The following is a 72,089-nucleotide window of genomic DNA, read 5'->3' as shown; positions in this document are numbered from 1 at the left end:
AGCCCCTCTCCAGTATGTATGGAGCCTGTGGCAGGATCACCAACAATGAGTGAGGTACCCATATTTATTTTACATTTGGGGCACATTGAGGACACACCCTGCTTAAATTTTGCAAGATGATCTTGGGCCAGATGAGCCCTATGAAGAATCTTTAACTGTATAGCCATGGGTCCTATTACATAATGAAATCTTCCTTGCATTCTCACAAATGTCCTCCCAAGTTTCCAGAGCGATCTCCACCCCTCTCTTTCCCAGACCCCCCGTAATGGCTCAATGTCACCTGAGGAATACCCCCCACCCCCCTCCCCAATAAATGATAGAGAGTACTCACTGAAAGAGTGCTTTTAGCCTGAAGTACCCTCTTTTCCGCATCAGATCGATAACCCTCAGTCAGAAGCATAGTCTCTTTTTGGATAAAATCTCTGATCTGAAAAAACAGAAGAGGTCCCTACTCGATAATCCGTATTTTTGAGTTATTTGATCAAATAACATTAATGTCTCATCTTCAAACAGGTCACCCAAACAAGAGACTCCCCTATTCACCCAGGAGGCAAATCTGGGATCCATTGTCCCTGGCCAGAAACCTGGAATACCAACTATGGGAGTATGGAAAGATGACATGTGCTTCATTGCCCTCCATGCTTTGACAGTTTTAATAACTATTGGATTGCAGCAATGTTCCGCAACTATTCTCATTTTGTCCAGAAACAACAGGTTAATAAAAGGACACTTTGCCTGCGAGGCCTCAATGTCTGACATATCAACGCCGAGTCCTCACAGGCCCAATCACTCACAAAAGAGAGAAGGGAGCTCAATTGATATCTTCTTCGTCAGGAGATCTACTCCTCCCAACTCCTGGGGCATTTGCAATTTTGTAAGCTTGATAAGGGGCTGCTTATGGCACCAAATGAAAGAACTAAACCAACCATTCATGTCCAAAACATTTGTTGAGGAAAAAGCAAGGGAAGCAACCACAGAGGGAATAATAAGCGAGGAAGAACATTCATTTTAATAAGTGCACCTCAACCCAGCCATGATATTGGAAGGGGGCTCATCTTTGGAAGTCTTGTTTAATCTTGTCAAACAAATGAACAAAATTAGTCTTGAATAACTGATCAAACTTCGAGGTAACAGAGAAACCCAAATAAAGAAAGCCTCCCTGTGCCCAATAAAGGGCAACCCAACTTCAACGTCTGATATTCCCCTAAGACCCCCCATAGGCATAGCCTCTGATTTTGAAAATTAATCTTGTAACCTGAGAAAAAGCCAAATGAATAAATACATTTAATCAAATAGGGCACCGAAACTGCCAGGTTCAAAAGAATAATCAGAACGTCATCCATATATACTGTGATCTTGTGCACCTTTGATCTTACCTTTGGGGCAGCCATATTAGCGTCCCCATGAATGGCCTCTGCCAGTGGCTCCATCACCAATTTGAAGAGAAAAGGTGAGAGGGAACAACCTTGCGGACTGCCCCTACCAATGTTAAAATGATCAGACCTTATACCATTAGTGAGAACCACCGCCAGAGGATCACTGTAAAGGATCCTTACTCATCTAGTAAACACTTCATCCAGGCTAAACTGCTCCAGGATATAAATAGATGCAGCCATTCCACCCAGTCAAATGACTTCTCTGCATCCAAGGAAACCACCAACCCTTGAACTGACCGTTGTTGGCCCACTTCAATCATGTTAAGCGGTCTCCTAACATAAGAAGATCTGTGACCCTTTATAAAGCCCGTCTGATCCTTCTTAACAATAGAGGGCAACACTTTCCAACCTCAATGCCAGAGTCTTTGATAAAATTGTAAAGTCAGAGTTTAAAAGCGAGATGGGTCTATAAAAAGCATAGTCCTCCAGGGCCTTCCCTTTCTTAAGGATAAGAGAGATATTAGCCTCTCTCAAGGATGGCGGGAGACAATCCTGACTATATGAATAGTTATACATGTCTAGCATCGGTCCTGATAGTATGTTTACAAATTCTTTATAAAACTCACTGGGCAAGTCATCGGGGCGGGCGCCTTACCACTTTGAAGTTGCCTCGCTGCCTCCTGTATCTCTTGGTCTGTTAACGGAGCACTAAGGAGAGGTGCCTATTCAGCAGGAAGATCCAAATTCCTAAAAAAAGATTCCATCTTATCCCATCTGTCCTCACAGCACTCAGACTGGTAAAGTTTAGATTAAAACCTCTGAAATTCCTCATTGATCTTTTTAGCCTCGTAAATAAGAGTCCCATTCCCTTCCCTAATAGAAGCAAGAAGCTGGGAGACATTCCTGACCAAATATGCCAAGTATTTACCCGGCCTATCACTATGCTCAAACAGCCTCTGCTTTGCAAAGGGAAGTTCCTGCCTTGCTGTTATGCGTGAGCATGGAGTTTAAGGTGGATCCGAGAGCTGTGATTGGCTGCAGCTTAGTCACTGACGGTTTACTGTAATATGTCGCCTCAGCTGCCTTCAATCGTGCCTCAAGCAGATGCTGCTGCTCTCCCTTCTGTCACTTCGGGCTGTCAGAGTATGAGATAATTATCCCTCTCATGTAGGCCTTAGCAGTCTCCCAAAGAATGGATGGATTACTGGCTGTACTTGAGTTGGTGACCAAAAAAGCTTTAAATTCCCTCGAAGTATTCTACAAACTTGCTGTCCTTGAGGATGAAGGGATTTATTCACCAGTACCATGAGCCCATTGCATCACCCTTAATCTTAACCATTAAATATACCGCTGCAAGGTCAGAGATGGTAATATTCCCAATCAAACAGGATACCAGGGAATCTAAAAAAGCAGCGGGAGTTACGAAATAATCAATCCTTGTGTGGCATTTATGACTATCGGAAAAGAACGTAAAACCTCTACCCATGGGGTGTAAACGTCTCCAAATGTCTACCGACCCCAGTTCCACACATAGATCACCCAGCTGCTTTGATTGTGAAGAAAGCTTTCAGGGGCCTTTGGGCATTCTATCCAGCACAGCATCCATAAGGCAATTAAAGACCCCTCTATAATAAGATACTGCGACATCAAAGCCATTAGCCCTTAGATAGTGCATCAGTCAGAAATTTAAGAGGGTGGGTTGGAGGACAGTAGACATTCAAAACATCATATTCCTCACCATGTGTAAGGGCCTTAAGAATAACAAACTGACCATACTCACCTTTAACACATTCTGAATTAGTGGTGCTGGAAGAGCACAGCAGTTCAGGCAGCATCCAAGTAGCTTCGAAATCGACGTTTCGGGCAAAAGCCCTTTATCAGGAATAAAGGCAATGAGCCTGAAGCGTGGAGAGATAAACCTTTAACACAATCTATTGAATTAAATGGGAGACCCTTCCGGACGAGTATTGCCTCTCCTCTGTTCCTAGTACTAAAAGATGAGAAAAACACCCAATGAAACCCATCCTGCTGCAACTTCAAGTGTTCCTTTTCATTAAGATGAGTCTGCCGCAACAGGGCAACACTTCCCCCTCTCCTTTCTAAGGTTCAATAACACCTTTTCCCTTTTGACTGGCGAATGAATCCCTCTGATATTCCAGGTGCACTATTTAAGAATGCTCCATGTTCCTTTACAATCACCTTTGACGTACTTAGAGGAAGAATTTGTCTTGCAACATGCTGAGCATACTCAAAAGGAGACTCGTAGAGTCTATTTGCAAAAACCCAAAAAAGAACTAACTGCAAAACACAAAAGGGCTTATTGGGGGACTCTACCCCCTGCCCACATAGGGCGCTTATATTTCCCACACACACCTCCATGCCCCCTCCCAGCTCGAGCTGCACCCCAAACCCAAGCAATGGAAGAAACCAAACACAGAGGTATAACAAAACCAGTGAGCACTCTGTCCACCCCACAATATATCAATACCACTCCAGCTCAGAGAGTAAAAAAACCTACCAACAGCTTCTTTGGGAAAAGATTGAAAGTACAAGAAATAAAAGCAAGACAATTTAAAAAACCAGACACTATTGTCCATGTCCATAAATACATCTACATTATTTTAAAGTGTCCAAGAAGATTTTGGCTTGCTCCAAGGAATCAAACGACTGCATAGTCTCCACGTAAGTAATACGACGCACCACTCGGTATCTCATCGAATATTGTATACCAAGGTCCTTTAACCTTCTCTTAACCTCATCAAATGATTTCCTCTTATGGATCACTGCCACAGAAAAGTTCTGGAGAAACATTATCTTAGCTCCCTGGTAGGTCAGGGCCTGCGGATCTCTCCCCACCCTTCTAGAAGTTTCCATGACTCACTGCTTGTCTCTGTAGCATTGAAATCATATCAGAACCGGGTGGGGGCCTATCTCTATTCATTGTGTTCCTCGCTAATACTCATTGCTTCTAGAGGGCCCAGTGCTAAACCGCTGACAGAAAGACCTGCAATCATGTTGCACTTTTCACAACCATCAGATATCTCAAGACACTTTACCAGCTATAAGATATTTTATGAAGTGTCATCACTGCATTTTAATGTAGGAGTCCTGACTGTCAGTTTTTCACACAGCGATCTCACAAAAAACAGCAATGTGATATTGATTGGTTATGTTAGTATGGTATTGATGGAGGGATATATAGTGGTCATGCTACCAGTCAAAAATGTCACAAAATGGCAGATCAGAATTGGTCAGATGAACCAGCAAGAAAAAAAACATTTCCCTGGCCTAATATAGGGGGACTTTTATTTGGCATTACACAATTCCAAACCTGTAGTCCCAGATCAGTGCCTATCAAATCCATGCCTAGCCAATTTTTGGTTTGGAAGTGTTTGATGCTCTTCTCCAAAATTCATAATGGGGATTGTATTTCTTAGTAGTGAATATCCATCTGAACAGAAAATCTCCCAAATGATTGAAATGAAGTTAATTGATGTCATTAATTTCTAACGATTACACAGTAGCGTTATCCATTTTGTATGCCAGAAACTTACTCTCTGCTTCAGCATTCCCACTGTGGCGTTACTTCCTTCCCAATGTACTGCAAATATTGTTAATTTTATTCAAACTATTAGTAAGATGTAAAAGTTAGGAGTGAGTTGCCATTGGTGTTGGCATCTAAGTTGACCTTCAAAGTGGCTTCAGAAATGTGTTTTCTTTAAATGGTTACTCATTCTAAAGTCAAAGCAAGTTACTGTAGAGGAAAACGTTGCATGACTATGGTAGACCAGCAGGTAGATTAGAGAGGTAGGGCTATGGTTATACTGTCATTGGATTTGTAATCCAGAACCCTGGACTTAATGTTCTGGGTTTTGGATTAGTGGTGCTGGAAAAGCAGCAGTTCAGGCAGCATCCGAGGAGCAGCAAAATCAGAAAGTGCTTAATGTTCTGGGAACAAGAGTTTCAATTCTACCATAATCGGCGGTGAAATTTGCGTGTAATTTAATAAACAAAACATCTAGAACTAAAAGCTAATCTAATTGCAACAATGTAACCACTGATCATTGTCATAATAATCCATTTGGTTCACTGATTTTTTTTTGTTTTACTGAAGGAAATCTGCCATTTTTATCTGGTCTCAAATATATGTGATTCCAGACCTGCAGTAATGTCGTAGATGCTGAACTGCCTTCTGGCTAATCAAGCATTAAATACTGCCCTAGCCATTGACATACGTACCCGTCAACACAAAAAAGGTTGATTCTGCACATGCATTTCTCTGAACATTTCTTTTCCTTATATTTAGAAAAATCCAAATACACCATGAGCACGCACTAGCTTTCGCTCTTTTTGTTTTACTAGTTCCAGAACTGAAAGTTAATGCCATGATCGGTTTACCGATGTCAATCGCCATGCAGGGAACACAGGAGTGGCTGTGCACATGTGCCGCCATGCAGCTTTTGGCAAAGGTTGGTGTGCATTATCACGTGTAGTTCCAAGTGATCCAAGTATCCATGGTCAACAAAGAAGACCATTGATCAATAAAAGTGTTAATTTTATTCAGTCCCACTTTCATCAGTCTCTATATTGCATTGTATACACGATCTTTAAAATATCCACATCTTCTAACTACTTGTGCACTGTTGTTGGCTGATCTCCTGCTATCTGCTCATTCCGAGGATGAAAATCCTTCTCTGGGGATTATTGTTCTCACTGAGTGCTGTCACAGCAGTAACTGTTGCTGCTGATTGATTGATTTTTCTATTAATGAATCATGAACTTCGCGGACTGACGGTTACTCCATACTCTGTACAAATGGTGTGACCATATCTTCCAGAAGTGCAAGTTCCTACTGTTGTGACAAAATATCTGGTTGTTCATGTTCATTATGTAGGATCGAGGTGGCATGTACTCTATACTGATCACATGGCTGGATTCTTGAACAAATGACACTTCATGTTCAATTGATACTTCCTTCTGTTGTCATAATTTTAATAGTCAAAAACTATTTATTACCTTTAGACTTGATGACAACAATCTGTTCTATGTTATAGAATGATTAATCAGAATCATCAATCCAACATATCGTCATCAGTCATCTACATAGGCTGACTTTGCTTTTTAGTCACTAAACACTTGAATGAAATGTGGTTCTGCTTCTTGCAGATAAATCTCTGCTTTCCCAACATTGCACCTGCTTTTCTTTTGTGTGGTGTCCTCTGCAATATTTATATCCTGTACTTACAGCACCTGATGAAGGGCTTATGCCCGAAACGTCGTTTCTCCTACTCCTTGGATGCTGCCTGACCTGCTGTGCTTTTCCAGCACCACACTCTCAATTCAATGTGTACAGGGATTAGTTAATAAAACAAGCATTTGTTGGGAGAAAAATTGAGTCTGAACTTCTATTGAATATATGCAAAAACATGATTTCTGAGGTGAGAAAGATTGTGTAATCTTATATGCTGGATGAATGTATTTGTCACAATTTACAGTAGGTATTTAAAATCTCTATCATGTTTTTTTTCCTTCACTAACCGTAAAAACTAAGTATAACCTGCAGGATCTCACCATGTTATATCTATTGAACTAAGCAAGGAGTGAAAGATATATCCAATTTTCATAACTGAATTTTAAATGTGTACACTGTGTAGTGATACTATTTTAGAGTGCTTTTAACAATTTAACAATGAATATATATTTACATACCTAAGGTCAGAGAGTGCAATTTGTGTGGCTTATGCATGCCATATAGATCAAAGATAAACATGGTTTCTATTATGATCTGGAAACCACACATGCTTTTGCCCTTGACCGTGTAAATGTCTCTTTTGCTGTAGGCTATTCACATTGTCCACAGGTGATGGGATGGTAAGAGCCTCAGATCCCACCAATGTAATTCAGTGCTTTCAAAGCCATTCTAATCTTGTGATTAGTCTATGCATTTCCATTGGTGTTCAGCATTTAATTGAGATGAACCTCATCTCTGTGTAGTTAATGAAAGTTATCAGGTTTTAATAGTAACGACTCAGAGGAATTTTAGTGCTGCTTTCTTGCTTTTTTTTAGTTTATTTTTAATTTATTTGTGGGATGTGGGCATTGCTGGTAAAGCCAACATATATTGCCCATCCCTAATTTCCAAGAGGGCAGTTAGGAGTCAACTGCATTACTGAGAGTCTGGAGTCACATGTGGGCCAGACCAGGTAAGGATAGCAGTTTCCTTTTCCTCAAGTAATTAGTGACGCGGACATTATTTCTCCCCGATTAATTAACATTAGTTCCATAGTCATCATTACATCCTTAGTTCCAGTTTTTTTAAATTGAATTCAAACTGCACCATCTGCCATGGTGGGATTCAAGCCCAGGTCCCCAGGACATTACCTGGGTCTCTGGATTAGCAGCCTAGTGATAAATACTACTTGGCCATTGACTCACATTAATATAGTCATAATTAATTAATTAGTTAATTATATCTTGTAATTAGTGAATATGTAATTTTCAATATAGTGGAGGAAGAAACCTATTTAAAACTATTTCGTTCATAGTATTCTGTTGCCTGCTTCTAATAGGTTATTAGAATTATATTATGTTAGATAGCAGGAAGTTCTCAGGATCTATTTGTAGTCTATGTTGAATCTATTCATGTCAGTCAAGACTATGATGAGTTGATCTCCTGAATTCTGTTGCTCCTATGTTTTGATGTCTTCCATTTTGGTGTGTTGATTCAGGAATGTCAATTGAGAACAGATCTAATTAAGGTTCTTGCCACAATCCTATCATAATTACCAAGCCCCACAGCCTCACTTAGAGAAAAATAATCCAAAATACTTGGCTAAATGGCTAGAGGACTGCAGCTATTGTACATTCATACAAAATGAAATACTATCATATTTCACTTTAAGAATTTGAAAGTGTGTTGCCACTATTGAAATGTTTGTAGTGTAGTCACTTGTCATAATTTAACTGGGAAGAATGCATCAATAATTGTGTCCCATTATTCAACACAATGCATAAAACCCCAATTAACCACCAAAATGACTAACTTGCCTGTATGATTGATTGTTACTCGGAACAAAAGCAATTCACACTAGTGAAATAACTCCACCACGGCTGGTATCCCATCACCAAATCACCCTTTATTTACACGTGGAGTGTCCTTGAAACTGGTCTAGCTTCCTCAGAGCCAGCTCTGAGTGAACAGAACCTCTGACACTTCTGTTTATATCTGTCAGCCAGAGCTCCCTGATTGGGGCTGTTGACCTGATCCAATATCATAAGCTGTGCAGTCCACCTGGCTGACCTTGTTACAATCATTGCACCAGATTTCTTCAGCAACAGAATTTTCCTCATCCCACCCACTTAACTGTTATAAGAGCAGTGAAAGAAAAGATGTTTAACTTATGCAACTGAATCCCTGCCCCTTCAAAACCCTAAATACACACACATTCAATCACAATTAACACCGATTAAATACAGTTTAACTCACATTGTTTTTCACCCATATTCTACACAAGAAAACAAAATACCAAAGATCAAAATTCCAGATTAAAAGGTATAATGTTATTTTTCACATAGTACATTAGATTTTTGCAATGACCACAAACTGTTGTCTGTATAGTGGCATCACCCCTCAATTTAATGGTTGATCAGGTGAACCTAAGGTCTTTTCTTATTTGAGTTTTATGCTTTCTTGTTTTGTTTTTGTCTTTGTTTCTGCATGGAAGGAGAGAGAGATTAGATTAGATTAGATTACTTAGATTATTTACAGTGTGGAAACAGGCCCTTTGGCCCTACAAGTCCACAACGACCCGCCGAAGCGTAACCCACCCACTCCTGTATATTATCCCTTATTTACCTAACACTACAGGCAATTTAGCATGGCCAATTCACCTGACGTGCACATCTTTTGGACTGTGGGAGGAAACCGGAGCACCCGGAGGAAACCCATGCAGACACGGGGAGAATGTGCAAACTCCACACAGTCAGTCGCCTGAGTCAGGAATTGAACCCAGGTCTCTGGCGCTGTGAGGAGAGAGAGAGAGAGAGAGAGAGAGAGAGAGAGTGGCTCCTACAGCTTTTTAAACAGTACAGGTCAACCAATCAGGAGTCAGGCAGCATTTGATTCCCTTAAAGAATTCTTAGTGCTGCTCGTTCTCCAATTCTTCCTCTCTTACTGCTTCTAAAAAGCAACATAGATTTCCACAACTCTACAGATGTAACACTTGATTGTAAGTTGCAAAACTCTCTAGTTATGTCACTCCAAATTCCAGGAGGCATTGTTTGAACACTGCATATTGGTCATTTAGTTGGACAGAATTGATCTTCGGATTGTTCCTTTAACACCTTGTGTTCAACAAAAGATAAAAATAGATTCAGATTTATAATAGATTCATAGTTCTGAAAAAATGGAAAATGTGGTTTCTTGCACATTGGAATGTAGAAAATACAGTTTACAAACAGTAAATTTCCATAAGTAACAATATAATGACCATTAATCTGCTCAAGCAATATTGATTGAGGGATAAACATTGGTAATAACACCAGGGATAACCTGCTTACTCTTCTTCAAAAAATGGTGCCGAATATATTTTGCACCCATCCTAGATAACAGTTCAGGTCCTTTGCTTAACATCACATCTGAAAAAACAAATCTCTCAGAAGAGAGCTGAAGTGTGACTTCAACTTTGATAAAGTTAAAAATCACACAACACCAGGTTATAGTCCAACAGGTTTATCTGGAGGCATTAGCTTTCGAAGCGCTGCTCCTTCATCAAGTCTTTTGAGGTGGGATTTGAACTCATGACCTCTTACCTCAAAGCACCCCCAACTGAGCCAATCTCTTGTCTAGGCTTCTTCAGCAGGGATACACTTAGAGGTTTACAGATTGGATATGATCATTGAGGCCCATTCTATCTGTGAAATGCTATCTCTCACAATAACTCTAACTCTTTCTAAATTTGGTTCTTCATCAATTATCAGGCCTCCTCGACTCCTATTGGGGAAACTTAGGGAAGATTTGGAGACAGAATGATAAAAAGATCTAAACTCATAGATTCTGCTGTAGCATCCAAATATAATTCTGGCTTAACTGATAATTAAATGGAAACAAATTTCAAGTAGTTGTGAATAATAATTTGGTAACAGAAATTATTTTCCACAAATTCTGAGCACAGATCTGCACTTAGCATTAAGATAGAAATTAATGGTTTGAATTGATTAAATTCTATCATAAATTGTGTTTATGGATTCATTTCCAACTTGTGTTGAGCACAAGTTGTCTTATTGCATTTAGTTTATAATCCAAGGCTCAAATCTTTTCAGCCCATTTGGCAAAGTCCTGTCAGTGTTCAAACAACTTCATCCGCAACATGCAATTAGCCAAGAATGTATGGATGGAAAAAAAATCTCTTTTCTAAGTTCACCAGAAGAAATTAATCACTAATTTCGACAGCCAAATGGACCCAATTACCCCATTACTGATTTATAGTTAACCAGTGGAAAGGCATTCTTATTTCATTTATTACGTGTAATTTCCAATCGTATTTTTCATACTGCCTTGTTAAATCTGTGAAACTGTCATAAAACATTGGCTGTAATGGAGATATATTTAAATATGAATCTTAAATGGTGAATATCTATAGGTTTCAGAGGCTGTTGGCAATGGAGCTTTTAAATATTTTCCCTTGGACTTAATGGTTGTTCACTGTGTTGGAAACACAGATGTGTGTCGAAGGAATTGAAGTTATTTGCCATGACCTAATTACAGAGGTAGTACACCGCTGTTCCAACTAATCACTGAACACTTAAGTTTACTGGTTCCCTCGATGTTTAAGTGAAATCTGATAATGATAGTTTATTAACGAGGGAAAGACTGCTTTCAGAAATTAACAATTGTTAGTTAAGGCCAATTCATTATTGCACTGCAATTTATGTCAGTGTTTGGTTCATTGGCAGAGAAGAGAGAAACAAAGTGAATGGTCAACCATATTCATAACTAATTGATTTAATCAGATTACACCGACTGTAAACTGAATGATGGTGTGACATTCTTGGGAACAAACACTAAGACTTTGGAAGAAGCATTCCAAATTAGAACAGCATATGCTGACATCATTTAATACTAAGTGATTTATGAATAATAAGTTGGTAACAAATCATTTTCCAGTGAATTCCGAGCACAGAATTGTACTTTTTTACAGTACAGCTAAATTCTGTCAGTTCAAAATGTTACTTTCTGTCAAGCCTGCGTCTATGAAGCTGTTTGTGCAGAATGCAAACATTGTATTCCTTTTTCTGACCCCCCCCCGCTCTCGCGCTTAGATGTAAGAGTTTGGTAAACTGAAGTGAACACAATGCTCAATGGAATTTTCAATACACTACAGATGTACTAGGAGTTTTATGAAGAAAATGTATAATCAGAAACACATACTATAAAACACTTCTTTCAGCCCCTGATTGAGATAATGTTGCTGATTTCAATGGAGATTTCATAAGCACATTCCAATTCATTATAACACCTTGAAGTTGAGGAATTAGTCATGGTTCCTAACCAATAAACATGCTGGAAGTGCACATGTATGAACTTTATGATCTACCCTTCCCTCATCCTCAACACTAGGTTCAAATAATCACCCAATCTTCCATTTCAGTCCTTTTTATTCCTTTTTGTTGACCAGGTCTCCATGTACAGGACCAGAACTTGGGAGGAGCATAGAAGATTGAGAGTATGGTTACATTTCAGAATGTAACCCTAGAAAAGAATCAACTCCTTCAGGAGATGAGGATAGTAAATAGATACCTACAAATAGGAGAGGAAAATTGGGCGAGGGAAAGCAATTTCTTCAGCTGTAGCAGATACGAGTATTAATTAGATTATCTTCTCAAGCCAGTGTGGTACTGAAAAGTTTCGGGGTGTGACTTCGACACAGATCTTGGCTGAGAGATTGGGGATGCTAAATTGGATAGCCCCTGAGAATAGGTGCAAATACTGTGCTGTTTGATTCACTCATGTCTGTTTAAAGTAATGCAAGAAATACACCAACTTTATTCTTCCCACTGACTTAAAATGTCTGCAGTGTGGAGCTAGTGCTCGCCACTTTGTTAAATGGCTGCAATGGGTATTAGCAGCTTCGTTAAAATGGTGAAAGGCTAGATGTACTAGTTAAAGCCAGCCTAATCCTTTAAAGGAAAGCATGCCGATGCTGGGGGTGGTATCGGAAATCATTCCGCAACTGATTCAGACCTGGGTAGAAACAGGACACTGGCAAAGCACTAAAGAAGGAGAGAGGCTTGAAGATTGTCAAATACTGCCCTGGTTCACTATGATCCTAGCTGCTGTAATTACAGAAAAAGTCAGATCCTACATCGAAATCTGGCTCAGTAGTTTGTGTTTTGTATTATTTCAATTTTGGTGAGGCAGTTTCTCACTGAAACACAAGCTTTTAATGAAAAATAGAAATTAATTAAAAAGCAAAAGAAATGATGATAAAATGAAATAAAACCAGGCTATTTACTTGTAACACAAGTTTAAATGTTTTGAAATACAAAGTAACACATAATCCTATTAATCCTCAAAACAATCCTTTACAGACCTCAAGGTACAGTGCAGTACTTACACCACAGAATATTCACCATCTCTAACTCCTCGATAAACTTAATTTACCTGTGACTTTGACTCCCGGTCTGGATCATCTGAGAGACTCTCCTTGGAGCTCCTATACAGTTGAGCTTAAAAATTCCTTGCTTCAAATGACTTCTTGAGGGTTATATTCAAATATTCCTGGACTGACGCTTATATAAAACTCCATTTATTCCGAGGTCATCTATTGTTAACACAGTTAATTTTCTTCTCCTTTTCTCACTGTTTAAGATATCCATCTTCATCCAAGACTTCTGTGGAACTGCCCCAAATTGAAACCAAAACATTTTTCGCCTCTATCTGTGGGTTCTGCTTCCCAAACTTTAAAGAAAGAACAAATGCTGAAGCTTCTAACTGAACCAGGTCTTAAATATCAAATTTTCATTAATTCTGGAGGCAACCTCTCTCAAACTGTTTCAAAATAAATCACCATGGATACAGAAAAACTTCCAACTTAACCATTAAACCATCAAACACAGAAAAAAAAACTGTATGTAACTAATTCAAAATTCAAAAATCCACTTAAAAATAAATGGTGTGTTTATTTTTTAAATCACAGGTGACAGGATGTGCAAAAGGTAGAAGATACTTGGTATCCTCTTGTGAGCTGGAGGCTATCCAGACTGAAAGGGCAGTGCCAGCATATTCTTGTGGAGGTTAAGCCCTGTTGGCCCAAGTTCATTAGCATGAGTAAGTCAAAATTATCAAGGTTAGTGAATAAAACCTCAAATGCTATATTCTATCAAATGCATCATTGACTTCAGACACTGCTCAATTCATCAGAGCTACCTCATTCACCTATCAACAATTTCTTCCAGTCATCATGAATGCCTGACATTTTTATGCTACACTTCACCCTCCTCACCATTGTACATTTCTCACACATCCACAGTTCCCAGCTTGCACACACTTCAATCTCTTCATCCAAGAGAGCTCATCACCCAAACAGATGGCTTGACACTCACTAGTGTGTTCCTCTCTGTGTTGCATGAGAAAATGGAACCAGTAGAAGTTAGCTAGAAGATTGAGGATGCAGGAGAAGGAGGAGGCTAACCTGAGTTCTTGGAGTAAATGGTGCTGGCTATGGCAGGAGGTCATGACAAAGGAATGCACTTATTCTGAGACTGAATCAATATTCTTACATCCTGACACAGCCTCGGTCTTTACAATGGTTTCATTTACAAGTTACAGATGGTATAAACATACATTTTTTACTTTGCTGACCATCTTCTTCCCAACACCATAATACCTTTTTTTATTCATTCGTGGCAGGAGGACCTAGCTGGCTAGGCCAGCATTTATTGCCCACCCCTAATTGCCCAGGGGGCAGTTAAGTGTCAACCACAATGTTGTGGCTCTGGAGTCACATATAGGGCAGACCAAGTCCCGCTGGTGCAGAAACAAGGAGCTGGGACTGTTATAATGACCAACTCCACTGCAGTCACATCCCCAGGATCCGATCACAACACAGCAGCTTCCTCACTTACAGTGAAGGTTGGTGGGGGACAGGGTGAGGCTGCGATGTAAGGTTTCCAGCAAAAGCTGTGGGTTAGGGAGCAAGAGAGGTCACAATGTCAATGGTTAACAGCAAGACAGTATATTCAACATCAGAAGAGGCTGCTACTGTACCATGTGACCAACAATCTGACCAGTGTGAAACATCTTAACACTAACTCTCATTGCAAAAATGAGAATGCAGGCCCCATGAACTGAATAATGTTGGAATGGGACTATATGAAATGGGGACTTACTGACATTGATTTGCATGGATCTCTGAGTGTGGTTGCAATGAATACTCACTGGACATTTGAGGGAATGGAACCCTTTTGACCTGTTATATGGCAGACTCAACACATGATTCCAGTCAAGCAAAGTATTTGCTGCCAATGGAGCCCGTCACAATGGAGTAATCCTGGAGCTTACTACACCTTTTTCCCTGGAACACATCATGCCTTGTCAATGAATCAACAGTACCACTGACCTCCCTTACAAAGCCTCATCACAGCATGCACTTTCACAGACTTTGGCAATTCCTTTTTCAGAAGCAGAAATTGTGGCTGCAGCAGGTTCGAGATTTCAGTGGGACTGTCCTTATGGAAGCGCTGATGTATCACTCTAGTCCTCACAAGGTTCAGGTCAGCAAATTGCTCTTCAGACACCCTGAATGGGCATGATCTCCTGTGAGAGTTCTTCTTGCCCTCCTCTTTCAGTTGCTTGTCCTGCTCTGCGTGACCTCTGCTCTGCTCAATCTCATGCTATATTCCAAAGGCAGCACCAATGAATCCATCCATGTCCTTCCTGCTGTTTGTTCTCCCACGTGTGATTAAGAGATGGTGCTGGTACAACATTGAGGTCCAAACTACCAACCCTGGTATCAAATCAATGCTACACAGACATCACAACCTGCAGACTCTGCATGCTTCCAACAGCTTTTCACAACTTGTCCACTAACTTACTCATTTAAATGTCATCCACCATGACATGTATGCAATTATCTTATCTACCATCATGGATGCCATTTGTAACATCTGATGTGACCCATCCAAAATACTTAATGCTGAACTCTTCTCTATGCCAGTTTGTATCATAGTACTGTAACCTCTCACATATGTGCTGACAATATTGGTTATATTTTGACAAATAGCAGTAGAATCAGTTCACTGAAAAGTTCACTCACACCCATTACACTGGTTTCTTGCAGCATGTGAAACACCACAAGTCTCAAAAGTCATCTGACATCACCTGCTAAACTGAAATTAAGGTCACATGCACTGGGAATATGCCAATCATTTTGGTCAATCCTGAAATCACTTTGTATTAACTTAAACTACCAAACGTTTGCATTAACAATGCTGTTAGGTTCTTAAGAAAACAACAAACAAATCTGAGCAGTGCATGCTGTGAACAGCATGTTAATTGAACTGCGCCTCTGTAAGTGCTTTCCAAATTTATGCAGAAGTTCTATTTGTGCTCCTACACAAGTTAACAGTTTCACCTTGCAGTGAGGTTGCCGTCATTTTTTGGTCAAATAATACACCACTTCCTTTCATCTTTGCATCTTTCATCAGACAAGTAGGTGGATAATCAATACGAAAGGTAAATGAAACTTCTTACATAAACTGTGTACTTTACAAACAGAAGTTACAATTAAAGAGGAAAATTGCAGATCCTTTTACCCTCTAAGAAAGCATAATAGCTGACCTTAATTTGACTTTGGCTTGAGCTTTCCTGGTTTATGAGTTACCTCTGGAAATAATGAAATCTACATTCACCCATATTTCTCAGAATCATTACCACTGAAACCCAGCATCAAAGTGTGACCCCTTAAATAAATCTATCATTTTCCCTTATTACCTTTATATACCCTGCAATCACTTTGAAGGGAATGTCTGCCTTTGATCAGGGTGTGACTAAATGCTCCTGGTGAAGTGTATTAGTTCGAAGTTTTAATAATAGGTTTTCATTCACATTTACCATGTCACAAACACATTGTGGTTTGAGATTCTAATATATAACTTTATTCTTTCATATATGATGACTGAATCAATTTCTGGTAATTTTCTACAGAGTGAAAACCCTTTGGGAAAGAACCAAAATATAGTTAACTCAGCATATAAATTATCACTGGGACATTGTCTGGTGGGAAAAGAGGAGACATTGATCTTAACAGTTGGAGTATTAAAAACATATAGGGCATTGGATTAATCTAAGCAGTGATGTGTTTGTGGCATAAGGTTCAAATTTTTGATGCAATTTAAAAGATTTCTGGTGGGAGGTAAAGCCAGATGGCACTTCTTCATAAGAGCAGTAAGAGACTGGTGGAATAAGTTGTAAAGAAGGGCAATGTAAATAGGTTCAAGAAGTTTTTTGACTTTTTGTTTAATCAGAGAGGTGTTTGAGGAATTGGATGAGAAAGGAGGTAAATTTAAGATAACTTTCCAAAAGTTATCAACATTTCCTTTCCACTAAGATATCCAAGCTCTACTTCCAATTTCTTTCTTTTCTTTTATCTTTTATTTTCTTCTGAACAAAACTTTTCTACTCTTTAAAAAGTAAGCAAGTAAACTAACCATAATCTGTGGTAGTTTTGGAGCAATTGTTACTTTATACACTATGGCACACACCGTTTGTAATTCCTATGCTTTCATAGATCTTGACTTTAATAAACCTTTGACCAGAGGTTTGTTCATGATTGATGTCATCCAGATTTCACTGAAATTAGTTTACTCAAACTTGATTGAAATCACAAGGAAAGAAGGAAGAGCTCTTTGAAAACCATCCCTCCACCACCACCTTACCTCTTCAATCCACTGCTCAAGTGTACCTCCTGTAAAATGGTGGAGACAGTAAGGACTGCAGATGCTGGAAACCAGAGTCAATAGATGTGAAGCTGGAAGGGTTTTGGCCCAAACCTTTCCCGCTCTTCGAATGCTGTCTGACCTGATGTGCTTTTCCAGCTTCACTCCTATAAAATGGTGTTTATTCTGGGGTAATTTATCAGCCAGGTTACCTGCTCCTTCTTCTGAAGAGAATAATGTGGGACTGAGTTAACCAATGTCTTGAGGAGGGAAGCGAAATAAATCCACTAACAATCTCAGTGCATCACTTGAAACTTGAAGTAAAGGAAGTGCTGGAGAAAGGAGTCATATCAGGCTTGAACATTAACTGGGTTTCTCTCTCTATAAATGCAGCCAAACCTGCTGAGTTTTCTTCAGCACTTTCTGTTTTTGTTTCATATATCCAACATCTGCAGTAGTTTGCTTTCAATTTTTAGGTTGATGTTTCCTAATAATTAAACAATCGTCATTTTCTTTGGAATAATTGCAGAAACCAGAAAATAAGATCTTGCCCTCTCTCTGCATCATTTCAGTGTCTGCAACACTGTATTCTGCACTCTGTTCTGCTACCCTGATACATTTATTGTGGTACTATTTGCCTGTATAGCATGCAAAACACCACTTTTCACTGTATCTCAACAATAAATCAATCTCAAATGTAAAATCAGACATTTTTATTTAACATTTACTTGCTGGAAAATAAATAAGCACGTAACATGAGACTTTTGTAACAGGTACTAATGATCTTTTACAGTCCTGTCAAAAATTATAACACACAATTGCCAATAATTAAAGTGTTATTTCCAGTTCTTGTTTTCATTACCCAAAGAACCAAACATGATTAATTCTGGTCATCAGTTGCACAAGAGAAGGAATGCTGCGGTCCAGTCCAGTCGCAGCAATGTTTTCAAAGCTGGCGATGAGAATTCGGGAAGTTGTGTAGTCTGCCTGCTGGCAGGATTCAAGACACCTGCTGAGGGTTGGAGAGTTGAAGGGGAGGGGGAATCTATTTGTCATGGGTCATGTTGGTTCCAAAGAGACATCTATGAAGAGGAAACAGTCAGTCTGCAAAGTCAGTGTGAGAAGATGGTCAGCAAAGGACAGCAGGAGAACCTCAAAGGTAATACTCTCTGGATTTGTCTAAAGTAGTGTATATTGCAGAGATGAACTCAGAGCTCAAAGTCTCATGTAGTTTCCAAATTGTGGGGCACTCACATTAATGCTGAGGAGACTGGATCCTTCCCCTGAAACTGCTGGGGCTTAGTGCTCCAGTGAGTGGCATAACCAGGGAAGCAGAAAGGGCTTTAAACTAAAAAAAAGGCAACAGAAGGGATTGTGTAGGGAAGACTGAATAAATTAACGGGAACTGCCAAGGCTAGAGATCAATGTAGCAATAAAGGTAAAGGTAAAGGGTTGGAGGATTTGAGGTACAAAGAGAGGCTATATAGGCTGGGGCTGTTTTCCTTGGAGCATTAGAGGCTGAGGGGTGACCTTATAGAGGTTTATAAAATCATGAGGGGCATGGATAGAATAAATGGACATGGTCTATTCCCTGAGGTGGGGGGAGTCCAGAACTAGGAGCCATAGGTTTAGGGTGAGAGGGGAAAGATATAAAAGAGACTTAAGAGGCAACTTTCTCACACCAAGAGTGGTATGTGTATGGAATGAGTTGCCAGAGGAACTGGTGGAGGCTGGTACAATTGCAACGTTTAAAAGACATCTGGATGGGTATATGAATAGGAAGGGTTTGGAGGGATATGGGCCAGTTGCTGGCAGGTGGAACTAGATTGGTTTGGGATATCTGGTCAGCATGGATGAGTTGGACCAAAGGGTCTGCTTCCGTTCTGTACATCTCTATGACTCTATAATCAAAGTTTGACAGCAAGGGACAATAATTGCAGACTGAAGAGTGTGCCAGCAGAAAACTGAGTAAGGGCTCTATATCTGAGTCTGCACATCATTCACAATCAAACAGATGAATTGACAACTCAAAAAGAAATTTTGTATGTATGGTCTGCTAGCCATTACAAAGATGTGTCTACAAGGACACCAACTTCGGAACCTGAATATCCAAAGACCCCAACATTCAGAAAGAACTAGAAGCAGGAAAGGGTGGCGGAGTAGCGCTACTCATTAAAGATGGCATTCATACTGTAACTACTCATGGCAATTGTGTGTTATTATTTTTGACAGGACTGTAAAAGATCATTAATGTATTCAAACTGCAACATGGCAGTGGTTGGGATTTAACTTTTGTTAACAGATCTGGAATATAAACCAAATCTCAATCATAGTAACCAGGAAACTATTGTCAATTATTGTTTAAAGACCCAACTGTTTCACTAATATCAGTTCGGAAAGTAAATCTACCATCTTTACCTGATCTGGCTGAAATGTGTCACTATCCGCATAGTAATGTGACTGTCAGTTAACTGTCTCTGAAATGGCTGACCAAGGCACTCTTTACTGGGGCAAGTAGGGATGGGCAACAAGTGCAGGTCCAGCCAGATACCGCCATATCCCATGAAAAAATAAGTTAAAAAGAAGCTTCCCGCCCTATTGCTGACTGGTCCCTTGACAATTAAGAGAATGAAATCTGACCCCAACGTATTGCAAATTAATTGACCTTTGCATAAAGGAGTTGTGTGCACTGATTCAATAACAGCAGTCTTTCCCCTATACTCTCTGTTAAGTAGACAAATCTCACCCAGTCTCAGTTGACTCTTGACATTGTAACTCCTTCGACTGAAGACATTGAGACATATTAGACTAAAATTTCCTCTGGAGTTTTCAGATCTGACATTTTCGCTTGCGTGGAGGATTAACCACTTACTCTATTTCTTCAGAGTTTCCATTAATCTTCCACTGTGTGTCCAATAGGAGTTTGAGTGAACCCCCAAGGAAACATTGTTATTAGTGTTTTCCAAGTTGGCACTGTGGTGGGGTAACTTATAAAACTTATCACCGTATTTTTCACATAAAAGTACATGTGAAATGGAATTTCTATTCTATTTTCTTCTATTCTAAACACATGGGTGAGACAGACAGATATATCATGCTACTTTGAGAGTTTAGTGAAGTCAGTTTAAAAATAAACAGCCCAAAAGAGCCACTTGGACAGAATTCACCTCCCTGTTTAGGAATTACTGAGCTAGCTGGAGCTGGTTCTGAGGAGTCATTGGCAAATTTTGCTTTTCTTGTGTATTACTAAAATGATAGTTTCTCATATTCAAAGAACGCATTGAAATAATTAGAATGATTACTACTCTCAAAATGTTGCAACCAATAATTTCATACTGGGTGGCATTGGGATTTGTTGAGACAAAATTAAGTCTGACTGTGACCAACTAAGCATTACTATTCTGATAACAACACAGGATGCAAAGCACTTTTCCCACAAGACTGTATATTTTCTTGGTATAGTTGTCAGGAGAGCATGATAATCTAACAAGTAGCTTACACTGACCGTAATGTAAGATATTTTCCATCACAATTAAAGGTTACAAACGTTATGGTGGGAGTTAGTGAAAGAATAATTACAACAAGCCTATTGCTAATGGAATATTAATATGATGATTAATTTTTAAAATTAATTCATGGGACGAGGGCATCGCAACATTTATTGCCCATCCCTAATTGCCACATTGCTGTGGGTCTGGAGTCACATGTCGGCCAGACCAGGTAAGGATGACTTTTTACCTTCCTACGGAACATTAGTGAACCAGCTGGGTTTTTCCTGGCAATCGATAATGATTTCATGGTCATCGCTAAACTCTTAATTCCAGAGTTGTTATTGAATTCAAATTCCATCATCTGCATTTGAACCTGGGTCCCCAGAACATTACCTGAGACTCTGGATTAACAGTGTGGTGCTGGAAAAGCACAGATTGTCAGGCAGCATCTGAGGAGCAGAAGAATTGACATTTCGGGCATATGCCCATCATCAGGAATGAAGCTTGTGGGCCAAAGGGGCTGAGAGATAAATGGGAGGGCGGTGAGGTTGGGGGGAGGTGGCTGGGAAAGCGATAGGTGGATGAAGGTGAGGGATAAGGTGATAGGTCAGAGAGGGCAGTGATGAACGAGTCCAGAGGGCGGTGCCATGTTGGAGGCTTGGGACTGGGATAATGTTGGGGGAGGGGAAATAAGGAAGATCTCCAGCATCTGCAGTGCTCACTTTCTCCTCTCTGGACTAACTGTCCAGCGATAATTCCACTAAACCGTCTCCTCCCTTGAACCCAATCATAAAGCTCAGTTTTCAGGTCTCTTGATTTTTGCAAAAAATGCTAAAGTTTTTCCATTCTTTTGTTCTATTATCAGGGCTAAATTGGATAATGCCATGTTTTTCGAATGACAGGAAGTCCAGAATCTGCGGAAGCGATTCCCTTTGCTTCTCTGATGTGCTCTCCCTCATTAAACCATGCAGATTAAAAGTTCAAAACAAGAACGGATGTTGTCAAGCGAAATGCTGGCCCATAATCATTTGTAAAGAAGGTACTTTGTTTGTTTCAGGAGTAACATACCACAGAATGGTTATCATCTCCCTTTGCTCTCGGAGCACCTTATTTATCTCAGTGGCCCTTCGTTATCTGTCTGTTATGATTTTTTCTGCAAGACAGGAGTGAATTCTCCTGTACTCAAGATCAAAACTGTAGGCTCAATCTTTACATTATAATATGGATCACTTTGTGATCATGTAACCTAACCGCAATGGTTAACCTGTCAGTGTTTCATTTGCAGTCAGTACTGTCCCCTTTAACACAAGTCTTCCTGTAAATCCCTTATTGATAGTCTAACATTTTCTTCACTTGAATTGAAGCAAAACACTGGAAATGCTGGAACTCTGGAAAAAAGAAATGGAAACTGCTGGAGAAACTCGGCAAGTCTGGGGAGAGAGAAACATCGAGCAGAAAGTGTCAGAGGTCTGAGTGACGTGGGCTATGGCGAGATATGTGGCTGAACTGGGTGACAGGTGTGGCAAGGTCCATCACAACATCGAGATCTGCTTGCACAGGTGGTGTGGTGAGATTCTCACGAGGCATTGGTGAGATGCTGATCAACGGGAATGAATCCTTGTTAATGCCTTTTTGATGCCACAAGCTACACGTTAATACTCAGAGGCCTGTCTTACTAAATTGACCAAACCAGCTCAATGTTGGGAAACATGACAGACAAACCCCCAGACCGTGTATGTGCTAAACTCTGCTTGCTGCTTATTCTGAATGACCTCCATGTTGCACTGTACTCACCAACACCTCAGGGCGTGCTCCATGGGCACCAACCACATGATCCCACATCCACAGACATTGGTTTCAATAAATGTCAGACTTTAAGAACCCCCATGGTATGTCTCTGATTCTCCTACACTGCACCATAAGTCCTAGTGGGAGGTAGGTACAGTAGCAGAGATAGAGTAGATGTGAGCTGTTGGGGTAAGACAGTGGCACATGTGCTGGCAAAGTGGAGAAGGTCATAGATCTTCTTCCTGCATTGGCTGTGCATTCCTTCAGATGCTTTACCTCTGGTGGCATGCTTAGTACAGGCTGGCATGGTCTGGTATTGTGGCGCCCCCTGCTGGTCCTGGGGGATGAGGACATTCTGTCTCTGTACCACCTTGTCCAGCTGGAGCTCTAGGACCCCCGATGCCCCCCTTTCCAGGATAAATGTCAGCAATAGGCAGAGTAGCTCCGGACTGACAATGCTTGTTCAAGTGCAAAATGGGCTGTTAAAGATGGCAGGGAGAAAGTGAGGACTATTCCTGAAGAAGGGCTCATGCCCGAAACGTCGATTCTCCTGCTCCTTGGATGCTGCCTGACCTGTTAAAGATGGCACCAGTGCCAGGGATGCCTGTCAATTTAGGATCTCTGGTGAGTGACAAGTTACTCCGGGATTGGCATGTGGGCAAGATGGAGTGGGAACTACATGTGTGGGCCCTCAGCATAGGGACAAGAAAGGCATTTAACGTGGTGGGTTCGACAAACTCATTCAGCAGTTCAGCACGAGGCCCTCCAGCAAACCTGACACAACTTGCACATGTTCAAAACGCCATGAGATTCTGCTCCCAGTTTCCAGTTTGATATGATCATTCTTCAGAACCAAAGTATTGGATTCAGCATTAACTCTGTTCCTCTCTCCACAGATGCTGCCAGACCTGCTGGATTATTCCAGCTGTTCATTAAATTGTTTTGAACGATAAGAAATGAAATATGTGTGGAATTGAAAGAAAATGTTATAATCACATAGTATTATCAAAATTATTTCATTAATTCACAGAATCTGGGCATTGCTGGCTGGACTAGCATTGAATGCCCATCTCTAATTGCAGTTGAGTTGTATGGGGCTATTTCAGTGGGCAGATATGAGTCAACCACATTGTTGTGGGTCTGGAGCCACACGTAGGGCAGACTGGATAAAGATGGCAGATTCCCTTCCCTAAAGACATTAGACCTTTTATTTCGTCCCATTTATTTTTGTGCCTTTAAGGCTATTAGCAAACCTGATGGATTTTTTCAACAATTGACATGATTGCCATTAATAGGCCTGGATTATAAAATTACAATTAGAACTTTTAAAAAGTTCTCTGAGCACTCCCATGTCATGGGAGAGGCTGGGAGGGTAAATTGGTCTTCATATAAACTGTCAGCCATCTCAAATGGAGAGGGGAATTCATGAGGTTAACTAGTAGCACTGAACAAAAAAGATCAGAAAAGGATATTGAATACAACGGTTCTGTTGTCAGTTAATTATTTAAGGTAGGTATGTTCCTTTCTAGCCTGCAGCTGCTGTTAAATGCCAGTCTTCAATCAAACAGGAAGTGCTTACTGATCATCCATTATTCCAAAGATTGTTACTTCTCCACTTTAATGGACAGCATGTAGATTCCAAGCATGTGTTTTCATTGTATGCCCAGGAGCGATGTAGTTGGTGAAGAGATCATAAATCTGGGCAATAATGATGCTGCCAATTGCTCAACCCTGAAATTAACCTGTCAAAAACAGGGAGGGGGTCTTTCCATCCTGCTAACACTACCAAACCACTGAAACTGTCCTCAATATCCTGCAAATACCATAATATGCTTCTTACATAGCTTATAATCATTCTACTCTTTTAAAACTCAATTCTAAGTTTGTCAAAATTACTCACAATGTGCTCTTAAATCAACTTGCAGGCCTGAGGATCCTCTGATCGATGATGCCTGATTCCTGACACTGGAACTGTAACCCAGAAAGATCAGAGGCCTACTGGCCTGTCGCAGGCCAAACCTCCCTCTGGAAACCCAGGTCCGAGGCCCAGTGAGCGCGGGGACAAGACATTGACATCGAGGAAGCCTGACCAGACTGATTGCAAGGTCCCCGGATTGCTCAATGCCATGACTGGTGCTCAGGACCCCGTCAGGAGCACACACTTACCTCTCGGAGCAGCAAACTTCCCGCACCGAACCCCAGGATTGACTAGAAACAGCCACCTCCCCAGGAAACATGGGAGACGCATTGGACTTCAGTTGAGATTGAAATCCCAGGGTTTTAAGTCCACCCCTGCTCACTCCCCAGCATACTCCTGGCAAATGTCCAAGTCATTGAGAACAAAATGGATGAACATAAAGCTAGACTCACTTGCCAAAGAGAACTGAGTCGTGAACACAGCTCAGTCCATCACATAAACCAACCTTCCATCCATCTATACCTGCTGCTGTCTCAGCAAGGCAGCCAACAGAACTCAAAGGCCTCTCCCACCGTGGTTATACTCTCTCCCATCCTCTTCCATCTGGCAGAAGATAGAAATATTTGAATGCACATACAAACAGATTCAAGAACAGCTTTTTTCCCAGCTGTCAGACGTTTGAATGGACTTCTTAAATGTTAATGTTGATCTTTTCTCTGCGCATCTCTGTGGCTGTAATACTGTATCCTGTACTCTGTTCTGTTACCCTGAAGCACTTGCATAGTACAATCTGCCAGTAAAGCATGTAAGACGACATTTTTCACTGTGACTCGGTACACGTGACAGTAATAAATCAAATCAAATCAAATCAAAAAAGACAAAAGGCATGTATGTAGCTCATGCCTTATCACAATACTTAGAAATATCTGAAAGCATAATGATTCCCTTTGACTCTCAGTGACAGTGCAAAAGGAGGTGTGGCAACTATTTTGTGCATGGGAAGATTCCACAAACATCAAAGAGTTGAAGTTAAGTTGTTTTTGCAGCACTGGATGAGAGAGGACTGTAGGCCAGAACACCAGGACTATCAACGATGCAGGCAAATGCCATGTAACAGCTCTCCTGAAAGATAATATGGCCAACAAGCCAGCAGTCGCTTGTTTGTGCATTGGAGCACAAGGCTACTTTCAATGCTCAAGTCCTGCAATAACTTGGTGCAATAATTATTGATTACTAACAAGTAATTAAGTAATCCATGACTTTATACTAAATGACGGTGATCTCCTTCTATGTGAACATATGAAATAGGAACAGAAAGAGACAATTCAACCCCTCATTCAATAAGATCATGGCTGATCTGATTCCAGGTGTACTTTTAATTTAAAGATTGCGGCAAAATGATATGTAATAGCAAGAATGTTGATATGTGTTTCATCCAATGAAATCATAGCTACAATAATTTGGTGACATCGCCATTGGTTGATGTTGGAGCAATTCTTCAACCTGCTTGAGTCGTGAGAGTACCCTGATTGTATTAGTTCACATTTAATAATGCAAGCAATGGTTCTCACAACAACACGTTTTGAATCAAGGTACTTTGGGGTTGAAATTGTTAATAAAAGAAGCTCCAGACATCTATTACAAATAATTGTCCATTGCGAACAAAATGAAAGGTTCTGAGAAATGTCACATTGCACTCAAAATCTTAACCCTGTTTCTTTCTCTCCACAGAGCTGTTGAGTTTCTCCGGCATTCTCAGTGTTCCCTTCAGATTTCCAACATCAGCAGGTATTTTGTTTGTATTAAAGGGAAGATTGACTGTCCCCCAGCATTTTATCAGGATGTAAATATGTTAAATGGCTTTTTTTTTCACCCTTGAAAGAAAGCTATCACCCTATCTTCAACATGCTGTTCAATACTTTCTTGCTTCGAACTAGTAAGTGGCAATGTAGAAATGTTTAAGATCTATAAAACGGTCCATAACAGGCCTTCAGTCAGACTTAACCAGTTTACCCACATGAGGTTAATAGAGGTGTATGATTGATGGACTAAATAAACGGTGCTGCAGAACTTATTTGCTTCAGAGCGTTGAAGTTGACATCTTAAGTATTTGTTCTAAATGATAAATGAATCATCTTCAATTTGCTGATGGTGAAACCAGGAATTGTGACACCACTAGTGATATTTCATGTTTGTAAGAAGATCTTGTGTTTTCACATTTGACAACCAGCTTTCTTTCAAGTGCTTTCATGGCTCTATTCAATTATTTCTCCTTGTTTTAAACCTGAGATTCAGGATGGATTATCGTAAGATCTGTTAGACCCCTACAATTGCTGCAGTTAAGACAAAACTAGTGTTTTTTCCATCAAATACCAAGACAATGAAATCTTTAATGAATGCTTTGAGAACGGTACTTCTGCATCTAATGAATGTAAGGGTCTAAATGATTGTCAACTCAAAAGTGTATTTTTAACAGAAGTGAAATAAAGCATTTTCTTAAATCCATTTTTTTGGATGTGGGTACTTCTGATAATTATTACCGATTGCAAGCTTTCCTGGGAATTTGGAACTGCTGGATACAAATGGTTATAATTGAGCCAGTTGTTAAGCAAGCATAAAGCTCATTGGATGGCCAGGCTACTTTCCCGAAAAGGGCATTTGTGAACCCGTTCAGCTTTGACAACGATCTTTTGCGGCCACTTTTTACAGATAGTTGCTGCTATTTCTAGTGTTTTTTTGTTCAACTGATTCATTAAAAAAACTATTCACAGGAGTCATAGAGATGTACAGCATGGAAACAGGCCCTTCGGTCAAACTCGTCCATGCCGACCAGATATCCCAACCCAATCTAATCCCATCTGCCAGCACCCGGCCCATATCCCTCCAAACCCTTCCTATTCATATACCCATCCAGATGCCTCTTATATGTTGCAATTGTACCAGCCTCCACCACTTCCTCTGGCAGCTCATTCCATACACGTACTACCCTCTGTGTGAAAAAGTTGCCCCTTAGGTCTCTTTTATATCTTTCCCCTCTCACCCTAAACCCTTGCCCTCTAGTTCTGGACTCCCTGACCCCAGGGAAAAGTCTTTGCCTACTTACCCTATCCATGCCCCTAATAATTTTGTAAACCTCTATAAGGTCACCCCTCAGCCTCCGACGCTGCAGGGAAAACAGTCCCAGCCTGTTCAGCCTCTCCCTATAGCTCAGATCCTCCATCCCTGTCAACATCCTTGTAAATCTTTTCTGAACTCTGACTTGGACATAACTGACAATGTTAGCATTATTGGCGAATTGAAAAGGTTTCTGACTGAGAAGAAGATAATTTCACCATCCCTATTTGCCCTGGAGCAGGTGGTGAGCTGTATTCTTGACAATACCTGAATGACTCGCTAGGTTATGTAAGAGAACAATTAAAACTAAAAACCAATCATAATGTTGTGAATCTGAAATCTTTTTTTAATTCTTTTATGGGATGAGAGCACCACTGGCTAGGCCAGTATTTATTGTCCATCCCTAATTGCCCAGGGGGCAGTTAGGAGTCAACAACATTGCTGTGGGTCTGGAGTCACATTTAGACCAGACTAAGGATGAGAGTTTCCATCCTTAAGGGACATTAGTGAACCAGCTGGGTTTTTCTGACAATCGGCAACAGCTTCATGGTCTTCATTAGACTCTTAACTTCAGAGGTTTTTAAATAATGGGGTGGCTCAGTGGTTAGCACTGCTGCCTCACAGCGCTAGGAACCCAGGTTTGATTCCCTCCTTGGGTGACTGTCTATGTGGAGTTTGCACATTCTCCCCGGATCTGCGTGGATTTCCTCTGGGTGCTCAGGATTCCTCCCACAATCCAAAAATGTACAGGTCAGGTGAATTAGCCATGCTAAATTGCCCATAGTGTTAGGTGCATTAGCCAAGAGTAAATATAGGGTAGGGGAATGGGTCTGAATGGGATACTCTTCAGAGGGTCAGTGCAGACTTGTTGGGCCAAAGAGCCTGTTTCCATACTGTAGGGAATCTAATCTAATTCAAATTCCACCATCTACCATTGTAGGATTCAAATTCAGGTCCCTAGAAAGTTAGCTGGGCCTCTGGATTAAACATCAGGTGATATAATCTTTTAATATAGGGAATTTTTGCTTCTAAAAGATGTCAGTGAGCAATTTCATGATCATCATAAATTGTTCTAATCTTACTGCAGGTTTATTTAATTCACTCAATATAAATTCCCCTGAAACATTAGTGGAAATGGAACCCAGACTTCCATGTTGTTAGTTTAGGCCTCTGGATTATTAATCGAGTGACATAACCATGATGCTACTATATCCCATAAAATAAAGTTCTTGAATGGAATTTGGTGGGGGAGGGGAATCATCAGAACTCATGGGTTTTGTATTTGGATTATTAATCCAATTACATAAAAGTTATACATTCCACCCACTACTTCTTTTTGAAGTGATATCACACAAAGTTCCTCTTTCTTACTGAATGCTACTTAATATATCCTTGGAGGGAGTCTGCCTGAAGACTGTATCATGGGGGTGTGAAGGTGTGGACTAGAAACCCTGCCACCTCCCAGTTTTGCCAATTAAGGCCTTTTAAAGGCCATGTTAGAGCATTGTCCACCCTGTTGGTAGAACGTCAATGGCATGTGGGGTCCATATCATGTGGGAAAACTGCCAGGTGAATCCTGACAAGTATATATTTGACATGTCTATGTGGAAGAGGAATTGGCTTCCTCTTGGGGCATGCTGAGTTCATTAGAGTCAGAGACCTACAGCAGAATTGCTGGGAGCTTTGTCAAGTGAACAACCCTCCTCACCAATGTATCTTTGACATGATCCCTCCATCCTGCCCCATTCACCAGGTTCTGGACATTAGAGGGATGACCCTTCTGTTAGACTCTAACACATTTCAGCAGTAACTGCCACTCTTGGAAATGTTACCCGTGCTGGAGTTGGGATGTCATGTTGAGAATTTACAGGACATTGGTGAGGCCACATTGGGAGTACAGTGTACAGTTCTGGTCACGCTGCTATAGGAAGGATGTTATTACATTGGAAAATACTTACAAGGGTGTTACCAAGCCTGGAGGTTTTGAGTTATAAGAAGAAGCTGGACAGGCTGGGCCATCATTCCCTGGAGCATATAAGGTTGAGGGGTAGCCTGATAGAGGTTTATAGCATCATGAGGGGCATAGATAAGGTGAATAGCAATGGTATTTTCCCTAGGGTGGGGGAGTTCAAAACTAGAGGGCATCGTTTTAAGGGCAAAATATTTAAAAGGGACCTGAGGAGAAGCTTTTTCACATAAAGGGTAATGCATGTGTGGAATGAGTGGCCCGAGGAAGAGGCAGATGCAGGTACACTTACTACATTTAAAAGACATTTGACAAGTGCATAATTAGGAAAGTTTTAGAGAGATAAGGGCCAAAATGCAGGCAAAGGGAACTAGTTTAGTTGGGGAAACCTGGCTAGTGTGGATGAGTTGCTTCTATGCTGTATGACTCTATGATTCTATGAATCTACAGTGACCACTTGAACTCTGACATCCAGCTGTCATCTTGTGAAATGGCCCCTGGTAGAGCCTCAAGCTGCTTGTACAGGGATATCCCAACAGGTTGCCTGGGAATGGCTGAAGTACGGTTGCCAGCAGTTCACCAGCTAGCAGACTCATCAAGTTAATTGTGATTGACTATGGTTAGCTAGCCAGCTATTATGGTATCACTCACATATCAGCTTCTGTTTCCCACTACTGCCAACACAAACCAAGAGTTTCTGCCACTTAGCTGCCGACTACAGCTGGCCATGGTATTAGAGACTTTGGGAAACTCCTGTCTCCAACTTCAAAGCTCAACCAAACAAACTTTGTTTTCCACCATCAATTTTATAATTAATAAACAAAAGTCTCAAAGAAAATGAGTATTTCTTGTTTATACAGAGCCCTAGGAAATATAAACACAAAAAAAACCTGAAAAAAAAGGAATACCTGGTGGTGGAAATTGAATTAAGATAAGAAAAAAAAGCCCGAGATTGGTTACAGCAGTGTCTAAAGGATCAGTCCTTAATTCCTGAAAGCATCAGGTCAAATCTGGGAGGTTAACAGTTCATTGGCCAAGATCAGGGCAATTCTCCTGTTATGAGAGAATTATTTTTGTTGTTGTCAATGTTCCCTCCTAAAATTAGTAACCTGAAGAAAAAGAAAGTTCAGGTCAACAGAAAAAGGGCAGGGGAATGGGATGAGGTGAATGGATCTTGAAAAGAGCAAGCATTGACATGACATGCTGAATGACCTTCATCTGAGCTATAACCATTCTATAATTCTGCACAATGGTCACATAATGTCCTCAGAAGAATCCATGAGCTAAGAATTTTTAAAATAGCATCTCTGCAGTGTGGAAGCAGGTCATTTGGCCCATCACGTCCAGACCAATCCTCCCCCTACCCAATCCTGTAACTCTGCACTTCCCATGGCCAATCCACTGAGCCTGCATATCCCTGGACACCACGGGCAATTTACCATGACCAATTCACCTAACTTGCATATCTTTGGACTGTGGAAGGTAATAGGAGTACCCAGAGGAAGCCCACACAGACACAGGGAGAATGTGCAAACTCCACACAGACAGTCACCCGAAGGTGGAATCAAACCCAGGTCCCTGGTGCTGTGGGGCAGCAATGCTAACTATTGATCCACAACACCACCCATGGTGGAATTTGTAGAAGCTCACAGATGTGGCCTCATTTAGTGTTCACGTGTTTTGACTTTGAAACAGCCAGCAGTACAGCTTTATGCTTTAAACAAGATAAAAGGTCAGATTCAGTCCTTGCAATGGTTGCTGTATATGAATAGTATGAATTCCCTTTGTATGTGGTCTAGTAGGTAGAGCCAAACACTTGGCATAAACACAGTCGGATTGCAATCACAGTTGAATCTGTAAGCGTAGTCATGTGACTGCTGGGAGTCACTATGTAAGATTCCTTGTACCCAGTTTCAAGATTGATCCACAAAATATGTGATATAACTACACATTAGTGGCTGTAATATTGACAACCTGCAAGCTATTCCTTAATTTGTACCTTTGAGTATAAGATCCATTGGTTGACAGTTGAGGTGAAGATGCTGAATTGATTGCATTATTTGGACCCCAACTGGGGAAAGCTGATGCCAAATTGGCATCAATCAAAAGTAAATGTCATTTGTAGCATATACCCTTGCCCAAAGATGAAGCTTCATCGGTTGTTCTATTCATTAGCTACTTGATCGGCAGTAAATGTATTTTATCTCATGTAGGTATGATGGGAAAGTACAGCTTGAAAGGGTAGTGGAAGCAGTTTCAAAAGGAATTAGATATAACATTAAATGGACAACAAAATTCAGGACAATGTGAAAAGGATGAAGTGGGTCTAGGTGGATTCAGCAGACAGACGGTAGGAATGTCTTAGGGCAAATGGCTTAATTATTCCATCAATTGGGTGGCATAGTTTAATAATTCTGAGGTCTGAAAAAGACAACTGTGAAAAAAGATGAATTTAGGAAAATATAAATCTATAGCGTTAAAGAAAATCCAATCCAGTTTGACAAAATATCTTGTCAGCGTGAATTAGTAGTGTCTTACTTCATAAGTTTGTCAAGTTACAGCTTTTGAGAATAAACATCATTTTTCTCCATGGTTAAAGTTAATTATTCTGGCTGTCTTTGATGCAAGTCAATGAGAAGTAATTTACCAACAGGCCAGCTAATCAGCTTAACTAAGTGGAAATTATGCAAATAATATACAAAAGCACTCACACTGTTGTGTGTAAAATGGCACAGAAACAAGAAAATAAACATTCTCTGACAGATGAAGGGTCAGCAGTGCTTGAAATGTTGAAACATTTTTGGCATAAGAAATAAAACTATGAATCTCATTGGAAGCAGTCAAGGAGTCTCAATAAATTGAACAACGTGTATGTAATTGTGTGCCCCACATTTTACAAATACATAAAATCCATAGCACTGAAAGAGGCCCACTGATCTACACTGGCCTTTATTTTCTACTTAAGTCTTCTCCTATCCTATCTACATCCTTTCCATCACAGCCCCTCAGAATATCTTTCTTTTTCTTTATCTCTCATGTACTCACCTCATTTCTCTTTGATAGCATTGAAGCTATTTGATAGGCGAGGGTCATCTCTAATCTGTAAAGGTGTTTTCCAGCTCAAGAATTCAGAATGGGTATTGAAGAAGATGATAGAGACAGTGCTAGAATATAGCTGACCTATGCCACAGCTGAACCAGAATATTGTGGAACAAACATAATAAAGAGAGATCAGTAAAGTTGGGATTATTCTGCTTCAATGAGAGAAAGGAGATTTCAGGGAGGAATTCAAAACCAAATAGAGTTCCAGTTGAGCTATCAGGAAGGAACTTTGATCGAGCAAGTGGGTTTGTGACCAGAGTTCATCAATTAAAGCAATTAGCAAGACAACGGAGGAGAAATATTTACGCACAGAGGGTTATTAATATATTTTATGTGAAAGGATGTGAAAGGATGAAATAAACAGATTTTTATAAGAATTTTTCAAAAGGCAATTGGACAAAGGATTTTATTAAGCCAGAGAGAGTTCAGAAGAGATTTACCAGGACGTTGCCAGGTATGGAAGGTTTGAGTAATAAAGAAAGGCTGGATAGACTGGGACTTTTTTCACTGGATGTTGAGAGGTGACCTTATAAAAGTTTATAAAATAATGAGAGGTATAGATAGAGTTAACGCTAGTTGTCTTTTCCCTAGGATGGGGGATTTCAAGGCCAGGAGCACATTTTTAAGGTGAGGGAAGAGAGATTTAAAAAAGACACGCGGGGCAATTTGTTTACACAGCGTGTGGTTCGTGTGTGGAATGAACTTCCTGATGAAGTAGTGGATGCGAGTACAGTTGCAATGTTTAAAAGACATCTGGTTAAATACACAAGTAGGAATGATTTGGAGGGATATGGGCCAAGAGCAGGCAGGAGGGACTAGTTTACTTTGAGATTATATTTGGCATGGACTGGTTGGACTGAAGGATCTGTTTCCATGCTGTATGACTCTATGATTCTATGACTCTCTGTAGTTAATTTGCAACGGTTAGAGAGGAATGCTGGGGTATGGGAATAATTGAAAAGCCCATTTAAAGAACAGCACAATTATGGTACAGTAGCTTGAATGCCAGTGCTGTCAGAGTGTCTAGGGGAGTTTTTCACAGGGACGGGAAAGCAGATTTATATGTGTTTAGGGAGCTCAGTCCATGAAAAGTGATACAATATCACTGAAATCATCACATCCTCCTCACTGTGGGGATATTGTGGTGGGGTTCAGGGGGTGGGACTGAAAGGTGAGCATGAATCCTTCACACAGCAATCAGCCAAGTCATTAACATAATCAAGGAGCTCACTAAAGTACTGCCTAAACCTTGTAATACACAGGATTTGATAGACAAGCCCATCAGCAGATCACAAAGTTGGATGAAATGAATTGACAGTGAACAGCACTTTGATCAGTGAAACTGACAGGACGAGCAGCCTTTGACCAGTGAAACTGAAGAGCTCGGTCACGGCTAGCTGACTGGCTGCCATTTATTGGCAGTTCTGCGCAAAAAATACAACACAGGCAATTGGCAACTTCTTGGCTGACATTTCACCCACCTTCAGCTGCCCTTCACTGCTGCCTGCCTTCACTACAAGGATCAGCTTCTGCAACACGATCTTGAATTTCTGATGAAGAGCGCAATGTGAAATGCCTTTTTCCTACCATATGGTGAGGGCTAGTCACAGTGAGTGTCCTGGAGAAAGGACAGACCCCTAGCATGGGTCAAAGTGCAGGGGATCAACTTACTTGCCGTATCAGACCAACAATATTTTGGGGATGGGATTTTCACAGTAGGTCACACAGCCTCCTGGAAACAGACCTTCTTTACAACTGGACAGCTTCAGGTTCCTCCCCCAGGAGGGCTACATCCCCTCCATTGCCCAGGTCTTCTCTCATGCTGAGTTATCCACAGCTATTGATTATATTCCATGTTGTTTAATTCACACACATGTTCTGTAGGCAAGGTATGCAAACTAATCTACCCATGAACCATTCTGAGTCACCAACTGCTCTGTCGCCAACCCAACAGCTGCGGCCAGGGCTTCTGTTAGTGGTCCACATGCATGTTGGCATCCCTGGTCAGGGTTAGCTTAGGTTTGGAGGGTCACTCCTTCCTGCAGAGTAAAGTTGATCAATATTGTCTCTTGATCAACCCATTGGCACAATACCGAACCCTTTGTTGATCCTGGTATTGGGCAGTCACACCAGAAACCAGGCTAATCTAGTACATGAAGTGAAAAAGCATGTTTCTCTTTCGAAGGCTTTTCATGTTGAGGATATTGCGTTACGTGCTCGAAAGGCAGTCTCAGTTATTTTAAGGTCAGCTTACAAGGTCATTGGCATGTCAGCAGCATTTTAAAATGTCAGGTTATTTTTAAAAGCCACTTCAATCTTGCTAAAGAGTTTAATATTAAAACATCGAGTCAGAAACCTGTTGATAAAAAGTCATAAAAGAACTGAAATTCTTTTATACATTATCTCTATCTTGATTGAGAATCTTTTGCATTGAAACATCAAAGAATTCAGATAAAGGCTGTTAAAAAGTTACAAACATATAAAGATCTCTTAAAAATCACTTAAATTTCATTAGAGACTTTTACATCGAAACATCAAAGAAATGATATACATGATTAAAAAGAATATACATTTAAAGATATTTTCTTTATTGAATTCAAACTACACCATCTGTCATGGTGGGATTCAAACTGGTGGCCCCAAAACATGAGTTGAGTTTCTGGATTAATAGTCTCATGATAATACCGTGAGACCATCACCTGACCAATGACCTAACTTCTGCTTCTATGCCGTTTGGTCTTAATGAACTGCCAGCAGCAAGGACCACTGGTGACTCCCAGTTCCTCAAACCTCGATAAGTTCCATCTCTTTGAACATAGACCTCGTTCTCACCAGCTTTCTGCTTAGTGCCTAATACAAAACAGATTTGTCCTTTGCTCTTCCCAGCAGTGTCTGTGGTAGATTATTTCTCCTTCTCTCTCTGTCTTCATCTCTGTATCCAGAGAAATGGCTGCCTCTCCTTGTGTTTGAGTGCGTAAAAAAATCCACTTGATCTTCAGTGCGTTTCAGTGGGGCCTGTCTCCAGAAAGAGTTATTTACTCTCTCTACAGCATTCTATTTCACTCTATGATAAGGGACACTGTTTCTGTTGGTGCCACTGGTAGACTTAAGCTACTTTATAGAAGTCCAGAAAACATCAAACACTTGGACAATCACAACAACTGTATCAGTAACTCATTGATGACCCTTTGGAATGGCATTGGTGGAGGATCCTCCCTACTGCTGAGACATACTGAGGGAAGTGTGATTTAAACACGCCGTTTGTTGGAAAGATGAGTTCCAAAATGGCTGTGCTGGCATCAAATCATGATCTTCCCATCATACATAAGCCAATAAGATGCTTACTGCATCCACTAATCCCTTACCAATATGGTCTACAGCATGACTCATATCTCTAATCTGCATATTCAATTTGTGTACAATTTTATCCACAAAGTAGAGACTTAAATCTGATTTTCCTCACCCTGTTTACTCAAAATATTTCTTTATGATTCTATTATACTTTGTAGAAAGCATAAAATTCAATTCTCATGATTTATGTAATTTAATTCAATCTCTGATAGTTATGGTACAGTTGTCTCATTTGGTCAATATACTTTCACATCTGTCATCATACATCACCATGTATTTCAGACACTTAAAGTTATTGAGGAATAATTCTGACTGAGGAGAGCGGTAAGTTTACAAAAAAAAATGAAAGATTCAGTTCCAATGCAAAGTCTATAAATTGGACAGCCTTAAAATTTCTCATGTGTTACATATGCCTTCCAGTGAAAGACTAGGGAGCGATGAAGGATGGAAGGAATGTGGGAAGTTGGCAAATGTCTGCTGATAAATCTTGCAACATAAATGTATTTATGCGATAACTCAATGGGGTTCTAATTGCAGTCTGTCATTTTCAGGCATTCCAAGAAAGTCAGAGCAGTTAGCTTTCAGATCTGCCAACTCTTCGCATAATGTAATGTCTTTACCTGTCATTTCTCAACAAGCAACACCTACAAAAGCAGATTATTTGAACATTTATTTCATTGCTATATCTGGGATCTTGCCATGCTAATTTCCTACATTAAAGCAATAAGCTTCAAAAGTGATTATAAGGCAATTTAGACACCCTGAAGTCAAATAAGGTGTTGTATAAATGTGAGCCTTTGTTTTCATTCTCTAAAGCACATTGTCAGAACCCTGCCATTAGTTCTATTTGTATCATAAGCATTTTATGAAAAATGACTGAATACCTGTACGTTCCAGGTGGCAATTCTTATTCTAACCTACCATGTACTGGGGATCCAGTCCCACTTGTATTGTTTCAATGCCTATGAATCAAATATTATTTCACCAACGTGATGGATACACATGTGGAGAATTTTGGAGCCTGACCAAGGCAAGCATGAAGTTGAAACTGGCTTTAGTACCTGCCTGAAGGTAATGCTGGGGAATCCTTGACCTCTTTCGGGTTTGGATCTTATCTGTATGGTGCTGGCAAAAAGCAGCCAGCCTCCAGGCAGCTGATTACAGCAGTACAGTGAGAGTCAGACACCAAGTTGTCTCCAGAAAGTTGTTAATGGCGATGGTCGGGTGTAATATTCCTGTGGAGGCATAAGGACCCCACCTCAGTCCATGACAAAGGGGTGGCATGGTGGGTCAGTGGTTAGTACAGCTGCCTCAGAGCACTAGGGACCCAGATTCGATCCCTGCCTCGGGTGACTGTCTGTATGGAGTTAGCACATTCTCCCCGTGTCTGCATGGGTTTCCTCAGGGTGCTCCGGTTTCCTCTCACAATCCAAATACGTGCAGGCTGGGTGAATTGGTCATGCTAAATTGCCCATAGTGTTAAGTCAGAGGGGAAATGGGTCTGGGTGGGTTACTCTTTGGAGGGTCAGTGTGGACTGTTGGGCCAAATGGCCTGTTTCCACACTGTAGATAACCTAATCTAAAATCAAAAGGAAAGGGTTTGTGGGTCCTTTGACAAAAGAGCCATGAGTTCTTCTCAGGAATGTTGAATGTTGCTCATTGTCTTGGACAAATGGATACAGCCCGTGTCATAGAAAATTTGTTAATTTCTACTTTGAAATTGCAAGCGGGGGCCTGTGCATCATCAATGAGACACAATTCAGGAATGTGTTGGAATACCCCCAGTTGGCTGGGTGAATGCAGCTGCAGAAACACCACTGAACCTCAAAACTATCCAAGACAAAACAGCCTGTATACCACCCATTAACTTTAATATTCACTTCCCTGACTATTGATGTACAGTAGCAGCAGCGCGTACCATATACAAGCTTCACCATAGGAACTCATCATTGCTTCTCCACCAAAACCTTCAAAATCTATGACCTTTACCACCTGGAAGGACAATGGCAGAACAAGGGCACAAGGGAGCGTTGTCTGTTTGCTGAGTGAGGGAGTTAGATGAGAATGGAGAGCAGAACTCCTATGCTTTTAATAAAAATACGTTCACTCTGTAGGAATTGATTTGAATTCAAACCCCTTAAGTATTCAATCATAGGCACAGGAGGGAGAGCTGATCAGTGGGTAAGGGTGAATAATTCTGTATAAAACCGAAAGAACTGCAGATGCTGTACATCAGAAACAAAACCAGAAGTTGCTGGAAAAGCTCAGCAGGACTGACAGCATCTGTGAAGAGAAATCAGAGTTTTGGGTTCTGAGGAAGGGATACTGGACCTAAAACATTAACTCTGATTTCTCTTCACAGATGCTGACTGACTTGCTGAGCTTTTCCAGCAACTAATGTTTTAGTTTGCAAGTAATTCTATGTTCAACTCTCTTATCTGCATTTTATATTAATTAGTCCAATGGTAAGGTTGATGTATGGCAGGATAGATTGGCCAAGTAGAGCACCCATCCTGTAACATGAAGCAAGCTGTAGATGTTTCAGTGTGATCTAAACCAGCACATGTACTAAAGGTATCACCAGTTGCAGAGCACAGGATTTGGAGCCTCTTGCATTGGTGCAAGTCACTATGGTACATCTGTGAGATGGAGGATAATGTGATGACACATTTAAGAACATGGTTACTCTGCTGGATGGGGGTATGAGGGCAGATTGGGAATGGGTGAGTGTGGCAGTCTAAGAGAACAAACCAGGTAGTGTAGGACTCCTGGAGATGATTTTGCTTGTTAATCAGCTGTCTGATTTTGATACTGATGAGGGCAATGGTTCTTCAGAGGCACTGCTGGTAGTTCAGCTATACAGGAGGAGAGGACAAAGAGTAGAAGGGCAGTATTGAACCAAGATTCCTTAGTTCGTGTTTCAGACATGAATGTCTATATCTGTGCACATGACTCCGCAGTGATATGTTGTCTCCCTGTGGCTGGATATATGATGTCACCCAACGGCTGCAGAATATTATTTTGGAGAAGGTTGATTATCCATAGGTCATGGTCCACATTGGTGCCAATGACATAAGTAGCAAAGAGAACATGGTGTTGCAGCCAGGGACCTAGGTAAAGTATTAGCAAGCAAGACCTCAGAAGTAATAATCTCTGAATTGCTCCTTAAGGCACCTGCAAGCAAGTACAAAAATAGGAAGATTTGATAGTTGAATGTATGGCTGAAATGTAGGAGGGAGGGTTTCAGGTACTTGTGACAAATTGGCCTGGTTTGGGGAGATGGCACCTGGAAAGCTAAATGGGTTGCAATTGCACAGAGCTAGAGCTGAATTCCTTAGAAGGCCTTTGGCCAGTGCTTTGGGAGGAGGATGGTTTAAGCTAACGATTGGAGTGTAGACACCAGAAGAGAATCCCAGAGGAGTACCAGGGTGCACAAAAGACTGAGAGAGGCAGTTTACGCTAGCATAAAGAATGGTAAATCAATAGGTGGAGTCAGAATGATGAAGACATTAAAATATTCTCAATCAAAATTCCATTGTAAGAATGTGACTGCAGGAAATACAGTAAATTGTATTAAGTTACAAGCAGAGATTGCTATGTGGAATTATGATGTTGTGGTTATAATAGAGACCTAACTCAAGGGAGGGCAGGGGTAGATATTAAGTATTCCTGGTGACAATGTATTCAAGGAAAGAAGAAAATGAGAAGAGATGGCAGTATTGGTTAAGGAGTCCATTTCAATATTGGAGAAAGAGAGTGGCTTGATAGGTTCCAGGGTAGGTTCAATTTTGCTAGGAACAAAAAAGGTGCAATAACATTTAGTGCATGCACCATGAACTATTGGGGATGGTGTAGAGGAACAAATCTGTAAAGAAATTAGAGAGAGGTACAAATATTATCGAACAGTTACAATGAGTAGTTATGATCAATTATGTTACTATGACTAGGATGGTAGTTGTGTCAAGGACAGGGATCCTCGGTGGTGTTCAGAAGTTTTTTTTACATCAGTATGTCACCAGTCCAGCAAGAAAGGAAACGTGGTCCTTGAAATGAAGGGGACCACGTAGAGCAATCATTAGTGGAAGAACATTTAGGGGAGGTGAATTCACTTCAGGAATATGCTGGAAAAGAACAATGGCACTTCAGAATAAAAAATAATTAACGAGCAGAGAGCTAACTTCAACGGGGAAAGAATGGAGCTGGGTGAGATTGGGCAGAGCTAATGTCTGCTGGGGAAAGCTATAGCTGAGCAATGAGCTACCTTCAAAGGAGAGATGGTTCAGATACAGTCAAGGTATAATCCCTTAAAAGGTAGGACAAACAAATTCAGAGCTCCCTGGATGAATAAGGACACAGACAAAAGATAGAGAAGAAATGGTGTGCTTATGATAAATATCAGGTCACAAATACAATTGAGAACCAAAATGAATCTAGGATTTTCAGAAGGGAGGTGTAAAAACAAATAAGAGAAGCAAAGAGAGATTATAATAAGAGACTGGCAGCTAACATACAATGGAGTCAGAACTTCTTTTATTGGCACATAAATAGTAAAAGGGTGATGAAAGGGGAAGTAGTGCCTTTTAGGGACTAAAATGGGGATTTACTCTTGGAAACAGGGACATAATAGAAGTATTAAATAAATATCTTGATCTGTCTTTTCTAGAGAGTAGAAGTTACCCAGGCTGTGTGACTCAGGAGGAAAGATCATAGCATTACGATTTCCTATTTATAATTGTAAGTCTGTATATCTGTGTCTTGACCTACAGGTCTCCCATTAAAAAAAAAGAACCCTCCTGTCAGTTCCTTTCTTCATGGATTTGGAAAATATTTACAGGATATTGGAATAGCATAGCATCAGATGAAGGTGAAGCCACATTAGCCCTCCAGCTATACTGTAAAACCTGTGGGAAGCATCGATGTGATGCGGAATGAGGCTTCTGGAGAAGGAAGTCAGATCCAAATTTACTGATGAAATACGTGAGTGATCTGGACATCAGATGAGAAATTAGAGTTCAGGTCCAGGGTCAGCCACAATCTTATTTGGTGACAGAGCAGGTTAGATTGGACTGCTCCTGTGCCTAACGCTTATGTTCTTAGAATCTTGTCACAATGCCTGGAAAGTGTGTCAGTGCATCATTCTATACCAAACCTACAGTATAGTGTGATGCTTTGCCCAAAGGCAGGCCCTTGGCACACTCTTAGGCAATAAATAAAGGGAAGCTTTGCAATCTGTCCAGAGTGCGATGGGGAGGGATGAGAAGGAGACGGGAGAAGAGGGGAGAAGAAGGGAGAAGAAGGGGGGTGGGAAGAGGAGGGGAGGGGAAAAGAGGGAATGGGAGGAGTGGAAGGCTTGCTGCTGGACCTTTCAGACCAGTGGGTGTGTGGTTGTGGAGGGGATGCTGATGGAATTTGCACAACCTTCCTCCTGGAAGAGTGCATTTGCACAGCAATCCACTGCATTTGTGCAAAGGGTGACAAGTGAAGTTTAGGGACAAACACTGTCCCAATCAGAGACGGCCAGCGAAAACTACTTGCTATGAATTAAATAAAACTCTTACAGCTGCATGACCCCAACCTTTTATATGCACTAGGCATCAAGATGCTTCTGTTGCATTTTCCCATTTTAAGACTCAGAGAGATCTATAGCCAATTGAGTTAGTACTGATCAAAAACAACAACCTAACTAGTTTAATCATATTTCTACTGTTAAACCTTGATTCCTAAAACTACAAAAATGTGCAAAATACATGAACCAGATTACTTGAGACACAGGACTCAAGAAAATCTAAGATGGTTGACTACCCTCATTAATATTTCATTGAACAAGATTTGCTTGGCAGCTTTCCTGTTAATTTTCAGGGACAAGGCAAGGTGACAGGTACCAATCCTACCCCCATCAGAGCTCGACTGGAGCCACAGGCTGGCCATCTTGCCAACTGAGCTGACCAATCACAAAGCTTTTCTGAAATGCCCGCAATAAGTTACTTCAAGAATTTGCAGTTGTTATCCCAGTCTCTTTATTTTTGTCTTTGACATCAATTGAGTTAATTTGTCCACGAGCTTCGACTCCTCTTATTTAATGGTGCTAACCAGAATTCAGTTGTTTGAGGTAGGAAAACAGATCCTAGAATGCCTAGAAGCGGCCAGGAAGAACACAGTCCCTGTAAATTTTGGATGAGCCTTTATGTTGCTGTGAGGTCCTTATTGCCTGTTAATGCCATGATTCACAAATTTCTCATACTCAAGCACTGACGCAGTCCATTACAAAAAAACTAATCAAACACCAACCATCGAGACCTCATTTCAATAGCTGAGACTCTTTCAGGTTTTCAGAATGCCCACTGTACACCTGTTAAAGAGGCATATGATGAGAATCCATGATGAGATCTCATACACGCTGGGCACCAAATGAGCATGTGCACCTCACTGGAGAGAGGCCTGTCTAATATTTGTAGAATTTCTTGGTCTATAATTCTATTTTCAGTGTCAAATATTTAGCCAGATTATCAATTAAGTGTGTCATTCACTTCTGTCTGCTCCTACGCTGTCTCCCTGATCCTGGCTTTGATTACATGCTCAAGTTCATGAGTGTTCTGAGATGAGCTCTGTGACATCCGCCCATATGGCTGGAGGGGGTCATAGTTTGTCAGTAACTTTTGTGCTGATTTGAAAACTACTATTCAAAAATGCTTTCAGTGAATTCCCACATTTTATCTTTGCCCTGTATTTGAAATTGTTTCTCTATTGGCCACGTAGTATTGTCACTTACTAGAGTGCTGCATGTTTGGACTCCAAAACATCAAATCAGGTGTACACCCTAACGCTCTTTGGCAAAACTTGCTATTCTCTGGGCCACTTTCCCACGTTTGTTCAAACAGCACACCCAGATCTCTTCACTTGACCTACGTTTCTTAATCGTCAGTGTTGTCATGGCACAGCAGCTGTTTTTTTTTTGTTGTTTGTATTTTATTACAATATGCCTACCCATTTATGTGAACACACCAAACACCATATTTTGTGTGAAATCTATTATTTTCTGTTGCAAACACATTCTTACTGAACTAAACTTGTTTGGTGCAACTGTGAACATTTAAGAGCATTGCTGTGAAGTCTGGTCCATCTGCTAACTTCATCATTTATCCCTGTATTCAAGACCGATGCGGACAATTTTTATTTTTCCTCTATAGAGAAATTGGTTGTTCCCTGATCTCCTTCTTGAGTGTAGAATCAGTTAAGTTTGCTTTGTTAATGCAGCAATTAAATTTACATCCATTACTGTAATCGAGCAGCTGTTTCCTGTCTCTCATAGCCCTAAGTGTAAGCCACGATTCCTTAAGTAATATTTACATTGTGATCTACTCATAATCATATTTTCTTTTTGGTCTTTAAAAATATGTATCAAGAGTGATTCCACATCCATCTCTCCATGATTTACACAAGTACTATCATTTATTGATCTGGTTACTGTCTGATCCTGAGTGTCTTTCCTCAGTGCAGTTCCCCATTCCCCTGAACAATCAATAAATTTCAGTTTCCTTTGCCGTCTCCATTAATTAAAACTCATGTCATCCCTGTTGTCTCTGCATCCTTCACAATGTCAGTCTTCCTTCTTGTATCTACTTATGGTGACAAATTTGGACTGAATACAGGAAAGTGCAATTTTGCTAATCCTACCGGAGGGAAGTAGATTTAATTAGTTATGTAGAATTAAATATCTACTTTTCTGTAAAACTTACACTGAGTATTTCGAGCGTTTCAAGCTTATGCACACCCTCATGGATACTTGCCCAGTTGACAAGCTGGTGTCTAACATCGTCATGTTGGAATATTTCTGACCTGACATCCATCCTGTCTGTTGCAGATCTGTACGATTTATAAAGTGCAATTCCTCTGATGGCTGCAAATGGGAACCTATTTGCCTTTGAAAACACTTGGTTTTCACAAGAACACTCTGAATGAAGAAAGCTGCCTAACGGTATATTGCCTTCATTCAGCTCTGCAGTTACAATCAGGAACAGGATTCGAATCTTGTGCATTCACCCCTGTGGGTTTGTGCTTCAACATGTCATGCATGGATCCTACCATTTAACATTCCTTGGCAAGAGCTCTGTTTTCAGTGTTTATTCAATTGGAACACCCAGATCTTCTCCTTATTCCATTTTATTTAATCACCATAACATCACTCAATACATTTGGCACTAACTTTATAATGGATTCATCTACAGTGTGTGGGATGACAGATTATGTTCATTTCTTTCCATCCCATGATGCATTTTGATCTCGACTCGGTGGAGTGTATAGTAACAGAACTGTGCTGAGTTGTCCAAGTACTGATTGTCAAGTTAGTTCAAAGATTTTCATCAACCTTGCTTCCTCCAAACAGTGTCAACTTTAATTGCGTTAGCAATACTCTGGTGACAGGGCCAGAAAGTGGTGGTTTCAAGCCACACTCCAGGATTGAGCTAAGCTGACAGTCATGGATTGAAGAGATGCTGGAAATAGCTTCTGAAGCAGTAACTGCTCCAAACCCACATTCAGGGAAGAACATGATGTTCGCCCAATCCCCTGACCGATGTTCTTCCTGTCAACAACACCGCCATGGACAGAATAACTGACTACTGCTATTTTATACCCAAAATGCCATGCTGCCCCAACTTGATAATCACTGCATTAAAAAAAAACCATCTGTGAACTTCTTTGAAATGTTTCTGCATCGTGACAAAACGTAAGATGAACCTATCACTTTTTTCACTTTTTACGTTCAGCAAAAGGAAATTGTGACGCTCTCAGATGCTAAAGGAAAAACACTCACATCTGCAAGAAATTAAAACATCCCTGCAAACTAAATACTTTTAAGAGTTGTCATTGTTATAGTGTAGGAGATACAATAGGAGATCCTGAAGAAGGGCTCATGCCCGAAACGTCGATTCTCCTGTTCCTTAGATGCTGCCTGACCTGCTGCACTTTTCCAGCAACACATTTTCAGCTCAGTAGGAGATACAATAGCCAACTTGACCACTGCAAACTTCTCAGAATTAAAAATGTGATGCTAATTAGGTAATCCATTCCAGCAACATTGGTTTGGGAACTAGTTATTGGCCTGGACACCAGAAAAAAATACTTCCACTCTTCTTTGAAATAACACCACTGGATCTTTTATGTCCACCTGTGATTTAAAAATATCATCTCAAAGACAGAACTTTCAATTAGATTCCCTACAGTGTGAAAACAGGACCTTCAGCCCAACAAGTCCACACCAAACCGTAACCCACCAGACCCATTCCCCTATACTTACTCCTGACTAATGCACCTATCACTGTGAGCAATTTAGCATGGCCAACTCGCCTGACCTGCACATCTTTGGATTGTGGGAGGAGACCCAGACACAGGGGGGATGTGCAAACTCCACACAGACAGTTGCCCAAGGCAGGGGTCAAACCCAGGTCCCTGGTATTGTGAGGCAGCTGTGCTAACCACTGAGCCACCGTGCTGTACCAAACAATGCAGTACCTTCAGTGGAATATCATCCTAGACTTTGTACTCAAGTTTCTGGAATAGGATTTGACCTGGCAGCTTTCTGATCCAGAGGTAAGAGTGCTGCCTTCAAGGATTACTGCAACCTATAGTTAATACACTGAGGCTGGACTGACCTTAAGGCTTCAAGCTTAGGAATGGAACTAAATTCCAAGCTAGCAGAGCTTCTTAACTACTCAATCTGACTTGAGCCAAGTGATATTGTTGTTCTGGGTTTGAAGATAATTTTATGTCCAATTTTTAAAATTCTCACATACAATCCCTTAGTCCCTAATTTATCCATCTATTACAGGCACTAAAAAAACGAGCTGGAAACAATATCATTTCCAAACCACAATCAATTTCACAACTTGCTTCAATTATTGCAAAAAGGGTTCTGAGGAACTGTCTTTGGACCTGAAATGTTAACTTCTGCTTTCTCTGCACAGATGCTGCCAGACCTGCTGAGCTTTCCCAGTAATTTCTGATTTTGTTTCTGATTTCCAGCATTTGCAGTTCTTTGTGCTTTTTTTTAATCACAAGAAGCTTCATGTAATAATTGACTCGGGAAATTCTAAAGCTTGGCTGACGATGAAAGCTTGCACTAGCTGGCTGTCAGAGATTGGGTTTAAACTCGTGACTAGTATTTCACTTTACCATCTTGAAATAGGAGTTGTGGGATCATGTCTTTATAAAGCAGAAGTCAAAGTAAAAAAAAATCTTGGGTGGATTATAAACCACTAACATGGAGAAGAAAAATCTGTTGATAAAATGGTGATCACTTTGAGATGGAAACGCAAAATCTTCATGATGTAAAGTAAATCAGCATCAAAAGCTGTGAAAGTGAAAGCATAACAACAACTTGCATTTATATAGCTTCCTCAATGTAAAAAGAAAGTCCTAATACATTTCATAGGGATTACACCACATAAGGAGATATTATTAGATTAGATTACTTACAGTGTGGAAACAGGCCCTTCGGCCCAACAAGTCCACACCACCCCGCCGAAGCGCAACCCACCCATACCCCTACATTTACCCCTTACCTAACACTACGGACAATTTAGCATGGCCAATTCACCTGACCTGCACATCTTTGGACTGTGGGAGGAAACCGGAGCACCCAGAGGAAACCCACGCAGACACGGGGAGAATGTGCAAACTCCACACAGTCAGTCGCCTGAGGCGGGAATTGAACCCAGGTCTCTGGCTCTGTGAGGCAGCAGTGCTAACCACTGTGCCACCGTGCCGCCCTCAAAGAAGTAGGTTTTAAAGAGAGTGACTTAAAAGATGAAAAAGAGTTGAGAAGCAGAGAGACTTAAGATGGTAATTTTAAAGCTTCTTGCCTTTGCAGCTTGATTGCCAATAGTAAGATGATTCAAGTCAGAGATACTCAAAAGGCCAGAAATGGCAAGCAAGGTATCTCAGTCCTGAAAGGTATCATAAATGTTGAAATAAAGGCGTTAGAGTTTTCAAATTAAGGATGAGAATTATAAAGGCAAAGTGTTGACTCACAAAGTTTACGAAAGGTTACGAAAGGTAGGATGTGGAAGACCAGTCATTTGAACAATCAAGCCAAAAGGTAATGAACAAAAGTTCATGAACAAAAGTTTCAGCAACAGAGGAATGAATGCAAGAGAGGGCAACGTTAGAGAGATAGAAACAGATGGTTTATACTAGTGGCCCAGATTTTTGCTTAGAAACTCTTAATGGTATTAAATATGGCACTAAGGTGTTTGAACTCAGAATGTTGTCAGAGCGAGGGCTGTCAATGGCTGGACAATAGAGCCTATAGCTGTCACTGAAGATGATGCCTTCAGCTTTTCCAAACTTTAGTTGGAGCAAAGTTCTGTTCACCAGATACTTGATTTCAAACATGCATTATTAAAATTATAGTGATTTAAAACTTTAAACAAACATGCAAAGCTGTGACAAGTGGATTTCAATGTGGGCAAATCAAAGATTTTTAACTTCGGCACTCAGAAAAGATAAATAGAAAAGTTTCTTAAATGTTAAAAAGGTAGGAGTAGCGGGGGTACAAAACTTTTTGCAGGTCCCATTTGAGAAAGGGTAGAGAAAACTAAGATATCACCGGCCCATGAACTAATCACAGCTGATGGAGAGGAAATGACAGATGGAATACAATAGGAGAAATTCTGAGGCTATGCATTTTGCTCGTAAGAGTAGAGGCATGGAGCATTTTGTAAATAGAGAAAGACTTTGGAAATCTGAAGCACAAGGGAAAGTGAGGACTGCAGATGCTGGAGACCAGAGCTGAAAAATGCGTTGCTGGAAAAGCGCAGCAGGTCAGGCAGCGTCAAAGGAGCAGGAGAATCGACGTTTCGGGCATAATCCCTTCTTCAGGAATGAGGAGGGCACACCCTCCTCATTCCTGAAGAAGGGCTTAGGCCCGAAACGTCGATTCTCCTGCTCCTTTGATGCTGCCTGACCTGCTGCGCTTTTCCAGCAACACATTTTTCAAATCTGAAGCACAGTTGGACTTGGGAGTCTTCATTCAGGATTCTCTTAAGGTTAACTTAGAGGTTCAGTTGGCAGTTAGGAAGGCAAATGCAATGTTAGCATTAATTTTAAGAGGGCTAGAGTACAAGAGCAGAGATGTACTGCTGAGATTGCTGAAGGCTCTGATCAGACTGCATTTGGAATATTGCAAGCAATTCTGGGCCCCATATCTAAGGAAGAATATGCTGGGCTCAGAGAGGTTCAGAAGAGGTTTACAAGAGTGATACTGAGGATGAAGAGTTTGTCATATGAGGAGCAGTTGAGGACTCTGGGTCTCCACTTGTAGGAGAGACTAGGACTGGGGGTTAGGGGTGGGGGCACAGACTCAGAGTGAAGGGATGGCCCTTCAGAACTGAGATGAGGAGGAATTCCTTCAGCCAGAGGGTGGTGAATCTGTGGAACTCATTGCCATAGAGGGCTGTGGAGGCCAAGGCACTGAGTGTATTTAAGACAACAATAGGTAGGTTCTTGATTAGTAAGGGAATCAAGGGTTACAGGGAGAAGACAGGAGAATGGGATTGAGAAACATGTCAGCCATGATTGAATGATAGGGTTGGCATGGTGGCTCAATGGTTCACACTGCTGCCTTGGCTTCCAGTCTAGGCAGAGCTGATGTGTGGGCTGAATGGCCTTATTCTGCTCCTATATTTTATGATCTTCTTAAGGGGTATTGGTTGTTTCAATACAAAACTGACACAATGATAGAATGGAAAGGGTGTTGCTGGATTAATGGTTCCTAGATCAGGAGGCGGCTACCTAGCGTTTGGTTTTGGATCCATTACTGGTTTCGATTTTTTTTACATGAACTAGACTCAGATCCAGGGTAGCAGCTTTATAAAGTTTTCAAAAGAGATGAAACCTGACGCAGTGCTGTATAATTACAAGGACAGTTCCAGGTTTCAGGATGACAGTAGCATAGCAGATGGAGTTCAATCCGGAGAATTATAAACCAAGGTACTCTGGCAGGACTATAATAGGGAGACAGCATGGTATATGCAGCATGATCTGAAAAGTGTCGTAAACTAGAAAGAGGGAGATTGGTGTTCATTTCCTCAAATCTTTAAAGTTTAGCAGGACAAGTCAGAAGGTGATTGAGAAAGCATTTGAGTTGCATGGATTTATAAATAAATGATTAAAATAAAAAAGCAAAGTATTTGATGCCTGGCACTTGTGTGGTGCTAATGTTACCTGTCACCTGTCAGCACAAGCCTAGGTATTGTCCAGGTCTTGCTGCATTTGGATATAGACTGCTTCAGTATGTGAGGAGTCACAGATGGAGTAAACAGTAGAAAGACACCCCTCCAGCAACTGAGACAAGAACTAAAGGTAATAGATTCAACCTCGTTCAGAAAAATAGCAAGAGGGTAGAAATAAGGAGAATTCTTTTTCAGTTTGTCAAGATTTGGAATGCTGTAGTTAAAAAGATAGTGAAAACAGATGTCACAAACGATAAGTAATATTGTTTGGGAGTTGGATAGGAAATTGAGGATGAAGAAATTGCAACAGCAGTTTTTGGGTGTCAGTGTAACTCCTGTTTCACAGAGACTGGACAAGGCTGATGGGCAAGTGACCGCTTTCTGCTCTCTCTGTTTCTGTGTACTTTTTATGGATCCAGGTTATGGGCAGATACAGAAAATAGTCTGGGTTTGATTCCATCTTCAGGTCTCTGTCTGTGTGGAGTTTGCGCATTCTCCCCATATTTGCATGGGTTCCCTCCACAGTTCAAAGGTGAGCAGGTTATGTTGATGGAAAATACAAGGTTTCAGGGATAGAATGGGAGGTGGGGGAAGGGGGGGAGGAGGGAGAGGTGGTTCTGGATGGGAATCTCTTCTGGAGGGATGGTGTGGACTTACTGGGCCAAATGGTTTGCTTCCACACTGTTGGGATTCTATGGATGGCTTTAGGAAGGATGCACTGGCCTTGGAAGGAGTATAGGACAGATGAATCTGACTCAAACTTGGCCTTCACAGGTTATATAACTAGGGTTGTATTCCCTGGAATTTCAGAGGGGGAAGGGTGATTTGACTGAAGCTTTAAAGGGTATTGATAAGCTGGTTGGAAGAGAATCAAATACCTCTTGTTGGAGAAGGATCAGAGAATAAAAATCAAAACCAGGGCTGTCAGACGTGAAGCTGGAAAATATTTTTACACACAATTGTCGGGAAAAGTTTGGAGCTGTCCTCTGCAGGTGAAAACTTGTGCTCAGAAAATGATTAGTTTTACATCAGAGATTAGAATTTTGTTAACCAAAGACATTAAGTTTATATTAGATATAGAGAAAAGCTGGGTAAATATAATTTTCACAGATGAGCCATCATCTCATTGAATAATGGAATAGCCTTGAGGAGCTGAATGATATTTCTGATAATGTATTTTATGAGAGTCTTCTGCCTAACTGTATCATTTGCTTCAGTGGATACAGAGACAATGCTGCAATATTTGTGATCTGACTGAACTCATACAACATATCAAGACTTGTTAATCTAAATTGCACACTTTTTGATTATGGCATCCATTGATTAGTTACCACTGAATAGCTTTTATATATCAGCAGATCATTGCCCAGGAATTGATTAAAGTAACGGCAGACTCATATTGCCCCTATTACTAATGCATAGCACTGAGCAATTTGCAGTGAGCATTTGTTGCGGCTTGTTAATTGTCACAGGATTTTACACAATATCACCAGGCTGTTATTGTCTTCCTGAAAATAGAAACTTACCGTCAACCTCTCTCTCTGAGTTTTAATAATTTGCTGGATTTTCTTTGTTAACATGAATGTATCCCAATACATTAGGGCTGGTCTTTCAACTTGTAACAATTCTGTTTCTGGATGGGCTGCCACTTAGTGCTAGATGACCAGAAAGGGAATAAATTGAAAGAAAATGCCTGTCCTGCAATTTTCCAGTTAATGTATTTCTTTGATACAACAGACATCCCTCAACTTTTGATTTTTTTCTTCACTCTATCCATTTCATCTCAACAGGCTTTATCATCATGCTATTATTCTCTGTCTTTTCTCCTGGTCTGCAAACACCATCAGAATGAATGATACCACACCTGACATTTCCTTGGTGTTTTCTCTCCTAAATGCCTTCACTTCCTGACTGCACTTCACCTCTTACCATGAGCCCAGTAGCTCAGACATCCATCATCATAGTCATAGAGCCATAGAGATGTACAGCACTGAAATAGACCCTTCAGTCCAACTTGTCCATGCCAACCAGATATCCCAACCTAATCTAGTCCCATTTGCCAGCACTTGGTCTACATCACTCTAAACCCTTCTTATTCGTATACCCATCCAGATGCCTTTTAAATGTTGTAATTGTATCAGCCTCCACCACTTCCTCTGGCAGCTCATTCCATACACGCACCATCCTCTGTGTGAAAACGTTGCCCCTCAGGTCTCTTTCATATCTTTCCCCTCTCACCCTAAACCTATGCCCTCTCATTCTGGACTCCCCCAACCTCAGGGAAGAGACCTTCTCCATTCACCCTATCTACGCCCCTCATGATTTTATAAACTTCTGTTAGGTCACCCCTCAGCCTCTGATGCTCCAGGGAAAATAGCCCCAGCCTGTTCAACCTCTCCCTATAGCTCAAATCCTCCAACCCTGGCAGCATCCTTGTAAATCTTTTCTGAACCTTTTCAAGTTTCACAACATCCTTCCGATAGGAAGGAGACCAGAATTGCACGCAGTATTCCAACAGTGGCCTAACCAATGTCCTGTACAGCTGCAATATGACCTCCCAACTCCTGTACTCAATACTCTGACCAATAAAGGAAAGCATACCAAACGCCTTCTTCACTATCCTATCTACCTGCGACTCCACTTTCAAGGACCTATGAACCTGCACTCCAAGGTCTCTTTGTTCAGCAGCACTTCCTAGGACCTTACCATTAAGTGTATAAGTCCTGCAAGAATTACTTTCCCAAAATGCAGCACCTCACATTTATCTAAATTAAACTCCATCTGCCACTCCTCAGCCCATTGGCCCATCTGATCAAGATCCCATTGTAAGATGAGGTCACCTTCTTCACTGTCCACTACACCTCCAATTTTGGTGTCATCTGCAAACTTACTAACTATACCTCCAATGCTCACATCCAAATCATTTATATAAATGATGAAAAGCAGTGAACCAGCACTGATCCTTGTGGCACTCCACTGGTCACAGGCCTCCAGTCTGAAAAGCAACCCTCCACCACCACCCTCTGTCTTCTACCTTCAAGCAGTTCTGTATCCGAATGGTTAGTTCTCCCTGTATTCCGTAAGATCTAACTTTGATAACCAGTCTCCAATGGGGAACCTTGTCGAACACCTTACTGAAGTCTATATGGATCACGTCCACTGCTCTGCCCTCATCAATCATCTTCACTACCTCTTCAAAAAAATCAATCAGGTTCATGAGACATGAACTGCTTCAAGAGGTTAGTAATGGCACACATCAATTCCAACCTCACAGATTGTCTTGATCCACTACAATTCACCTACTGGTCACAGTAGGTCCACGGCAGACCTACTGTCTAACCCACCTGTCCTACACCCATCCTTAGGACATCTGGCTAATGAAGACAACAATGTCAGCCTCTTACTTATTGACTTTAGCTCTGCCTTCAACACCATAATTCTAACAAAACTCCTCTGCAAACACTGAAGCCTAAAACTCCCCTCTCTGCAACTGGACCCTCAACTTCCTGACCCATAGACCATAATCAGTAAGGATAGGTGACAACACCTCTTCCACAATAATCCTCAACACTGGTGGCCTACAAGACTGCGTACTCAGCCCCTTCTACACTCACATCAAGAATGGCCAAATTCAGATCTAACTCCAATTTCAAATTTGCTGATGACACCACCGTACTGGGTAGGTTCTCAAACAAGAGCAAGACAGAGTACAGGAAAGAGTTAAAGAGCTTAGTGGCTTGATGTAAAGATAACAATCTCTCCCTCAATGTCAGCAAACCAAAGGAGCTGGTCATCAACTTCAGGAAGTGGAGTGGAGGACACGCATCAGTCTGCATCAATGGGACTGAGGTAGAGGTGGTCAAGAGCTTCAAGCTCCTAGAAGTAAATATCACCACAATCCTGGTCCATCGTGTTGGTGCTACAGTAAAAGAAAGTACACTAGTGCCTTTGCTTCCTCAGAAGGCTAAGGGAATTCAGCGTGTCCATAATGACTCTGACCAATCTTTATAGATGCACCATGGAAAGCATCCTATCTGGAAATATCAAAGCTTGGAATGGCAACTGCCATGTCATAGGCCAAGAGAAACTACAGAGAGTTGTCATTGTAGCCCAGTCCACCACGCAAACCAATCTTTCCTCCATTGACTCCATCTACACTTCCCTCTGCCTTGGGAAGGAAGCCAACATAATTGAAGACCTCTCTCATCCTGGTTTTACTCTCTCCCACCCTCTCCTACTGGGCAGAAGATACAAACGTTTGATAACACATGCGGTTGGTCTGATATAATGCGATAGTTCTGTTCTCGTGCAATTTCACATTATATAAAAATCGCACAAGAGCTGCACCATTTAAACTAACTGGAGCCAGAATCACATTACAGCCATTACAGAAAGAAAAGTTCGCATACTACAAATAACAGTCTAAATTCTTCAATTTCGTTATAGCCAGTTTGTGTCAAAGAAACACGTTATAGCAGAACCGACTGTACCAACAGATTTAAGAACACCATCGTCCCCGATGTTATCAGACTTATGAATTGACCCCTCATATTTTAGAGTTGCTCTTTTCTACACTATATTCTGCATTCTGTTCTATTACCCAGATATATTTACATAATGTATCAGTTATAGCATAGAAACAGGCCCTTCGGCCAACTCGTTCATGCCAACCAAGCTTCCTAAACTGAACTCGTCCCATTTTCCTGCATTTGCCCCATATCCCCCAAACCTTTCTTAATCATGTACCTGTCCAAATGTCTTTTAAATGTTATAATTGTACCTGCTTACCACTTCCTCTGGCAGCTCACTCTATCTACGCACCACCATCAGTGTGAAAAAGTCACCCTTCTCTTTCGATCACTTAAAAACTGCACTGGTCCCAACACAAAACCTTCAATACTAAGGTATCCCATCCATTGTCTCCTTGTCCTCATGTGACACGTCTATCCTGTACACGATTTCTGATCACTTCCCAGCAGAAATGAGCTGAGACAATTGTTATTAACCAGACCAAACCCCCTCAATATAAATTAAGAAGGTAGCCTAGACTCCTAGTGTTTCTTATTTTTAGAGGCAAGTGTAAGGTGTTGTGTTCTGGATGCAATTTGATTGGTCAAACTACCAGGCTTGAAGCAAAACATACGATGAACAGCTGAGGATCCTGGGATTGTATTCATTAGAGTTTAGAAGGTCAAGGGGAGATCTAATAGAAACTTACAAGATAATGTATGGTTTAGAAAAGGTGGATGCTGGGAATTTGTTTTCATTAGGCGGGAATACTAGGACCTGTGTGCACAGCCTGAGAATTAGAGAGGGTCAATTTAAAATGGAGATGAGGAGACATTTCTTCAGCCAAAATGTGGAGGGCCTGTGGAATTCATTGCCACGGAGCACAGTGGAGGCCGGGATGTTAAATGTCTTCAAGGCAGAGATTGATAATTTCTTGATCTCACAAGGAATTAAGGGCTGCGGGGAGAGTGTGGGTAAGTGGAATTGAAATGCCCATCGGCCATGATTAAATGGTGGAGTGGACTCGATGGGCTGAATGGCTTTACTTTTACTCCTATGTCTTATGGTCTAAAACAAGCTTTATTTTTATACTATAGTTAAAATGCAAACTATAGAAAGAAGAATTGGAATAACTTAACTCTATTGGAAAACTTAACACAATAACAGATTATTTAAATACTAAACAGCAGCTGTTCTGATACAGTAACATCCCATAAATGCAGCAAAGACAAAGGCAAACTCATGAAATTAGATTGTCTCACATGCAATTCTCCAGTGCAAGAAGAAAGAACATCAAGAGAAAACCCTGACAGAGAGAAAGAGAACTCAAGCATTTTGCTATAAGAGGGAGAGATGTTTAACAGTTTCCAAACTCCAACAGTTACTGAAACTTAAACTAAAATCCTTGTTCTGTGGGAGTTTGACTCCACCCCTTCATGCTGCTTCTATTGTTCAAACTTTTTAAAAAAAACTCAAGGCCTCACAAGCTGTTTATTTTGGAACAAACTGCTCATTATCTCTGTCTCAATCTCTCTTCATCAAAAAACTAGGACAAAATAGACCTTTTAAAGTCATAGAAAGGTCAACAATACTTTGATAGGAAGAATAAAAAAGAAGCATATGGTTTAAATGGAAAGAGATGCTAAGCTCTGGGATGCAGAAGAATCTGGGTGTCTTAGTGCATGAATCATAAAGCATGATCTTGCAGGCACAGTCTGTCATGAGTAGAGTTAATAAAATATTATCATATTGATTCCAAGGGCAATTGAATACAAAAATAGGGAGGTTATGCTTCAGTTATATATCACACTGGTGAGACCACATCTGAATTACACCAAATTCTCATTATCTGTGGGGGAATAAGAGGATGGACATCCTGTGGATAATGGAAAATGTAGATATCACTACCACATAATTCTCCTTTTTCAAAGGACAGTGTGATCACAGCAGACAAGTCTATATAAAAAAAAAGAGGGGTCGGGGCCAGCCTTGTGAGTATAACTATCTGTGGGTAGCAAATTGTCCGGCTAGCACACAAAACAATACTTTTCACTGTATCTCGGTACAGCTGACATTAATAAATAAAATCAAATCAATGTAAATTGCTGTGAAATGTTTCTCCATGATTCCAAAATTTTCTACAATGCTCAAGTTTCTTTAATCATAGCACAATGTTACCTGATTACAATGTGTCACTTCCTGGATTTTATAGTGTCTTTGATATTTCTACTGAATTCAAGGGCCATGGTACTACCTCATGAAAGTAAGGACTGCAGATACTGTAGATCAGAGTTGAGAGCGTGGTGCTGGAAAAGCACAGCAGGTCAGGCAGCATCCGAGGATCAGGAGAATCGACGTTTCAGGCATAAGCCCTTCATCAGGAATGAGGCTTGTGGGCTGGAGAGCTGAGAGATAAATGAGGCGGGGGTGGGGGGGATGGCAGCTGAGTTTGTGATAGGTAGATGAAGGTGGGGGAGAAGGAGAGGAGAGGGATGTGGAGTGGATAGGTGGGAAAGGTGATGGACAGGTGAGGAAGGCATTGCTGAGTTGGAGGTTCGGGACTGGGATAAGGTTGGGGAGGGGAGAAATCCACATTCATCCCGTATGGTTGCAGGGTCCTAAGACAGAAGGTGAGGCGTTCTTCCTCCAGGCATCAGATGGTAAGGGTTTGGCGATGGAGGAGGCCCAGGACCTGCACGTCCTTAGCAGAGTGAGAGGGGGAGTTGAAGTGATCAGCCACAGGGCGGTGGGGTTGGTTGGTGCGGATGTCCCAGAGATGTTCTCTGAAATTATCCGCACTTTAGTGTCCTGTCTCCCCGATGTAGAGGAGACCACATCGGGTGCAAAGGATACAGTAGATGACATTTCTGGAAGTACAGGTAAATTTCTGTTGGATGTGGAAGGATCCTTTGGGGCCTTGGATAGTGATGAGGAGGGAGGTGTGGGTGTAGGTTTTACACTTCCTATGGTGACAGAGGAAGGTGCTGGGAATGGGGTGAGGGCTGGTTGGGGGCGTGGATTTGACGAGGGAGTCACAGAGGGAATGGTCTCTCTGGAATGCTGATAGGGGTGGGGAGAGAAATTCATCCTTAGTGGTGGGGTCTGTTTGTAGGTGGCGGAAGTGGCAGACGATGATGCGATGTATACGGAGGTTGGTGGGGTGGAAGTTGAGGACCGGGCGGGTCGACCCATTGTCTCAGCCAGCTTCTGTCCCACTGAACCCATCTCTGCCTACCTTGACACCATCCAGTCCCACTTAGTCCAGGAACTCCCCACCTACGTTCAGGACACTACCCACGCTATTCACCTCCTTCAAGACTTTTGTTTCTCTGGCCCCGAATACCTGATCTTCACCATGGACATCCAGTCCCTGTACACATCTATCTGCCGTGACAGAGGCCTCCAAGCCCTCTGTTTCTGTCCCTCATGCCAACCAACCAGTACCCTTCCACTGACACTCTCATTCATCTGGCTGAACTGGTCCTCACCCTCAACAACTTCTCTTTCCAATCCTCCCATTTCCTCCAGACCACAGAGGAAGCCATGGGCACCTGCATTGGCCCTAGCTATGCCTACCTCTTCAGCAGGTATGTGGAACAGTCCAACTTCCGCAGCTACACCGGAACCATTTCCCACCTTTTCCTCCGCTACATTGATGACTGCATCGGCGCCACCTTGTGCTCCCGTGAGGAGGTTGAACAGTTCATCAACTTCACAAAAACATTCCACCCGACCTCAAATTCACCATCTCCAACACCTCCTTCTCCTTCTTGGGCCTCTCCATCTCCATCACTGGTGACCAACTCAACACAGATGTCTACTACAAACCCACTGACTCCCACAGCTACCTGGATTACACCTCCTCCCACCCTGCCTCCTGTAGATACTCCATCCCTTATACCCAACTCCTCTGCCTCCACCGCATTTGTTCCCAGAGTGACCAATTCCACCAAACCCCAGATAGCCTCCTTCTTCAAAGACTGCAATTTTCCCTCCCACGTGGTCAACGATGCCCTCCAGCGCATCTCCTCCACTTCCTGCACCTCTGCCCTTGAACCCCACTCAATGCACCAAGGACAGAACCCCATGGTCCTCATCCTCCACCCCACCAACCTCTGTACACATCGTATCATCCTCCACCACATCTGCCCCCTATAAACAGACCCCACCACTAGGGATATATTTCTCTCCCCACCCCTATCAGCATTTTGGAGAGACCATTTCGTCCATGACTCCCTTGTCAGATCCATGCCTCCAACCAGCCCTCATCCCACTCCCGGCACCTTCCCCTGCCACCACAGGAAGTGTAAAACCTGCGCCCACACTTCCCTCCTCACCTCCATCCAAGACCCCAAAGGATCCTGCCACATCTGACAGAAATTTACCTGTACCTCCACAAATATCATCTACTGTATCCTTTACACCCAATGTGCTCTACTCTACATTGGGGAGACAGGACACGAGCTTGCAAATTGTTTCAGAGAACATCTCTGGGACACCTGCACCAACTAACCCCACCACTCCATGGCCGCACACTTCAACGTCCCCTCACTCCATCAAGGACATGCAGGTCCTGGGCCTCCTCCTTCGCCACTCCCTAACCACCCGACATCTGGAGGAAGAACGCTTCAACTTCTGCCTTGGGACCCTGCAACCACACAGGATCAATGTGGATTGCACCAGTTTCCTCATTTCCCCTCCCCCCACCTTATCCCAGTCCCAAGTCTCCAACTCTGCAACGCCCTCCTGACCTGTCCATCGTCTTTCCCACCTATCCACTTCACCCTCCTCTCCGACCTATCACCTTATCCCTCACCTTCATCTACCTATCGCTCTCCCAGCTACCTTCCACCCCAGCCCCAGCCCCCTCCCATTTATCTCTCAGCCCCTTTGGCCCACAAGCCTCATTCCTGATGATGGGCATATGCCCGAAATGTCGATTCTCCTGTTCCTCAGATGCTGCCTCAATTATTTCTGCCTTCCTAACTCTGTCTGGAAATGTTACCTCCAGTTTACCTGCCAATTCACTGAAGTTGAGCCGAAGTAATGTTTTCACCCCTGTTATTCTGTTTGTATGTTTTGTTCACCTGGTTTTCTCTAAACATTGTATTGCAAAATCTAATGAATGGATTTTAATGAAAAATGGTGCATGGTTAGAATATGGCCCAAAGGAGACGTTATTAGTTTTAGGTGACAATACAGTTCTGACTCTTGATCTGAATATTTTAAAGGATATATTATATTGGATCCAATTGCATTTTTCTTTTCGAATCTTGTAGGTTGCTTCATTTAGAATGTTGTTTGTTGTTATACAATGTTGTAAAATTTGTCACAGCTTGTCAAAATTTGAGCAGCGTTTTCAGAATAGAGTAAGTTATTGAATATCTAGTGTTCTGAAGTCAATGCAAATCCATGCTGGTTACAAAAACCTCAAGAAAAAGCCGTATAATTTTAATAATGTTGACGCAACACAACATGTTAATTCCAACGAGCAAAAAGAGGCAAAAAAAAATGAAGATGGAAAAGAAAGAGAAAATGGGAAAACAAAGGGAAGGCTAATAGCCAGGGAAGCAAGGGGTACTGGGAATGCTCCCAGGTCTCCTCCTCAGAGCAGGAAGGCAAATACCAGAGAGTGGAGGTGAAATGTTCCCACTTTAACAAGGTAGGAACATTCGTTCAAGATGATTGAAACTGTAGCTTACTGGAGTTGATAAGAATGATTCTGATTAGGAAAGGGGCATGGATCATACTGCAGCTTCAACGACAATGAAGAGACTGGAGGCAAACACTGCTGTAAGTGCAGAAGAAGGAGATAGTGTAGATTAGCTATCCCCTGCCCCTCCCCCACTCCCCCACTCACTCATCAGGGCATTTATTGGGTTTTAATTGGTGTTAGGGCAATACAACTTGTCAAACTTCAGCAGGGTAAGGGCAGATGGGTAGTGGGCAGCCTAGTCCAATTGATGAGCTCATTGCCTCCCCTTGCAGTGACACTAATAAGTAATGCTCATGAATAAATAGCATTAGCGATAGTTTCTGGTGTAGTCCGATCTGAAGCATTGAAGTGAAGGGGTGACCTGTAAGTGGTTTGGAGATGTGCCATGAGGATTCCTGTAGGTGTGTGTGGATGGGGGGGGTCTGTGGCCAGTGCCCATGGAGTGCGCCCTAATATCCAACACAGAGCTCCTTCAGAGCAACTGATGAGCTGAAGCCACCAGGTACCTGCTCTGAATTCTATGGTTGGGAATTCTCAGTGTGTTGTTTGTTCAGCACATGCTGCAGCGTCAATGAGGCATTTCACAAGCAATAATCTCTGGTAATTAGCAACTCCCCACTGTCGAGTGAGAAACCTTTTTCACCACTTGGCAAATGCATAAAATAAGCCACAGAAAATCCAGTGAGTTATGCAGGTAGTAAATTCACCTCGGTTTCTAGTGCAATTCTGCCACATGTCTCACCATAGTCCCCATCAGTCAGACACCTCTTGAAGATTCCATCTCCCTATTTCAAGAAAACAGGTTGAAGAGAAATTTACGCTATGTCCACCAGATGGCAGCCAAGATACATAAACTTTGTAAGTGCTGCCTCATGTAAAACACAATAACTGGAATAAACCTGCATTTTTTGTTGTGGTTTACGCAGTAACCTACCTCAATGTGTTTTACCAGGGTGCAATCAAACACAGTTTAGCAGAAGGCCACATGAGGAGTTATTTGGAGAGATGACCAAAAGCTTGATGAAATGGTAAGTCAAATGGTCACCCCAGCAATGAACCCTAGCATCTCAGGCTTAAAGTTAAAAATCCCACAACCCCAGGTTATAGTCCAACAGGGCTATTTTTCAGAGCACTACCTGATGAAGGGACAGCGCTCCAAAAGCTAGTGCTTCCAAATAAACCTGTTGGACTATAACCTGGTGTTGTGGGATTTTTAACTTTGTCCACTCCAGTCCAACACCGGCATCTCCAAGTCATCTCAGGCTAACATAACTTCAGTAACATAATAAACCTGAAGCTTACAAAGATGGGTCATTGATGCAAAACACCAGAGATGTTTGAAAGCTGAAATGAAAGCAGAAAATACGTGAAACATTCAACAGGTCGAACAGTGTCTGGGGAAAGGTCAACACAGAGTTGAGGTAAAAGCAGAAGGTTGTGGATGCTGGAGACCTGCCATGACATACAGAAGGTGCTGGGGAGAGTCAGCACGTCTGACAGCAATTGGAGAGAGGGAATTCCGAGTTAATGTTTCCAGTCCCGTGGGAGTCTTGTTCAGAACTGAAGGGAGGTGGAAATGTAATGGGTTTGATGTTGTTGAGAAAGTGAAGAGGAGCAGTCAAGGAAATGTTAGAGGGTGAGGAAGATCGGAAAGCAGAGATATTCTCAAACAAAAGATCAGAGAATCATACAGAGTCGAAGAAACCCTTCAGCCCATCAAGTCTGTATTGTCAAAGTACACTCCTATCCACGCTAGTCCCACTTTCCCACACGAGGACCATGGATTTTAATGCTATGACACTTCAAGTACTCATTCATGTACTTTGTAAAGATTGTGTACAGTTTCCCGCCTCGACTACCCTCCCATTCTAATAGCCTCCAACATTCTCGGGGTGAAAGAGGGAATGGTAACATTTGTATAGCTTTGACCAAGTATTGGTGAGTGTTAACAGCAGAAATAGGACAGAGTCAAGGCATGTATGGAACGAGCTACTAGAGGAAGTACTGGAGGCTGGTACAGTTACAGCATTTAAAAGGCGGCTGGATGGGTATATGAATAGGAAGGTTTCAGACGGATATGGGCCAAGTGCTGGCAAATGGGACTAGATTGGGTTGGGATATCTGGTCGGCATGGACAAGTTGGACCGAGGGGTCTGTTTCCATGCTGCAGAACTCTATTAGTCTATAGGACATAAAGCATAGAACATAGAACAATACAACGCAGAACAGGTCCTTCGGCCCTTGATGTAGCGCCGACCTGTGAACTATTCTCAGCTCATCCCCCTACACTATCCCATCATCATCCATGTGCTTATCCAAGGATTGTTTAAATCTTCCTAATGAGGCTGAGTTATCTGCATTGGCAGGTAGGGCATTCCATGCCCTTACCACTCTCTGAGTAAAGAACCTGCCTCTGACATCTGTCTTAAACCTATCACCCCTCAATTTGTAGTTATTCCCCCTTGTACAAGCTGACATCATCATCCTAGGAAAAAGACTTCCACTGCCTACCCTATCTAATCCTCTGATCATCTTGTATGTCTCTTATCAAATCCCTTCTTAACCTTCTTCTTTCCAATGAGAACAGAACCAAGTCTCTCAGCCTTTCCTCATAAGACCTTCCCTCCAGACCAGGCAACATCCTGGTAAATCTCCTCTGCAACTTTTCCAATGCTTCCACATCCTTCCCAAAATACGGGGGCTAGAACTGTACACAATATTCCAAGTGTGGCCGCACCAGCGTTTTGTATAATTGCAGCATGATATTGCAGCTCCGGAACTCAATCCCTCTACGAATGAAACCTAACACACCGTATGCCTTCTTAACAGCACTATCAACCTGGGTGGCAACTTTCAGGGATCTATGTACATGGACTCCAAGATGCTTCTGCACATCCGCACTACCAAGAATCTTTCCATTGACCCAATATTCTGCCTTCCTGTTATTTTTCCCAAAGTGCATCGCCTCACATTTAGCTGCATTGAACTCCATTTGCCACCTCTCAGTTCAATCCAGCAGTTTATCCAAGTCCCCCTGCAATCTGTAACATTCTTCCAAACTGTCCATTACTCCACCGACTTTAGTGCCATCTGCAAATTTACTAATCCATCCACCTGTGCCTGTGTCTAAGTCATTTATAAAAATGACAAACAGCAGTGGTCCCAAAACAGATCCTTGTGGCACACCACTAGTAACCGGACTCCAAGCTGAATATTTTCCATCAACCACCACTCGCTGCCTTCTTTCAGAAAGCCAGTTTCTAATCCAAACTGGTAAATCACCTTCAATCCCATGCCTCTGCATTTTCTCCAACAGCCTACCATGTGGAACCTTATCAAAGGCTTTACTGAAGTCCATGTATACCACGTCAACTGCCCTACCCTCATTTACATGCTTTGTCACCTTCTCAAAAAACTCAGTGAGGTTTGTGAGACACAACCTGCCCTTGACGGAACCATGTTGACTATCTGAAATCAAATTGTTGCCTGCTAGATGATTATAAATCTCATCTCTTATAATCCTTTCCAAAACCTTTCCTACAACAGAAGTAAGGCTTACTGGTCTATAATCAAACTGGAACTGGAAATAGTTGGACAAGTACAGATTTTAATGAATTACAAAGGCCAAGGAATGAGGGAAGAACAAATATAAGGGCCTATGTTCGGATGAAATGAAGGAGTGTTGAGATGACAAAGGAGATAATGACGTAAGGCAAAGGGCATTAATGAAGCAAATAAAGAAATAACAGATGGGCCAAGGGGAAGCGCAAGTGGGAAGGTGAAATAATCACTGCCAACAGAAACCTACAACACAATCGGAGTGATAGTTATGAACATAATGAAAACTTTATGATATAAAGTCATTGCTTTTGAGGTTGACTATTGAAGCTTGAGGTGCTGCTCCACAGCCTCACTGGAACGGTGCAGGACACTGGGCTCAGGGGAGCTGTGAACTAAAATAACAGGTACTGGGAACTGCAAGGTCAGGCTGGCGGATAGAGTGGAAAGGTTTCACCAAGTGATCAGCCCTTTCACATGGGGCCTCCCCATTGTGGGTACAATGATAAAAGTGCGAGGAAACTGGGGTTGCAACTGGAAGGAGTCTTTGATGCCAGGGGGAAGGTGTGTTGGGAAGAGGCTAAATGCTGCGGGGTGTTTGAGGATGGCACCAGGCTTTGTGGAGGAAGGAGTCCGTTTGGAAAGCTGGCTGGTGAGGGCGTGAGTGGAGGTGTTTGGCAGTGACACCATTGCTGGAGGCGGCAGGAGTGAGGGTGGATGTTCCATTGCACTCATGGGATTAAAGGGGAAATCTTCAGGCACAGAAGCTGCTGGAGAAACTCAGCAGCTCTGGCAGTAGCTGTAGAGAGAAACCAGAGTTATCGTTTTGTGTCCAGTGACTCTTCATAAACGTGAACTGGTTTCTCTCCACGGATGCTGCCTGTGTTTCTCCAGCAAGTTTGGTTTCAGATTGACAGTGTTGACAATTCCTTGTTTTATTCAAGGGGGAACCTGTCCTGGTACTGGAAAGGCGAGAGGCAAAGGGGTGAGTACAGCAATGCAGGAAATGGACCTGACACACAGACATCCGGGGCTGGGGCTGGGTTCAGGTCAAAGGGAGGCCTCTTGGAGACAGTCTAGGAATAGGCATCATCAGAATCGAAACTAGCAGAACACAGTCGAGTTGTTACTGGATGTGAGGTGTCAGGAAGGTGTAATCAAGGTCACTGCAATTAGCGGTCATTTCTCTATCCCCATAATTGGAGAGAAAATAGAAATAGAGTGAAGGGGAACTTGTAGAACAGAGTGGAGGCATGGGGGAGGTCTTGGCGAGCTCTTGTCACGCCCCCATTTCTTTAAACAGCCACCAAACCTCTAACAGATCATTGTTCGCAGCAATGGCCTTCAGGACAACTCCATACAACCCTGTCACAGCAGACACTGTGAGACGTGTCCGAGTGTGGACAAGGATACCACCATTACATGTGGGGACACCTCCCACCATGTACATGGCAGGTACTCATGTGACTCAGCCAATGTTGTCTATCTCTTACACTGCAGGCAAGGGTGCCCTGAGGTATGGTACATTGGTGAGACCGAGCAGAGGCTATGTCAACGGATGAATGGGCACCGCACAACAATCAACAGACAGGAGTGTTCCCTCCCAGTTGGGGAACACTGTAGTGGTCTGGGACATTCGACCTCAGACCTTCGGGTGACCATCCTCCAAGGTGGACTTTGGAACAGGCAATAACGAAAAATGGCCGAGCAGAGGCTGATAGCCAAGTTCCGTACCCATGGGGATGGCTCAACCGGAACCTTGGGTTCATGCTAAACACACACACACACACATTTGTGGGGTGAATTTGTACTTGCAGAATTATATTTTATTTTGCTCAAAAACTGCATGAATCCATGTAAGATAATGTAAATCCCTTTTTTAGATTAGAATCAGTCTGAACATTGGGGCACAGACAGACAGCCTCACACAGAGCACCTCACACCTTCAATGCATTATCTGGGCCAACATGACACCAACTGTTAAAGTTCACTTGAGAATGTAACTTTTAAAAAAGAAAGTTCTGGGATTTACATATGAAAGAACTGAAACCAACATGGTCATTCTAAAAGATAGAGACTTGACAAACAATCCAGGTCTTTTTCAATATATAGTTTCAGTTACATCACAGTGTAAACTTTTGCTATAAATTCTGTGTCTTACAATCTTATTCTCCACAATCACCTGATGAAGGAGCAGCGCTGTTTCCAACTCCAGGACTCTCTCTGTTTCCCGCTCCAGGACTCGCTCCGCACCCCAGTCCAGGAGCCTGTGACTCACTTTGCGGCTGCTCTGGATGCGTCTCCCTTCGTCTTGCCTCCATTCTCCAGGTCAGGTTGGGTAGTTTAAGAAGGTAAAAGTTTGGTGGATCGGGGAAAGAAAAACTGTTTCAAAGAGGAAGAAAAAGGAAAAGGAACTGGCGACAAGGGAAGCTTTGACTGCAGCAGCTTAGTCTGCCGCCATCTTGAATTGCTAAGACCAAGAGATTGGAGACTTCACGTGAAGGGGGACATCAGGAGATTTGTGGGTATGAGAATATGCCACACGTTTGCCCATCCCCCACCCTATCGACGTCACCTTCCAACATCTTCGCATCCTCCTCCCAGCTCACCCGTCCACCCAGCTTTGTGTCATCTGCACATTTTGAGATACTAATTTAGATACTAATCTAAATCATTAATATAAATGGTAAATAGCTGGGGTCCCAGTACTGACCCCTGTAGTCCCTCATTCGTCACTACCTGCCATTCAGAAAAAGATCCACTTCGTTCTATTCTTTGCTTCCTATCTGCTAACCAATTTTCTCTCCATCTCCGTACACTATATGCTTTAATTTGACACATCAGGCTCTTATGTGGAACTTTCTGAAAGTCCAAACAGACCACACCCAATGGGTCCCCCCAATCAGCTCTAAGAGTTACATCCCTGGAGAATTCCAGTGCATTTGTCAGGTATGATTTCCCTTTTTTAAATTCATGGTAACTGTGTCTGAATCTAGCCCAAATCTATAAGTGCTCTGCCGTCAAATCCTTGATAATGGACTCTCGCATCTTCCCCATTCCTGACTTCAGACTCACCGGTCTATAATTCTCTCCACCTCCCTGCTTTACATTAGCTACCCTCCGATCTGAATTTGGAAACGCCGGTGTTGGACTGGGGTGTACAAAGTTAAAAATCACACAACCCCAGGTTATGGTCCAACAGGTTTATTTGGAAGCACTAGCTTTTGAAGCACTGGTCCTTCATCAGGTGGCAACCACATGATGAAGGGGCGTCGCTCCGAAAGCTAGTGCTTCCAAATAAACCTGTTGGACCATAACCTGGGGTTGTGTGATTTTTAACTCCCATCCGAAGGTACCAGGGTCTAAAGAAATTTGGGAGATTAATAGAATTTATTTGTGTGTTAAATAGAAATTACAACTCAGCAAAGGCTCTTCAACCAACTTGTAATGCCAATCCCTTTGTAATTTAAAAATAAATCTATCAAATTACCCTCTCCTTTTCGAACAAACATTAAAGTATTTAATCGAACCACAAGATGGCATCCAAAGCAAATGATTGACAACAATAAGCAGTTTGAGGAATTGATCTAACTAATGAAATGCTGACCTTTATATCTACAAGGACCCCATAGTTATGCTGAAGGTATACCAAACCCTGGTTAGGCCCCACTTGGAGTACTGTGAGAAGGTATGGGTGCCACCCTTTAGGAAGGATATATTGGCCTCGGATGGAATACAATGTAGGTTTTTCAAGAATGATACCTAGATATCAAGGGTTAAGTTATGAGGAGAGATTGTACAAATTAGGCTTTTTTTTTCTAGAATTTAGAATTGATCTGGTCAAAACCTTCAAGATATTAACAGGGAAAGACAGGGTAGATAAAGATGGACTATTTGCACTGATTGGGGTTTCGAGAATTAGGAGAAATACTCGGGCCAGATTGTTCAGGAGAGACATTAGGGAGCACTTTGAAACACAAAGGGTGAAAGAGGTTTGGACTTTCTTCCATACATGGCAGAGGATGATAGATCAGTTGTTAGTTTGAAATCTAAAGAAGAAATATTTTTGTTAAGCAAAAGTATTAAAGGATTTGGGCCAAAGGCAGGTGTATGGAGTTAGGTAACAGACCAGCCACAATCTCGTTAAATGGCGGGACAGGCTCAAAGGGCTGAATGGCCTGTAGCTGTTCCTTTGTACATATACAATTATGGAGTCCGGTTTCCAGTGAGAGCTAGTAATAGAGCATATTTTTAACAGGAGAGCAATGACATCAATTCGCGCTGAAGCCCTACGTAATTGTAAGAGGCCTTGTGCTGCAATGGGTGGTATTCTAACTCCGAGACAGCAGCTATTGGTTCAAATCCCACACGAGGACTTAATTGCTAAGGCAGGTGTGTTTATAACACAGCCAAACAGCCGGGAGGGATCACTGGGCAGCCAAGTAATGGGAATGGACTGAAACCTTTGCCACAACTGTCCTTAGCTCCAGATGATATGTTTGTTGTCACAGCAACTCCGACCTGCTGTGCAAACTGTAACACCTTGCCACCTTCTCTTCATATGAACCTTAGGACAAGCAAAATAGCAGAACCCACGCTTATACATTCTTAAATATATCCAGCTGTTTCACTGTGCTTTGCAGAGACACTGGGTGTGGGTGGTACATAGATGGTCCTAAGGTCAGCCTAAAGAAATCGTTTTTAAAAACACTTGTTTAGGTGAAGAACAACATGGCAAGGCAGAAAGCATTAAGAGGAGAATTGCAAATATAATGAACGATAGCTTTCATGTCCGGTTGGACTCTGAAATAGAAAAGGGATATGGCAGGTCAATGGACTGGTCAAAGCTGCTGAGGAAGACGAGGAAAAGTGATGATTGTAAAGAAGTTTAAAGATGTTAAATTCATTGCACTGGCCAGGAGAAGCAGCCGGTGAGCTCAAGGCTAGAAAGTTAGTGAAATATTGAGCTGAGTGGTGGTTGAGGTGTGGTGTAGGGTTCAAGCATGATAGGAATGAGAAAGGTCATCTGGTAGTTAGTTGGTTAAAGGTGAAATTATAGTAACAAAGAGATCAGGAAGAGTTTACATGGTCAGATTGCTATGCATTATGATTATTCATACTAAATGAAATTAACTAATATAACCAAGCTCCCGTACCAGTAAAATCTTTTGGAAATATATCCTCATTGCTTCACTATCCCTGGGTCAATATCCAAGAATTCCTTATCTCACATCAGCATGGATTGGTGAATGGAAGAGAACCTCCTGTATCTCAGGCCAACTAGGGTTGGGCAGTAAGTGTAGCTTTTCCAGCAACATAAAAACCACAAAGAAAACTTGTTGGACATATTGGAAGATGGGATTCTGATCATTCCTCTTTCGTATCACTGTGCACAACATTCCTGACATCTTCTGGTCCAGTTCCAACTTCAAGCAACTGCTTCTAAACTCTCCACACCTTCTCCTGACATTCTGGTGTGGGAAAACTTCAGGTTGACAACATAAGAGACGGCGATCTCCCATCCTCCTCTGGGCAAATAAATCCATTTTAGAAACAGGAATGATAAACATTACAGCCTTTCTGCTGGATTGTCTAATACACGATCCTGAGGAGAGGACTGGAGGGCGACCAAGAATATCAACCTGGCCTCCCTCCCTCCATTGGCTTCAGGAAGCTGATGTGATATCAACCTGGACTTTCTGAATCCATTGTCTTGTTGGTGCAGTCACAGAATAAAAATATTTGGGATTCGGCAAAAAAGAAGAACAGAAAGGAAATAAGGAAGGCCACAGTGAGGATGCTAATGCAGTTGGGAATGCCTTTGAAGGAGTTGGGAGGTCATGCTGCAACTGTACAGGATATTGGTTAGGCCACTTTTGGAATATTGTGTACAAGTCTGGTCTCCTTCCTATCAGAAGGATGTTGTGAAACTTGAAAGGGTTCAGAAAACATTAATACAGATGTTGCCAGGGTTGGAGGATTTGAGCTAAAGGGACAGGCTGGGGCTGTTTTCCCTGGAGTGTTGGAGGCTGAGGGGTGACCTTATAGAGATTTATAAAATCATGAGGGGTATGGATTGGGTAAATAGTCAAAGTCTTTTCCCTGGGGTGTGGGGGAGTCCAGAACGAGAGGGCATAAGTTTAGGGTGAGCGGAGAAAGATATAAAAGAGACCTAAGGGGCAACGTTTTCTCTCAGAGGGTGGTCCATGTATAGAATGAGCTGCCAGAGGAAATAGTGGAGGCTGGTACAATTGCAACATTTAAAAGGCATCTGGCTGGGTATATGAATAGGAAGGGTTTGGAGGGATATGGGCCGGGTGCTTGCAGGTGGGACTAGATTGGGTTGGGATATCTGGTCGGCATGGACTGGTTGGACTGAAGGGTCTGTTTCCATGCTGTACATCTCTATGACTCTAAGTATAATTAAAATAAAATCAGAATATGCTGGAAAGATTCAGAGAAACATTCTCGGACAATGAAATTTCATCAGAGCAGGCGATGTTTGAGGAGAAAGCAGAACAATCCTCAATCTGACTTGGGAAGGCTTCTTACAAACATTGGACACTAAAAGTGGAAAGTTGCTCCATTTCCAATCAGTGGGAGTTTATATTCCTCACCTTCCTGAGTGCAGCCAAAATACAAACAGGGCTTCAGGACTGGCAGCAAACCCTCTTAGAAGCAATTTTCAAAAATGCAATTCCAGACTGTTGTCAATTGAGCGAAGACCATTTGAATACTTTCCTGGAATGCTTAATTATCTAATAATAATTCTTACTATGTCGTCCAGAAAGTTACTTTGTTATTATTGAATTCTGTGGAAAGCTTGGGATTAAAATGGAATGGTTTGGCTTCAACTAGTAACATTACGAAAATGATGTTGTGCAGAATTATTGTTATTAAAAACATATTTTAATTTCACAAATTGAATTATGCAATTAACATGTTGAATTCTATTCTGAGACTATTATTTTAATGGCACCTGCACATTAAGGATTCATGTGTTTATTATTCTAATTGAGATTCTGTCGTAGTTGTCTGTTGCAGGGAGCACTCAGTTCCCTCTTCAGATCTTGGTTCCACCCGAATTGTATTTCATCACTTTGGCAGCTTCAGTCCATTTTGAGGTCGACATTATGTTGGAGTTTGCTGAAAAAATATCAAAAGTAATGGCAATAATGAGCCAGAAACCTGTACAAAGAAGAGACAGTCCTTGCGAAGTGAACCATCACGTTACTGGGTAACTTGTGACATCCCAGCTGCTGTCTCCAGATTTTCGGTCAGTTTCTGCAGTGCACTTTGTAGACTGTTCACTCTGCTGCTACTGAGCAATGGTTTTGGAGGGAATACGTATTTGTGAATGTGGTGCCAATCAAATGGATTGCTTTGTCCTGGGTGGTGACAAGTTTCTTGAGTCTTGTTGGAGCTGCACTCATCCAGGCAAGTGGGGACTATTCCATCGCACTCCTGACTTGCGCCTTGTAGATGATGAAAAGGCTTTGGGGAGTCACTTGCTGCAAGATTCCTAGTGTCTGATCTGCTCCTATAGCCACTATACTTCTCAGGTGAGTTCTATGCGGTTTCTGGTCAATGGTAATCCCCAGGATGTTGATAGTGGGGTATTCAGTGATGGTAACACCATCAAATGTCAAAGGCAGTTGTCTCTAATTGAAGATGGCATTTGTGTGGTGTGAATGACACTTGCCACTTGTCAGCCCAAGCCTGGATATTGTTCATTGGTTTGTCAACTGTCATTCACCACTGGATGTAGCAAGACTAATGTACTGTTTGTAGCCATGAGTAGGATTTCTGTTTCATGTTGAAGGATGTGGTGAATGCTATTTGTGGCCAGGAGTTTTATATGACACTGAAGGTCAATGTATAAGGCTCACATATAGAAATGGGTGATAATGGATGTCTTTCTCTCGACAATGTCAGGGTCTGTTTAATCCTATTGCCCTTTGAAAGACCTCACAATGACCAAAAACAAAGCTCGCTTTTTCAGGGAGAAACATTTACTCTGCCCACTCTGAGTGTAGTGATAACCGTTTCTCATTTGGATTGCGCTCTTGCGTTTTGGCTGAGGTTGGATGACACTGGCTCAGCATCTCAACCTAGGTGACACCCCCACTCCTGCCCCTCACCCCCTCCTTAAACCTTCATGTCCCTTTCTGCTCTGCACTCCCCGTCAACCCCATCGGGTTAATGAAAACAACAAATGGGGGTCAGGCAGCATCCATGGACAGAGACCAAACTAACGTTTCCAGGCCAGGTGACACTCTGTCAGAGCTGAAACAGCATTTATGCGATAGTTTGGTGATGGGGCAGTAGTGGCTGTAAGGTGCTGATGGAGAAAACAATGTTGAGAGTTGAGATCAAGTGATCAGAATGTGAGAATGGCAGAACAATGTTGTCTCCTGCCAGACCTGGAAGGACAGACGTTGGGATGGAGGGAGGGGAGGACATGATAACAAGAAGGAACAAGGAAGAAATAGTTCACCATTTCAAGGTGCTGAACTTAGTATTAAGTCCAGAAAGTTGTAAAGCGCCTAAGTTTGAAGATGGACAAAGTTAAAAAAAAATCACTCAACATTAGGTTATAGTCCAACTGGTTTATTTGGAAGCACTAGCTTTCAAGGCACTGCTTCTTCATCAAGTGATTGTGGAACAGAAGACACAGAATTTATAGCAAAAGGGTTACAGCGTCATGGAGCTGTCATGATACATTCAACAAATTTTAGATTAAGTCTTTCATCTTTTAGAGTGGGACATGCTAGTTTTGATTCTTTATTATGTAAATCCCAGAACTTCTTTTAAGTTGCATTCTCAGGATAACTTCAGCTTTTCTCACAATACATGCCATCTCAGTTCAGACAATGCATTAAAAGTGTGAGGTTAGAGTCTGTCTGTGCCCCAATGTTGAGTCAGACTGATTCTATTTCTAAAGTGGGACTTACAGAATCTTACATGGATTTATGCAGTTTTGAGCAAAATAAAATATAATTCGGCAAAAACAAATTCACCCCATAAACTTATAT

The sequence above is a fragment of the Chiloscyllium punctatum genome, chromosome 38 (assembly GCF_047496795.1).
Source record: "Chiloscyllium punctatum isolate Juve2018m chromosome 38, sChiPun1.3, whole genome shotgun sequence".
Classification (NCBI taxonomy): domain Eukaryota; kingdom Metazoa; phylum Chordata; class Chondrichthyes; order Orectolobiformes; family Hemiscylliidae; genus Chiloscyllium; species Chiloscyllium punctatum.
This window is presented reverse-complemented; position numbering follows the sequence as displayed.